We start from the raw sequence: 71896 nt of genomic DNA, 5'->3' as shown, positions 1-71896 counted from the left end.
GCTGCGGTTCGGTTGTGATACTAGGAATTGGTTCTGATGCTGCGGTTCGGCTCTGATACTGCGGTTCGGTTCTGATACTGCGGTTCAGTTCTGATGCTGCGGTTCGGTTCTGATACTAGGAATCGGTTCTGATACTGTGGTTCAGTTCTGATACAAGGAATCGGTTCTGATACTAGGAATCGGTTCTGATACTGCGGTTCAGTTCTGATGGTGCGGTTCGGTTCTGATACTAGGAATCGGTTCTGATGCTGCAGTTCGGTTCTGATACTGCGGTTCAGTTCTTATGCTGCGGTTCGGTTCTGATACTAGGAATCGGTTCTGATGCTAGGAATCGGTTCTGATACTGCGGTTCAGTTCTTATGCTGCGGTTCGGTTCTGATACTAGGAATCGGTTCTGATACTAGGAATCGGTTCTGATGCCGCGGTTCAGTTCTGATACTAGGAATCGGTTCTGAAACTAGGATTCGGTTCTGATGCTGCGGTTCGGTTCTGATACTACGGTTCGATTCTGATACTGTGGTTCAGTTCTGATGCTGCCGTTCGGTTCTGATACTGCGGTTCGGTTCTGATACTGCGGTTCAGTTCTGATGCTGTGGTTCGGTTCTGATACTAGGAATCGGTTCTAATACTGTGGTTCAGTTCTGATACAAGGAATCTGTTCTGATACTAGGAATCGGTTCTGATACTGCGGTTAAGTTCTGATACTAGGAATCGGTTCTGAAACTAGGATTCGGTTCTGATGCTAGGAATCGGTTCTGATGCTGCGGTTCAGCTCTGATGCTGCGGTTCGGTTCTGAAACTTGGAATCGGTTCAAATACTAGGAATTTGTTCTGATGCTGCGGTTCGGTTCTGATACTGCGGTCCAGTTCTGAAGCTGCGGTTCAGTTCTGATACTAGGAATCGGTTCTTATACTGTGGTTCAATTCTGATACAAGGAATCGGTTCTGATAGTAGGAAATCGGTTCTGATGCTGCGGTTCAGTTCTGATACTGCGGTTCAGTTCTGATGCTGCCGTTCGCTTCTGATACTAGGAATCGGTTCTGATACTGCAGTTCAGTTCTGATACAAGGAGTCGGTTCTGATACTGCGGTTCAGTTCTGATGCTGCGGTTCGGTTCTGATACTAGGAATCGGTTCTGATACTAGGACTCGGTTCTGATGCTGCAGTTCGATTCTGATACTGCGGTTCGGTTCTGATACTGCGGTTCGGTTCTGATACTGCGGTTCAGTTCTGATGCTGCGGTTCGGTTGTGATACTAGGAATTGGTTCTGATGCTGCGGTTCGGCTCTGATACTGCGGTTCGGTTCTGATACTGCGGTTCAGTTCTGATGCTGCGGTTCGGTTCTGATACTAGGAATCGGTTCTGATACTGTGGTTCAGTTCTGATACAAGGAATCGGTTCTGATACTAGGAATCGGTTCTGATACTGCGGTTCAGTTCTGATGGTGCGGTTCGGTTCTGATACTAGGAATCGGTTCTGATGCTGCAGTTCGGTTCTGATACTGCGGTTTGGTTCTGATACTGCGGTTCAGTTCTTATGCTGCGGTTCGGTTCTGATACTAGGAATCGGTTCTGATGCTAGGAATCGGTTCTGATACTGCGGTTCAGTTCTTATGCTGCGGTTCGGTTCTGATACTTGGAATCGGTTCTGATACTAGGAATTTGTTCTGATGCTGCGGTTCGGTTCTGATACTGCGGTTCAGTTCTGATGCTGCGGTGTGGTTCTGATACTAGGAATCGGTTCTGATACTGTGGTTCAGTTCTGATACAAGGAATCGATTCTGATACTAGGAATCGGTTCTGATACTGCGGTTCAGTTTTGATGCTGCGTTTCGGTTCTGATACTTGGAATCGGTTCTGATGCTAGGAATCGGTTCTGATGCTGCGGTTCAGCTCTGATGCTGCGGTTCAGCTCTGATATTTGGAATCGGTTCTGATACTAGGAATTTGTTCTGATGCTGCGGTTCGGTTCTGATAATGCGGTTCGGTTCTGATACTGGAAATCGGTTCTGATACTGCGGATCAGTTATGATACAAGGAATCGGTTCTTATACTGCGGTTCAGTTCTGATACAAGGAATCGGTTCTGATACTAGGAATCGGTTCTGATACTGCGGTTCAGTTCTGATGCTGAGGTTCAGTTCTGGTGCTGCGGTACGGTTCTGATGCTAGGAATCGGTTCTGATGCTGCGGTTCAGCTCTGATGCTGCGGTTCGGTTCTGATACTTGGAATTGGTTCTGATACAAGGAATTTGTTCTGATGCTGCGGTTCGGTTCTGATGCTGCAGTTCGGTTCTGATACTGCGGTTCAATTCTGATGCTGCGGTTCGGTTCTGATACTGCGGTTCAGTTCTGATGCTGCGGTTCGGTTCTGATACTAGGAATCGGTTCTGATTCTGCGGTTCAGTTCTGATGCTGCGGTTCGGTTCTGATACTAGGAATCGGTTCTGATACTGTGGTTCGGTTCTGATACTGCGGTTCAGTTCTGATGCTGCAGTTCGGTTCTGATACTGCGGTTCGGTTCTGATACTGCAGTTCATTTCTGATGCTGCGGTTCGGTTCTGATACTGCGGTTCAGTCATGATGCTGCGGTTCGGTTCTGATACTAGGAATCGGTTCTGATACTGCAGTTCAGTTCTGATGCTGCAGTTCGTTTCGGATACTGCGGTTCAGTTCTGATTCTGCGGTTCGGTTCTGATACTAGGAATCGGTTCTGATACTGCGGTTCAGCTCTGATGCTGCGGTTCGGTTCTGATACTTGGAATCGGTTCTGATACTAGGAATCTGTTCTGATGCTGCGGTTCGGTTCTGATACTGTGGTTCAGTTTTGATGCTGCGGTTCGGTTCTGATACAAGGAATCGGTTCTGATACTAGGAATCGGTTCTGATACTGCGGTTCAGTTCTGATGCTGAGGTTCAGTTCTGGTGCTGCGGTACGGTTCTGATGCTAGGAATCGGTTCTGATGCTGCGGTTCAGCTCTGATGCTGCGGTTCGGTTCTGATACTTGGAATTGGTTCTGATACAAGGAATTTGTTCTGATGCTGCGGTTCGGTTCTGATGCTGCAGTTCGGTTCTGATACTGCGGTTCAATTCTGATGCTGCGGTTCGGTTCTGATACTGCGGTTCAGTTCTGATGCTGCGGTTCGGTTCTGATACTAGGAATCGGTTCTGATTCTGCGGTTCAGTTCTGATGCTGCGGTTCGGTTCTGATACTAGGAATCGGTTCTGATACTGTGGTTCGGTTCTGATACTGCGGTTCAGTTCTGATGCTGCAGTTCGGTTCTGATACTGCGGTTCGGTTCTGATACTGCAGTTCATTTCTGATGCTGCGGTTCGGTTCTGATACTGCGGTTCAGTCATGATGCTGCGGTTCGGTTCTGATACTAGGAATCGGTTCTGATACTGCAGTTCAGTTCTGATGCTGCAGTTCGTTTCGGATACTGCGGTTCAGTTCTGATTCTGCGGTTCGGTTCTGATACTAGGAATCGGTTCTGATACTGCGGTTCAGCTCTGATGCTGCGGTTCGGTTCTGATACTTGGAATCGGTTCTGATACTAGGAATCTGTTCTGATGCTGCGGTTCGGTTCTGATACTGTGGTTCAGTTTTGATGCTGCGGTTCGGTTCTGATAGTAGGAATCCGTTCTGATACTGCGGTTCAGTTCTGATTCTGCTGTTCAGTTCTGATGCTGCGTTTCGGTTCTGATACTAGGAATCGGTTCTCATACTGCGGTCCAGTTCTGATACAAGGAATCGGTTCTGATACTAGGAATCGGTTCTGATACCGCGGTTCAGTTCTGATACTAGGAATCGGTTCTGAAACTAGGATTCGGTTCTGATACCGCGGTTCTGATGCTGCGGTTCGGTTCTGATACCACGGTTCGGTTCTGATACTGTGGTTCAGTTCTGATGCTGCGGTTCGGTTCTGATACTGCGGTTCAGTTCTGATGCTGTGGTTCGGTTCTGATACTAGGAATTGGTTCTGATACTAGGAATCGGTTCTGGTGCTGCAGTTCGATTCTGATACTGCGGTTCGGTTCTGATACTGCGGTTCAGTTCTGATTCTGCGGTTCAGTTCTGATGCTGCGGTTCGGTTCTGATACTACGAATCGGTTCTGATACTGTGGTTCAGTTCTGATACAAGGAATCGGTTCTGATACTAGGAATCGGTTCTGATACTGCGGTTCAGTTCTGATGGTGCGGTTCGGTTCTGATAATAGGAATCAGTTCTGATACTAGGAATCGGTTCTGATGCTGCGGTTCAGTTCTGATACTGCGGTTTGGTTCTGATACTGCGGTTCAGTTCTTATGCTGCGGTTCGGTTCTGATACTAGGAATCGGTTCTGATGCTAGGAATCGGTTCTCATACTGCGGTTCAGTTCTTATGCTGTGGTTCGGTTCTGATACTAGGAATCGGTTCTGATACTAGGAATCGGTTCTGATACCGCGTTTCAGTTCTGATACTAGGAGTCGGTTCTGAAACTAGGATTCGGTTCTGATGCTGCTTTTCAGTTCTGATACTGTGGTTCGGTTCTGATACTAGGAATCGGTTCTGATACTGTGGTTCAATTCTGATACAAGGAATCGGTTCTGATAGTAGGAAATCGGTTCTGATGCTGCGGTTCAGTTCTGATACTGCGGTTCAGTTCTGATGCTGCCGTTCGCTTCTGATACTAGGAATCGGTTCTGATACTGCAGTTCAGTTCTGATACAAGGAGTCGGTTCTGATACTGCGGTTCAGTTCTGATGCTGCGGTTCGGTTCTGATACTAGGAATCGGTTCTGATACTAGGACTCGGTTCTGATGCTGCAGTTCGATTCTGATACTGCGGTTCGGTTCTGATACTGCGGTTCGGTTCTGATACTGCGGTTCAGTTCTGATGCTGCGGTTCGGTTGTGATACTAGGAATTGGTTCTGATGCTGCGGTTCGGCTCTGATACTGCGGTTCGGTTCTGATACTGCGGTTCAGTTCTGATGCTGCGGTTCGGTTCTGATACTAGGAATCGGTTCTGATACTGTGGTTCAGTTCTGATACAAGGAATCGGTTCTGATACTAGGAATCGGTTCTGATACTGCGGTTCAGTTCTGATGGTGCGGTTCGGTTCTGATACTAGGAATCGGTTCTGATGCTGCAGTTCGGTTCTGATACTGCGGTTCAGTTCTTATGCTGCGGTTCGGTTCTGATACTAGGAATCGGTTCTGATGCTAGGAATCGGTTCTGATACTGCGGTTCAGTTCTTATGCTGCGGTTCGGTTCTGATACTAGGAATCGGTTCTGATACTAGGAATCGGTTCTGATGCCGCGGTTCAGTTCTGATACTAGGAATCGGTTCTGAAACTAGGATTCGGTTCTGATGCTGCGGTTCGGTTCTGATACTACGGTTCGATTCTGATACTGTGGTTCAGTTCTGATGCTGCGGTTCGGTTCTGATACTGCGGTTCGGTTCTGATACTGCGGTTCAGTTCTGATGCTGTGGTTCGGTTCTGATACTAGGAATCGGTTCTAATACTGTGGTTCAGTTCTGATACAAGGAATCTGTTCTGATACTAGGAATCGGTTCTGATACTGCGGTTAAGTTCTGATACTAGGAATCGGTTCTGAAACTAGGATTCGGTTCTGATGCTAGGAATCGGTTCTGATGCTGCGGTTCAGCTCTGATGCTGCGGTTCGGTTCTGAAACTTGGAATCGGTTCAAATACTAGGAATTTGTTCTGATGCTGCGGTTCGGTTCTGATACTGCGGTCCAGTTCTGAAGCTGCGGTTCAGTTCTGATACTAGGAATCGGTTCTTATACTGTGGTTCAATTCTGATACAAGGAATCGGTTCTGATAGTAGGAAATCGGTTCTGATGCTGCGGTTCAGTTCTGATACTGCGGTTCAGTTCTGATGCTGCCGTTCGCTTCTGATACTAGGAATCGGTTCTGATACTGCAGTTCAGTTCTGATACAAGGAGTCGGTTCTGATACTGCGGTTCAGTTCTGATGCTGCGGTTCGGTTCTGATACTAGGAATCGGTTCTGATACTAGGACTCGGTTCTGATGCTGCAGTTCGATTCTGATACTGCGGTTCGGTTCTGATACTGCGGTTCAGTTCTGATACTGCGGTTCAGTTCTGATGCTGCGGTTCGGTTGTGATACTAGGAATTGGTTCTGATGCTGCGGTTCGGCTCTGATACTGCGGTTCGGTTCTGATACTGCGGTTCAGTTCTGATGCTGCGGTTCGGTTCTGATACTAGGAATCGGTTCTGATACTGTGGTTCAGTTCTGATACAAGGAATCGGTTCTGATACTAGGAATCGGTTCTGATACTGCGGTTCAGTTCTGATGGTGCGGTTCGGTTCTGATACTAGGAATCGGTTCTGATGCTGCAGTTCGGTTCTGATACTGCGGTTTGGTTCTGATACTGCGGTTCAGTTCTTATGCTGCGGTTCGGTTCTGATACTAGGAATCGGTTCTGATGCTAGGAATCGGTTCTGATACTGCGGTTCAGTTCTTATGCTGCGGTTCGGTTCTGATACTTGGAATCGGTTCTGATACTAGGAATTTGTTCTGATGCTGCGGTTCGGTTCTGATACTGCGGTTCAGTTCTGATGCTGCGGTGTGGTTCTGATACTAGGAATCGGTTCTGATACTGTGGTTCAGTTCTGATACAAGGAATCGATTCTGATACTAGGAATCGGTTCTGATACTGCGGTTCAGTTTTGATGCTGCGTTTCGGTTCTGATACTTGGAATCGGTTCTGATGCTAGGAATCGGTTCTGATGCTGCGGTTCAGCTCTGATGCTGCGGTTCAGCTCTGATATTTGGAATCGGTTCTGATACTAGGAATTTGTTCTGATGCTGCGGTTCGGTTCTGATAATGCGGTTCGGTTCTGATACTGGAAATCGGTTCTGATACTGCGGATCAGTTATGATACAAGGAATCGGTTCTTATACTGCGGTTCAGTTCTGATACAAGGAATCGGTTCTGATACTAGGAATCGGTTCTGATACTGCGGTTCAGTTCTGATGCTGAGGTTCAGTTCTGGTGCTGCGGTACGGTTCTGATGCTAGGAATCGGTTCTGATGCTGCGGTTCAGCTCTGATGCTGCGGTTCGGTTCTGATACTTGGAATTGGTTCTGATACAAGGAATTTGTTCTGATGCTGCGGTTCGGTTCTGATGCTGCAGTTCGGTTCTGATACTGCGGTTCAATTCTGATGCTGCGGTTCGGTTCTGATACTGCGGTTCAGTTCTGATGCTGCGGTTCGGTTCTGATACTAGGAATTGGTTCTGATTCTGCGGTTCAGTTCTGATGCTGCGGTTCGGTTCTGATACTAGGAATCGGTTCTGATACTGTGGTTCGGTTCTGATACTGCGGTTCAGTTCTGATGCTGCAGTTCGGTTCTGATACTGCGGTTCGGTTCTGATACTGCAGTTCATTTCTGATGCTGCGGTTCGGTTCTGATACTGCGGTTCAGTCATGATGCTGCGGTTCGGTTCTGATACTAGGAATCGGTTCTGATACTGCAGTTCAGTTCTGATGCTGCAGTTCGTTTCGGATACTGCGGTTCAGTTCTGATTCTGCGGTTCGGTTCTGATACTAGGAATCGGTTCTGATACTGCGGTTCAGCTCTGATGCTGCGGTTCGGTTCTGATACTTGGAATCGGTTCTGATACTAGGAATCTGTTCTGATGCTGCGGTTCGGTTCTGATACTGTGGTTCAGTTTTGATGCTGCGGTTCGGTTCTGATAGTAGGAATCCGTTCTGATACTGCGGTTCAGTTCTGATTCTGCTGTTCAGTTCTGATGCTGCGTTTCGGTTCTGATACTAGGAATCGGTTCTCATACTGCGGTCCAGTTCTGATACAAGGAATCGGTTCTGATACTAGGAATCGGTTCTGATACCGCGGTTCAGTTCTGATACTAGGAATCGGTTCTGAAACTAGGATTCGGTTCTGATACCGCGGTTCTGATGCTGCGGTTCGGTTCTGATACCACGGTTCGGTTCTGATACTGTGGTTCAGTTCTGATGCTGCGGTTCGGTTCTGATACTGCGGTTCGGTTCTGATACTGCGGTTCAGTTCTGATGCTGTGGTTCGGTTCTGATACTAGGAATTGGTTCTGATACTAGGAATCGGTTCTGGTGCTGCAGTTCGATTCTGATACTGCGGTTCGGTTCTGATACTGCGGTTCAGTTCTGATTCTGCGGTTCAGTTCTGATGCTGCGGTTCGGTTCTGATACTACGAATCGGTTCTGATACTGTGGTTCAGTTCTGATACAAGGAATCGGTTCTGATACTAGGAATCGGTTCTGATACTGCGGTTCAGTTCTGATGGTGCGGTTCGGTTCTGATAATAGGAATCAGTTCTGATACTAGGAATCGGTTCTGATGCTGCGGTTCAGTTCTGATACTGCGGTTTGGTTCTGATACTGCGGTTCAGTTCTTATGCTGCGGTTCGGTTCTGATACTAGGAATCGGTTCTGATGCTAGGAATCGGTTCTCATACTGCGGTTCAGTTCTTATGCTGTGGTTCGGTTCTGATACTAGGAATCGGTTCTGATACTAGGAATCGGTTCTGATACCGCGTTTCAGTTCTGATACTAGGAGTCGGTTCTGAAACTAGGATTCGGTTCTGATGCTGCTTTTCAGTTCTGATACTGTGGTTCGGTTCTGATACTAGGAATCGGTTCTGATACTGTGGTTCAATTCTGATACAAGGAATCGGTTCTGATAGTAGGAAATCGGTTCTGATGCTGCGGTTCAGTTCTGATACTGCGGTTCAGTTCTGATGCTGCCGTTCGCTTCTGATACTAGGAATCGGTTCTGATACTGCAGTTCAGTTCTGATACAAGGAGTCGGTTCTGATACTGCGGTTCAGTTCTGATGCTGCGGTTCGGTTCTGATACTAGGAATCGGTTCTGATACTAGGACTCGGTTCTGATGCTGCAGTTCGATTCTGATACTGCGGTTCGGTTCTGATACTGCGGTTCGGTTCTGATACTGCGGTTCAGTTCTGATGCTGCGGTTCGGTTGTGATACTAGGAATTGGTTCTGATGCTGCGGTTCGGCTCTGATACTGCGGTTCGGTTCTGATACTGCGGTTCAGTTCTGATGCTGCGGTTCGGTTCTGATACTAGGAATCGGTTCTGATACTGTGGTTCAGTTCTGATACAAGGAATCGGTTCTGATACTAGGAATCGGTTCTGATACTGCGGTTCAGTTCTGATGGTGCGGTTCGGTTCTGATACTAGGAATCGGTTCTGATGCTGCAGTTCGGTTCTGATACTGCGGTTTGGTTCTGATACTGCGGTTCAGTTCTTATGCTGCGGTTCGGTTCTGATACTAGGAATCGGTTCTGATGCTAGGAATCGGTTCTGATACTGCGGTTCAGTTCTTATGCTGCGGTTCGGTTCTGATACTAGGAATCGGTTCTGATACTAGGAATCGGTTCTGATGCCGCGGTTCAGTTCTGATACTAGGAATCGGTTCTGAAACTAGGATTCGGTTCTGATGCTGCGGTTCGGTTCTGATACTACGGTTCGATTCTGATACTGTGGTTCAGTTCTGATGCTGCGGTTCGGTTCTGATACTGCGGTTCGGTTCTGATACTGCGGTTCAGTTCTGATGCTGTGGTTCGGTTCTGATACTAGGAATCGGTTCTAATACTGTGGTTCAGTTCTGATACAAGGAATCTGTTCTGATACTAGGAATCGGTTCTGATACTGCGGTTAAGTTCTGATACTAGGAATCGGTTCTGAAACTAGGATTCGGTTCTGATGCTAGGAATCGGTTCTGATGCTGCGGTTCAGCTCTGATGCTGCGGTTCGGTTCTGAAACTTGGAATCGGTTCAAATACTAGGAATTTGTTCTGATGCTGCGGTTCGGTTCTGATACTGCGGTCCAGTTCTGAAGCTGCGGTTCAGTTCTGATACTAGGAATCGGTTCTTATACTGTGGTTCAATTCTGATACAAGGAATCGGTTCTGATAGTAGGAAATCGGTTCTGATGCTGCGGTTCAGTTCTGATACTGCGGTTCAGTTCTGATGCTGCCGTTCGCTTCTGATACTAGGAATCGGTTCTGATACTGCAGTTCAGTTCTGATACAAGGAGTCGGTTCTGATACTGCGGTTCAGTTCTGATGCTGCGGTTCGGTTCTGATACTAGGAATCGGTTCTGATACTAGGACTCGGTTCTGATGCTGCAGTTCGATTCTGATACTGCGGTTCGGTTCTGATACTGCGGTTCGGTTCTGATACTGCGGTTCAGTTCTGATGCTGCGGTTCGGTTGTGATACTAGGAATTGGTTCTGATGCTGCGGTTCGGCTCTGATACTGCGGTTCGGTTCTGATACTGCGGTTCAGTTCTGATGCTGCGGTTCGGTTCTGATACTAGGAATCGGTTCTGATACTGTGGTTCAGTTCTGATACAAGGAATCGGTTCTGATACTAGGAATCGGTTCTGATACTGCGGTTCAGTTCTGATGGTGCGGTTCGGTTCTGATACTAGGAATCGGTTCTGATGCTGCAGTTCGGTTCTGATACTGCGGTTTGGTTCTGATACTGCGGTTCAGTTCTTATGCTGCGGTTCGGTTCTGATACTAGGAATCGGTTCTGATGCTAGGAATCGGTTCTGATACTGCGGTTCAGTTCTTATGCTGCGGTTCGGTTCTGATACTAGGAATCGGTTCTGATACTAGGAATCGGTTCTGATGCCGCGGTTCAGTTCTGATACTAGGAATCGGTTCTGAAACTAGGATTCGGTTCTGATGCTGCGGTTCGGTTCTGATACTACGGTTCGATTCTGATACTGTGGTTCAGTTCTGATGCTGCCGTTCGGTTCTGATACTGCGGTTCGGTTCTGATACTGCGGTTCAGTTCTGATGCTGTGGTTCGGTTCTGATACTAGGAATCGGTTCTAATACTGTGGTTCAGTTCTGATACAAGGAATCTGTTCTGATACTAGGAATCGGTTCTGATACTGCGGTTAAGTTCTGATACTAGGAATCGGTTCTGAAACTAGGATTCGGTTCTGATGCTAGGAATCGGTTCTGATGCTGCGGTTCAGCTCTGATGCTGCGGTTCGGTTCTGAAACTTGGAATCGGTTCAAATACTAGGAATTTGTTCTGATGCTGCGGTTCGGTTCTGATACTGCGGTCCAGTTCTGAAGCTGCGGTTCAGTTCTGATACTAGGAATCGGTTCTTATACTAGGAATCGGTTCTGATGCTACTTTTCAGTTCTGATACTGTGGTTCGGTTCTGATACTAGGAATCGGTTCTGATACTGTGGTTCAATTCTGATACAAGGAATCGGTTCTGATACTAGGAAATCGGTTCTGATGCTGCGGTTCGGTTCTGATACTGCGGTTCGGTTCTGATGCTGCCGTTCGGTTCTGATACTAGGAATTTGTTCTGATACTGCAGTTCGGTTCTGATACTAGAAATCGGTTCTGATACTGCGGTTCAGTTCTGATACAAGGAATCGGTTCTGATACTGCGGTTCAGTTCTGATACAAGGAATCGGTTCTTATACTGCGGTTCAGTTCTGATACAAGGAATCGCTTCTGATACTGCGGTTCAGTTCTGATACAAGGAATCGGTTCTGATACTAGGAATCGGTTCTGATACTAGGATTCGGTTCTGATACTAGGAATCGGTTCTGCTTCTAGGATTCGGTTCTGATGCTACAGTTCGGTTCTGATGCTGCGGTTCGGTTCTAATACTGCAGTTCAGTTCTGATACTGCGGTTCAGTTCTGATGCTGCGGTTCAGTTTTGATGCTGCGGTTCGGTTCTGATACTAGGAATCGGTTCTAATACTGCGGTTCAGTTCTGATACAAGGAATCGGTTCTGATACTAGGAATCGGTTCTGATACTGCGGTTCAGGTCTGATACAAGGATTCGGTTCTGATGCTACGGTTCGGTTCTGATGCTGCGGTTCGGTTCTGATACTAGGAATCGGTTCTGATACTGCAGTTCAGTTCTGATGCTGCGGTTCGGTTCTGATACTGCGGTTCGGTTCTTATGCTGCGGTTCAATTCTGATACTAGGAATCGGTTCTGATGCTAGGAATCGGTTCTGATACTAGGAATCGGTTCTGATGCTAGGAATCGGTTCTGATGCTGCGGTTCAGCTCTGATGCTGCGGTTCGGTTCTGATACTAGGAATTTGTTCTGATGCTGCGGTTCGGTTCTGATACTGCGGTTCAGTTCTGATGCTGCGGTGTGGTTCTGATACTAGGAATCGGTTCTGATACTGTGGTTGTGGTTCTGATACTAGGAATCGGTTCTGATACTGTGGTTCAGTTCTGATACAAGGAATCGATTCTGATACTAGGAATCGGTTCTGATACTGCAGTTCAGTTCTGATGCTGCGGTTCGGTTCTGATACTGCGGTTCCGTTCTTATGCTGCGGTTCGATTCTGATACTAGGAATCGGTTCTGATGCTAGGAATCGGTTCTGATACTAGGAATCGGTTCTGATGCTGCGGTTCAGCTCTGATGCTGCGGTTCGGTTCTGATACTAGGAATTTGTTCTGATGCTGCGGTTCGGTTCTGATACTGCGGTTCAGTTCTGATGCTGCGGTGTGGTTCTGATACTAGGAATCGGTTCTGATACTGTGGTTCAGTTCTGATACAAGGAATCGATTCTGATACTAGGAATCGGTTCTTATACTGCGGTTCAGTTTTGATGCTGCGGTTCGGTTCTGATACTTGGAATCGGTTCTGATGCTAGGAATCGGTTCTGATGCTGCGGTTCAGCTCTGATGCTGCGGTTCGGTTCTGATATTTGGAATCGGTTCTGATACTAGGAATTTGTTCTGATGCTGCGGTTCGGTTCTGATAATGCGGTTCGGTTCTGATACTAGAAATCGGTTCTGATACTGCGGTTCAGTTCTGATACAAGGAATCGGTTCTTATACTGCGGTTCAGTTCTGATACAAGGAATCGGTTCTGATACTAGGAATCGGTTCTGATACTGCGGTTCAGTTCTGATACAAGGAATCGGTTCTGATACTAGGAATCGGTTCTGATACTAGGATTCGGTTCTGATACTAGGAATCGGTTCTGCTTCTAGGAATCGGTTCTGATGCTGCGGTTCGGTTCTGATGCTGCAGTTCAGTTCTGATACTGCGGTTCAGTTCTGATGCTGCGGTTCAGTTATGATGCTGTGGTTCGGTTCTGATACTAGGAATCGGTTCTAATACTGCGGTTCAGTTCTGATACAAGGAATCGGTTCTGATACTAGGAATCGGTTCTGATGCTGCGGTTCAGGTCTGATACAAGGATTCGGTTCTGATGCCACGGTTCGGTTCTGATGCTGCGGTTCAGTTCTGATACTAGGAATCGGTTCTGATACTGCAGTTCAGTTCTGATGCTGCGGTTCGGTTCTGATACTGCGGTTCGGTTCTTATGCTGCGGTTCAGTTCTGATACAAGGAATCGGTTCTGATACTGCGGTTCAGTTCTGATACAAGGAATCGGTTCTTATACTGCGGTTCAGTTCTGATACTAGGAATCGGTTCTGATGCTAGGAATCGGTTCTGATACTAGGAATCGGTTCTGATGCTAGGAATCGGTTCTGGTGCTTCGGTTCAGCTCTGATGTTGCGGTTCGGTTCTGATACTAGGAATCGGTTCTGATACTGTGGTTCAGTTCTGATACAAGGAATCGATTCTGATACTAGGAATCGGTTCTGATACTGCGGTTCAGTTTTGATGCTGCGGTTCGGTTCTGATACTAGGAATCGGTTCTGATACTAGGAATTGGTTCTGATGCTGCGGTTCGGCTCTGATACTGCGGTTCGGTTCTGATACTGCGGTTCAGTTCTGATGCTGCGGTTCGGTTCTGATACTAGGAATCGGTTCTGATACTGTGGTTCAGTTCTGATACAAGGAATCGGTTCTGATACTAGGAATCGGTTCTGATACTGCGGTTCAGTTCTGATGGTGCGGTTCGGTTCAAATACTAGTAATTTGTTCTGATGCTGCGGTTCGGTTCTGATACTGCGGTCCAGTTCTGAAGCTGCGGTTCAGTTCTGATACTAGGAATCGGTTCTGATACTAGGAATCGGTTCTGATGCTGCTTTTCAGTTCTGATACTGTGGTTCGGTTCTGATACTAGGAATCGGTTCTGATACTGTGGTTCAATTCTGATACAAGGAATCGGTTCTGATACTAGGAAATCGGTTCTGATGCTGCGGTTCGGTTCTGATGCTGCCGTTCGGTTCTGATACTAGGAATTTGTTCTGATACTGCAGTTCGGTTCTGATACAAGGAATCGGTTCTTATACTGCGGTTCAGTTCTGATACAAGGAATCGGTTCTGATACTGCCGTTCGGTTCTGATACTAGGAATTTGTTCTGATACTGCAGTTCAGTTCTGATACAAGGAATCGGTTCTGATACTGCAGTTCAGTTCTGATACAAGGAATCGGTTCTGATACTAGGAATCGGTTCTGATACTAGGATTCGGTTCTGATACAAGGAATCGGTTCTTATACTGCGGTTCAGTTCTGATACAAGGAATCGGTTCTGATACTGCGGTTCAGTTCTGATACAAGGAATCGGTTCTGATACTAGGAATCGGTTCTGATACTAGGATTCGGTTCTGATACTAGGAATCGGTTCTGCTTCTAGGATTCGGTTCTGATGCTACAGTTCGGTTCTGATGCTGCGGTTCGGTTCTAATACTGCAGTTCAGTTCTGATACTGCGGTTCAGTTCTGATGCTGCGGTTCAGTTCTGATGCTGCGGTTCGGTTCTGATACTAGGAATCGGTTCTAATACTGCGGTTCAGTTCTGATACAAGGAATCGGTTCTGATACTAGGAATCGGTTCTGATACTGCGGTTCAGGTCTGATACGAGGATTCGGTTCTGATGCTGCGGTTCGGTTCTGATACTAGGAATCGGTTCTGATACTGCAGTTCAGTTCTGATGCTGCGGTTCGGTTCTGATACTGCGCTTCGGTTCTTATGCTGCGGTTCAATTCTGATACTAGGAATCGGTTCTGATGCTAGGAATCGGTTCTGATACTAGGAATCGGTTCTGATGCTAGGAATCGGTTCTGATGCTGCGGTTCAGCTCTGATGCTGCGGTTCGGTTCTGATACTTGGAATCGGTTCTGATACTAGGAATTTGTTCTGATGCTGCGGTTCGGTTCTGATACTGCGGTTCGGTTCTTATGCTGCGGTTCGATTCTGATACTAGGAATCGGTTCTGATACTAGGAATCGGTTCTGATACTGTGGTTCAGTTCTGATACAAGGAATCGATTCTGATACTAGGAATCGGTTCTCATACTGCGGTTCGGTTTTGATGCTGCGGTTCGGTTCTGATACTAGGAATCGGTTCTGATACTGCGGTTCGGTTCTTATGCTGCGGTTCAATTCTGATACTAGGAATCGGTTCTGATGCTAGGAATCGGTTCTGATACTAGGAATCGGTTCTGATGCTAGGAATTGGTTCTAATGCTGCGGTTCAGCTCTGATGCTGCGGTTCGGTTCTGATACTTGGAATCGGTTCTGATACTAGGAATTTGTTCTGATGCTGCGGTTCGGTTCTGATACTGCGGTTCAGTTCTGATGCTGCGGTGTGGTTCTGATACTAGGAATCGGTTCTGATACTGTGGTTCAGTTCTGATACAAGGAATCGATTCTGATACTAGGAATCGGTTCTGATACTGCAGTTCAGTTCTGATGCTGCGGTTCGGTTCTGATACTGCGGTTCGGTTCTTATGCTGCGGTTCGATTCTGATACTAGGAATCGGTTCTGATGCTAGGAATCGGTTCTGATACTAGGAATCGGTTCTGACGCTGCGGTTCAGCTCTGATGCTGCGGTTCGGTTCTGATACTTGGAATCGGTTCTGATACTAGGAATTTGTTCTGATACTGCGGTTCGGTTCTGATACTGCGGTTCAGTTCTGATGCTGCGGTGTGGTTCTGATACTGTGGTTCAGTTCTGATACAAGGAATCGATTCTGATACTAGGAATCGGTTCTGATACTGCGGTTCAGTTTTGATGCTGCGGTTCGGTTCTGATACTAGGAATCGGTTCTGATGCTAGGAATCGGTTCTGATGCTGCGGTTCAGCTCTGATGCTGCGGTTCGGTTCTGATATTTGGAATCGGTTCTGATACTAGGAATTTGTTCTGATGCTACGGTTCGGTTCTGATAATGTGGTTCGGTTCTGATACTAGAAATTGGTTCTGATACTGCGGTTCAGTTCTGATACAAGGAATCGGTTCTTATACTGCGGTTCAGTTCTGATACAAGGAATCGGTTCTGATACTAGGAATCGGTTCTGATACTGCGGTTCAGTTCTGATACAAGGAATCGGTTCTGATACTAGGAATCGTTTCTGATACTAGGATTCGGTTCTGATACTAGGAATCGGTTCTGCTTCTAGGAATCGGTTCTGATGCTGCGGTTCGGTTCTGATGCTGCAGTTCAGTTCTGATACTGCGGTTCAGTTCTGATGCTGCGGTTCAGTTATGATGCTGTGGTTCGGTTCTGATACTAGGAATCGGTTCTAATACTGCGGTTCAGTTCTGATACAAGGAATCGGTTCTGATACTAGGAATGGGTTCTGATACTGCGGTTCAGGTCTGATACAAGGATTCGGTTCTGATGCTACGGTTCGGTTCTCATGCTGCGGTTCGGTTCTGATACTAGGAATCAGTTCTGATGCTGCGGTTCGGTTCTGATGCTGCGGTTCGGTTCTTATGCTGCGGTTCGATTCTGATACTAGGAATCGGTTCTGATGCTAGGAATCGGTTCTGATACTAGGAATCGGTTCTGATGCTAGGAATCGGTTCTGGTGCTGCGGTTCAGCTCTGATGTTGCGGTTCGGTTCTGATACTAGGAATCTGTTCTGATACTGTGGTTCAGTTCTGATACAAGGAATCGATTCTGATACTAGGAATCAGTTCTGATACTGCGGTTCAGTTTTGATGCTGCGGTTCGGTTCTGATACTAGGAATCGGTTCTGATACTAGGAATTGGTTCTGATGCTGCGGTTCGGCTCTGATACTGCGGTTCGGTTCTGATACTGCGGTTCAGTTCTGATGCTGCGGTTCGGTTCTGATACTAGGAATCGGTTCTGATACTGTGGTTCAGTTCTGATACAAGGAATCGGTTCTGATACTAGGAATCGGTTCTGATACTGCGGTTCAGTTCTGATGGTGCGGTTCGGTTCTGATACTAGGAATCGGTTCTGATGCTGCAGTTCGGTTCTGATACTGCGGTTTGGTTCTGATACTAGGAATCGGTTCTTATGCTGCGGTTCGGTTCTGATACTAGGAATCGGTTCTGATGCTAGGAATCGGTTCTGATACTGCGGTTCAGTTCTTATGCTGCGGTTCGGTTCTGATACTAGGAATCGGTTCTGATACTAGGAATCGGTTCTGATGCCGCGGTTCAGTTCTGATACTAGGAATCGGTTCTGAAACTAGGATTCGGTTCTGATGCTGCGGTTCGGTTCTGATACTACGGTTCGATTCTGATACTGTGGTTCAGTTCTGATGCTGCCGTTCGGTTCTGATACTGCGGTTCGGTTCTGATACTGCGGTTCGGTTCTGATACTGCGGTTCAGTTCTGATGCTGCGGTTCGGTTCTGATACTGCGGTTCTGTTCTTATGCTGCGGTTCGATTCTGATACTAGGAATCGGTTCTGATGCTAGGAATCGGTTCTGATACTAGGAATCGGTTCTGATGCTAGGAATCGGTTCTGGTGCTGCGGTTCAGCTCTGATGTTGCGGTTCGGTTCTGATACTTGGAATCGGTTCTGATACTAGGAATTTGTTCTGATGCTGCGGTTCGGTTCTGATACTGCAGTTCAGATCTGATGTTGCGGTGTGGTTCTGATACTAGGAATCGGTTCTGATACTGTGGTTCAGTTCTGATACAAGGAATCGATTCTGATACTAGGAATCGGTTCTGATACTGCGGTTCAGTTTTGATGCTGCGGTTCGGTTCTGATACTAGGAATCGGTTCTGATACTAGGAATTGGTTCTGATGCTGCGGTTCGGCTCTGATACTGCGGTTCGGTTCTGATACTGCGGTTCAGTTGTGATGCTGCGGTTCGGTTCTGATACTAGGAATCGGTTCTGATACTGTGGTTCAGTTCTGATACAAGGAATCGGTTCTGATACTAGGAATCGGTTCTTATACTGCAGTTCAGTTCTGATGGTGCGGTTCGGTTCTGATACTAGGAATCGGTTCTGATGCTGCAGTTCGGTTCTAATACTGCGGTTTGGTTCTGATACTGCAGTTCAGTTCTTATGCTGCGGTTCGGTTCTGATACTAGGAATCGGTTCTGATGCTAGGAATCGGTTCTGATACTGCGGTTCAGTTCTTATGCTGCGGTTCGGTTCTGATACTAGGAATCGGTTCTGATACTAGGAATCGGTTCTGATGCCGCGGTTCAGTTCTGATACTAGGAATCGGTTCTGAAACTAGGATTCGGTTCTGATGCTGCGGTTCGGTTCTGATACTACGGTTCGATTCTGATACTGTGGTTCAGTTCTGATGCTGCCGTTCGGTTCTGATACTGCGGTTCGGCTCTGATACTGCGGTTCAGTTCTGATGCTGTGGTTCGGTTCTGATACTAGGAATCGGTTCTAATACTGTGGTTCAGTTCTGATACAAGGAATCGGTTCTGATACTAGGAATCGGTTCTGATACTGCGGTTCAGTTCTGATACTAGGAATCAGTTCTGAAACTAGGAATCGTTTCTGATGCTAGGAATCGGTTCTGATGCTGCGGTTCAGCTCTGATGCTGCGGTTCGGTTCTGATACTAGGAATCGGTTCTGATGCTAGGAATCGGTTCTGATGCTAGGAATCGGTTCTGATACTGTGGTTCAGTTCTGATACAAGGAATCGATTCTGATACTAGGAATCGGTTCTCATACTGCGGTTCAGTTTTGATGCTGCGGTTCGGTTCTGATACTAGGAATCGGTTCTGATACTGCGGTTCGGTTCTTATGCTGCGGTTCAATTCTGATACTAGGAATCGGTTCTGATGCTAGGAATCGGTTCTGATACTAGGAATCGGTTCTGATGCTAGGAATTGGTTCTGATGCTGCGGTTCAGCTCTGATGCTGCGGTTCGGTTCTGATACTTGGAATCGGTTCTGATACTAGGAATTTGTTCTGATGCTGCGGTTCGGTTCTGATACTGCGGTTCAGTTCTGATGCTGCGGTGTGGTTCTGATACTAGGAATCGGTTCTGATACTAGGAATCGGTTCTGATACTGTGGTTGTGGTTCTGATACTAGGAATCGGTTCTGATACTGTGGTTCAGTTCTGATACAAGGAATCGATTCTGATACTAGGAATCGGTTCTGATACTGCAGTTCAGTTCTGATGCTGCGGTTCGGTTCTGATACTGCGGTTCGGTTCTTATGCTGCGGTTCGATTCTGATACTAGGAATCGGTTCTGATGCTAGGAATCTGTTCTGATACTAGGAATCGGTTCTGATGCTGCGGTTCAGCTCTGATGCTGCGGTTCGGTTCTGATACTTGGAATCGGTTCTGATACTAGGAATTTGTTCTGATACTGCGGTTCGGTTCTGATACTGCGGTTCAGTTCTGATGCTGCGGTGTGGTTCTGATACTAGGAATCGGTTCTGATACTGTGGTTCAGTTCTGATACAAGGAATCGATTCTGATACTAGGAATTTGTTCTGATGCTGCGGTTCGGTTCTGATACTGCAGTTCAGATCTGATGTTGCGGTGTGGTTCTGATACTAGGAATCGGTTCTGATACTGTGGTTCAGTTCTGATACAAGGAATCGATTCTGATACTAGGAATCGGTTCTGATACTGCGGTTCAGTTTTGATGCTGCAGTTCGGTTCTGATACTAGGAATCGGTTCTGATACTAGGAATTGGTTCTGATGCTGCGGTTCGGCTCTGATACTGCGGTTCGGTTCTGATACTGCGGTTCAGTTGTGATGCTGCGGTTCGGTTCTGATACTAGGAATCGGTTCTGATACTGTGGTTCAGTTCTGATACAAGGAATCGGTTCTGATACTAGGAATCGGTTCTTATACTGCAGTTCAGTTCTGATGGTGCGGTTCGGTTCTGATACTAGGAATCGGTTCTGATGCTGCAGTTCGGTTCTAATACTGCGGTTTGGTTCTGATACTGCAGTTCAGTTCTTATGCTGCGGTTCGGTTCTGATACTAGGAATCGGTTCTGATGCTAGGAATCGGTTCTGATACTGCGGTTCAGTTCTTATGCTGCGGTTCGGTTCTGATACTAGGAATCGGTTCTGATACTAGGAATCGGTTCTGATGCCGCGGTTCAGTTCTGATACTAGGAATCGGTTCTGAAACTAGGATTCGGTTCTGATGCTGCGGTTCGGTTCTGATACTACGGTTCGATTCTGATACTGTGGTTCAGTTCTGATGCTGCCGTTCGGTTCTGATACTGCGGTTCGGCTCTGATACTGCGGTTCAGTTCTGATGCTGTGGTTCGGTTCTGATACTAGGAATCGGTTCTAATACTGTGGTTCAGTTCTGATACAAGGAATCGGTTCTGATACTAGGAATCGGTTCTGATACTGCGGTTCAGTTCTGATACTAGGAATCAGTTCTGAAACTAGGAATCGTTTCTGATGCTAGGAATCGGTTCTGATGCTGCGGTTCAGCTCTGATGCTGCGGTTCGGTTCTGATACTAGGAATCGGTTCTGATGCTAGGAATCGGTTCTGATGCTAGGAATCGGTTCTGGTGCTGCGGTTCAGCTCTGATGTTGCGGTTCGGTTCTGATACTAGGAATCGGTTCTGATACTGTGGTTCAGTTCTGATACAAGGAATCGATTCTGATACTAGGAATCGGTTCTCATACTGCTGTTCAGTTTTGATGCTGCTGTTCGGTTCTGATACTAGGAATCGGTTCTGATACTGCGGTTCGGTTCTTATGCTGCGGTTCAATTCTGATACTAGGAATCGGTTCTGATGCTAGGAATCGGTTCTGATACTAGGAATCGGTTCTGATGCTAGGAATTGGTTCTGATGCTGCGGTTCAGCTCTGATGCTGCGGTTCGGTTCTGATACTTGGAATCGGTTCTGATACTAGGAATTTGTTCTGATGCTGCGGTTCGGTTCTGATACTGCGGTTCAGTTCTGATGCTGCGGTGTGGTTCTGATACTAGGAATCGGTTCTGATACTAGGAATCGGTTCTGATACTGTGGTTGTGGTTCTGATACTAGGAATCGGTTCTGATACTGTGGTTCAGTTTTGATACAAGGAATCGATTCTGATACTAGGAATCGGTTCTGATACTGCAGTTCAGTTCTGATGCTGCGGTTCGGTTCTGATACTGCGGTTCGGTTCTTATGCTGCGGTTCGATTCTGATACTAGGAATCGGTTCTGATGCTAGGAATCGGTTCTGATACTAGGAATCGGTTCTGATGCTGCGGTTCAGCTCTGATGCTGCGGTTCGGTTCTGATACTTGGAATCGGTTCTGATACTAGGAATTTGTTCTGATACTGCGGTTCGGTTCTGATACTGCGGTTCAGTTCTGATGCTGCGGTGTGGTTCTGATACTAGGAATCGGTTCTGATACTGTGGTTCAGTTCTGATACAAGGAATCGATTCTGATACTAGGAATCGGTTCTGATACTGCGGTTCAGTTTTGATGCTACGGTTCGGTTCTGATACTAGGAATCGGTTCTGATGCTAGGAATCGGTTCTGATGCTGCGGTTCAGCTCTGATGCTGCGGTTCGGTTCTGATATTTGGAATCGGTTCTGATACTAGGAATTTGTTCTGATGCTGCGGTTCGGTTCTGATAATGTGGTTCGGTTCTGATACTAGAAATCGGTTCTGATACTGCGGTTCAGTTCTGATACAAGGAATCGGTTCTGATACTGCGGTTCAGTTCTGATACAAGGAATCGGTTCTGATACTAGGAATCGGTTCTGATACTGCGGTTCAGTTCTGATACAAGGAATCGGTTCTGATACTAGGAATCGGTTCTGATACTAGGATTCGGTTCTGATACTAGGAATCGGTTCTGCTTCTAGGAATCGGTTCTGATGCTGCGGTTCGGTTCTGATGCTGCAGTTCAGTTCTGATTCTGCGGTTCAGTTCTGATGCTGCGGTTCAGTTATGATGCTGTGGTTCGGTTCTGATGCTGCGGTTCAGTTATGATGCTGTGGTTCGGTTCTGATACTAGGAATCGGTTCTAATACTGCGGTTCAGTTCTGATACAAGGAATCGGTTCTGATACTAGGAATGGGTTCTGATACTGCGGTTCAGGTCTGATACAAGGATTCGGTTCTGATGCTACGGTTCGGTTCTGATGCTGCGGTTCGGTTCTGATACTAGGAATCAGTTCTGATACTGCAGTCCAGTTCTGATGCTGCGGTTCGGTTCTGATACTGCGGTTCGGTTCTTATGCTGGGGTTCGATTCTGATACTAGGAATCGGTTCTGATGCTAGGAATCGGTTCTGATACTAGGAATCGGTTCTGATGCTAGGAATCGGTTCTGGTGCTGCGGTTCAGCTCTGATGTTGCGGTTCGGTTCTGATACTAGGAATCTGTTCTGATACTGTGGTTCAGTTCTGATACAAGGAATCGATTCTGATACTAGGAATCGGTTCTGATACTGCGGTTCAGTTTTGATGCTGCGGTTCGGTTCTGATACTAGGAATCGGTTCTGATACTAGGAATTGGTTCTGATGCTGCGGTTCGGCTCTGATACTGCGGTTCGGTTCTGATACTGCGGTTCAGTTCTGATGCTGCGGTTCGGTTCTGATACTAGGAATCGGTTCTGATACTGTGGTTCAGTTCTGATACAAGGAATCGGTTCTGATACTGCGGTTCAGTTCTGATGGTGCGGTTCGGTTCTGATACTAGGAATCGGTTCTGATGCTGCAGTTCGGTTCTGATACTGCGGTTTGGTTCTGATACTGCAGTTCAGTTCTTATGCTGCGGTTCGGTTCTGATACTAGGAATCGGTTCTGATGCTAGGAATCGGTTCTGATACTGCGGTTCAGTTCTTATGCTGCGGTTCGGTTCTGATACTAGGAATCGGTTCTGATACTAGGAATCGGTTCTGATGCCGCGGTTCAGTTCTGATACTAGGAATCGGTTCTGAAACTAGGATTCGGTTCTGATGCTGCGGTTCGGTTCTGATACTACGGTTCGATTCTGATACTGTGGTTCAGTTCTGATGCTGCCGTTCGGTTCTGATACTGCGGTTCGGTTCTGATACTGCGGTTCAGTTCTGATGCTGCGGTTCGGTTCTGATACTGCGGTTCGGTTCTTATGCTGCGGTTCGATTCTGATTCTAGGAATCGGTTCTGATGCTAGGAATCGGTTCTGATACTAGGAATCGGTTCTGATGCTAGGAATCGGTTCTGGTGCTGCGGTTCAGCTCTGATGTTGCGGTTCGGTTCTGATACTTGGAATCGGTTCTGATACTAGGAATTTGTTCTGATGCTGCGGTTCGGTTCTGATACTGCAGTTCAGATCTGATGTTGCGGTGTGGTTCTGATACTAGGAATCGGTTCTGATACTGTGGTTCAGTTCTGATACAAGGAATCGATTCTGATACTAGGAATCGGTTCTGATACTGCGGTTCAGTTTTGATGCTGCGGTTCGGTTCTGATACTAGGAATCGGTTCTGATACTAGGAATTGGTTCTGATGCTGCGGTTCGGCTCTGATACTGCGGTTCGGTTCTGATACTGCGGTTCAGTTGTGATGCTGCGGTTCGGTTCTGATACTAGGAATCGGTTCTGATACTGTGGTTCAGTTCTGATACAAGGAATCGGTTCTGATACTAGGAATCGGTTCTTATACTGCGGTTCAGTTCTGATGGTGCGGTTCGGTTCTGATACTAGGAATCGGTTCTGATGCTGCAGTTCGGTTCTAATACTGCGGTTTGGTTCTGATACTGCAGTTCAGTTCTTATGCTGCGGTTCGGTTCTGATACTAGGAATCGGTTCTGATGCTAGGAATCGGTTCTGATGCTGCGGTTCGGTTCTGATGCTGCCGTTCGGTTCTGATACTGCGGTTCGGTTCTGATACTGCGGTTCAGTTCTGATGCTGCGGTTCGGTTCTGATACTGCGGTTCGGTTCTTATGCTGCGGTTCGATTCTGATACTAGGAATCGGTTCTGATGCTAGGAATCGGTTCTGATACTAGGAATCGGTTCTGATGCTAGGAATCGGTTCTGGTGCTGCGGTTCAGCTCTGATGTTGCGGTTCGGTTCTGATACTTGGAATCGGTTCTGATACTAGGAATTTGTTCTGATGCTGCGGTTCGGTTCTGATACTGCAGTTCAGATCTGATGTTGCGGTGTGGTTCTGATACTAGGAATCGGTTCTGATACTGTGGTTCAGTTCTGATACAAGGAATCGATTCTGATACTAGGAATCGGTTCTGATACTGCGGTTCAGTTTTGATGCTGCGGTTCGGTTCTGATACTAGGAATCGGTTCTGATACTAGGAATTGGTTCTGATGCTGCGGTTCGGCTCTGATACTGCGGTTCGGTTCTGATACTGCGGTTCAGTTGTGATGCTGCGGTTCGGTTCTGATACTAGGAATCGGTTCTGATACTGTGGTTCAGTTCTGATACAAGGAATCGGTTCTGATACTAGGAATCGGTTCTTATACTGCGGTTCAGTTCTGATGGTGCGATTCGGTTCTGATACTAGGAATCGGTTCTGATGCTGCAGTTCGGTTCTAATACTGCGGTTTGGTTCTGATACTGCAGTTCAGTTCTTATGCTGCGGTTCGGTTCTGATACTAGGAATCGGTTCTGATGCTAGGAATCGGTTCTGATACTGCGGTTCAGTTCTTATGCTGCGGTTCGGTTCTGATACTAGGAATCGGTTCTGATACTAGGAATCGGTTCTGATGCCGCGGTTCAGTTCTGATACTAGGAATCGGTTCTGAAACTAGGATTCGGTTCTGATGCTGCGGTTCGGTTCTGATACTACGGTTCGATTCTGATACTGTGGTTCAGTTCTGATACTGCGGTTCAGTTCTGATGCTGCGGTTCGGTTCTGATACTGCGGTTCGGTTCTTATGCTGCGGTTCAGTTCTGATGCTGCGGTTCGGTTCTGATACTGCGGTTCGGTTCTTATGCTGCGGTTCGATTCTGATACTAGGAATCGGTTCTGATGCTAGGAATCGGTTCTGATACTAGGAATCGGTTCTGATGCTAGGAATCGGTTCTGGTGCTGCGGTTCAGCTCTGATGTTGCGGTTCGGTTCTGATACTGCAGTTCAGTTCTTATGCTGCGGTTCGGTTCTGATACTAGGAATCGGTTCTGATGCTAGGAATCGGTTCTGATACTGCGGTTCAGTTCTTATGCTGCGGTTTGGTTCTGATACTAGGAATCGGTTCTGATACTAGGAATCGGTTCTGATGCCGCGGTTCAGTTCTGATACTAGGAATCGGTTCTGAAACTAGGATTCGGTTCTGATGCTGCGGTTCGGTTCTGATACTACGGTTCGATTCTGATACTGTGGTTCAGTTCTGATGCTGCCGTTCGGTTCTGATACTGCGGTTCGGTTCTGATACTAGGAATCGGTTCTGATACTGTGGTTCAGTTCTGATACAAGGAATCGGTTCTGATACTAGGAATCGGTTCTTATACTGCAGTTCAGTTCTGATGGTGCGGTTCGGTTCTGATACTAGGAATCGGTTCTGATGCTGCAGTTCGGTTCTAATACTGCGGTTCGGTTCTGATACTGCAGTTCAGTTCTTATGCTGCGGTTCGGTTCTGATACTAGGAATCGGTTCTGATGCTAGGAATCGGTTCTGATACTGCGGTTCAGTTCTTATGCTGCGGTTCGGTTCTGATACTAGGAATCGGTTCTGATACTAGGAATCGGTTCTGATGCCGCGGTTCAGTTCTGATACTAGGAATCGGTTCTGAAACTAGGATTCGGTTCTGATGCTGCGGTTCGGTTCTGATACTACGGTTCGATTCTGATACTGTGGTTCAGTTCTGATGCTGCCGTTCGGTTCTGATACTGCGGTTCGGCTCTGATACTGCGGTTCAGTTCTGATGCTGTGGTTCGGTTCTGATACTAGGAATCGGTTCTAATACTGTGGTTCAGTTCTGATACAAGGAATCGGTTCTGATACTAGGAATCGGTTCTGATACTGCGGTTCAGTTCTGATACAAGGAATCGGTTCTGATACTAGGAATCGGTTCTGATACTAGGATTCGGTTCTGATACTAGGAATTTGTTCTGATGCTGCGGTTCGGTTCTGATAATGCGGTTCGGTTCTGATACTAGAAATCGGTTCTGATACTGCGGTTCAGTTCTGATACAAGGAATCGGTTCTTATACTGCGGTTCAGTTCTGATACAAGGAATCGGTTCTGATACTAGGAATCGGTTCTGATACTGCGGTTCAGTTCTGATACAAGGAATCGGTTCTGATACTAGGAATCGGTTCTGATACTAGGATTCGGTTCTGATACTAGGAATCGGTTCTGCTTCTAGGAATCGGTTCTGATGCTGCGGTTCGGTTCTGATGCTGCAGTTCAGTTCTGATACTGCGGTTCAGTTCTGATGCTGCGGTTCAGTTATGATGCTGTGGTTCGGTTCTGATACTAGGAATCGGTTCTAATACTGCGGTTCAGTTCCGATACAAGGAATCGGTTCTGATACTAGGAATGGGTTCTGATACTGCGGTTCAGGTCTGATACAAGGATTCGGTTCTGATGCTACGGTTCGGTTCTGATGCTGCGGTTCGGTTCTGATACTAGGAATCGGTTCTGATACTGCAGTTCAGTTCTGATGCTGCGGTTCGGTTCTGATACTGCGGTTCGGTTCTTATGCTGCGGTTCGATTCTGATACTAGGAATCGGTTCTGATGCTAGGAATCGGTTCTGATACTAGGAATCGGTTCTGATGCTAGGAATCGGTTCTGGTGCTGCGGTTCAGCTCTGATGTTGCGGTTCGGTTCTGATACTTGGAATCGGTTCTGATACTAGGAATTTGTTCTGATGCTGCGGTTCGGTTCTGATACTGCAGTTCAGATCTGATGTTGCGGTGTGGTTCTGATACTAGGAATCGGTTCTGATACTGTGGTTCAGTTCTGATACAAGGAATCGATTCTGATACTAGGAATCGGTTCTGATACTGCGGTTCAGTTTTGATGCTGCGGTTCGGTTCTGATACTAGGAATCGGTTCTGATACTAGGAATTGGTTCTGATGCTGCGGTGCGGCTCTGATACTGCGGTTCGGTTCTGATACTGCGGTTCAGTTCTGATGCTGCGGTTCGGTTCTGATACTAGGAATCGGTTCTGATACTGTGGTTCAGTTCTGATACAAGGAATCGGTTCTGATACTAGGAATCGGTTCTGATACTGCGGTTCAGTTCTGTTGGTGCGGTTCGGTTCTGATACTAGGAATCGGTTCTGATGCTGCAGTTCGGTTCTGATACTGCAGTTCAGTTCTTATGCTGCGGTTCGGTTCTGATACTAGGAATCGGTTCTGATGCTAGGAATCGGTTCTGATACTGCGGTTCAGTTCTTATGCTGCGGTTCGGTTCTGATACTAGGAATCGGTTCTGATACTAGGAATCGGTTCTGATGCCGCGGTTCAGTTCTGATACTAGGAATCTGTTCTGAAACTAGGATTCAGTTCTGATGCTGCCGTTCGGTTCTGATACTGCGGTTCGATTCTGATACTGCGGTTCGGTTCTGATACTGCGGTTCAGTTCTGATGCTGCGGTTCGGTTCTGATACTGCGGTTCGGTTCTTATGCTGCGGTTCGATTCTGATACTAGGAATCGGTTCTGATGCTAGGAATCGGTTCTGATACTAGGAATCGGTTCTGATGCTAGGAATCGGTTCTGGTGCTGCGGTTCAGCTCTGATGTTGCGGTTCGGTTCTGATACTTGGAATCGGTTCTGATACTAGGAATTTGTTCTGATGCTGCGGTTCGGTTCTGATACTGCAGTTCAGATCTGATGTTGCGGTGTGGTTCTGATACTAGGAATCGGTTCTGATACTGTGGTTCAGTTCTGATACAAGTAATCGATTCTGATACTAGGAATCGGTTCTGATACTGCGGTTCAGTTTTGATGCTGCGGTTCGGTTCTGATACTAGGAATCGGTTCTGATACTAGGAATTGGTTCTGATGCTGCGGTTCGGCTCTGATACTGCGGTTCGGTTCTGATACTGCGGTTCAGTTCTGATGCTGCGGTTCGGTTCTGATACTAGGAATCGGTTCTGATATTGTGGTTCAGTTCTGATACAAGGAATCGATTCTGATACTAGGAATCGGTTCTAATACTGTGGTTCAGTTCTGATACAAGGAATCGGTTCTGATACTGCGGTTCAGTTCTGATACTAGGAATCGGTTCTGAAACTAGGATTCGGTTCTGATGCTAGGAATCGGTTCTGATGCTGCGGTTCAGCTCTGATGCTGCGGTTCGGTTCTGAAACTTGGAATCGGTTCAAATACTAGGAATTTGTTCTGATGCTGCGGTTCGGTTCTGATACTGCGGTCCAGTTCTGAAGCTGCGGTTCAGTTCTGATACTAGGAATCGGTTCTGATACTAGGAATCGGTTCTGATGCTGCTTTTCAGTTCTGATACTGTGGTTCGGTTCTGATACTAGGAATCGGTTCTGATACTGTGGTTCAATTCTGATACAAGGAATCGGTTCTGATACTAGGAAATCGGTTCTGATGCTGCTGTTCGGTTCTGATACTGCGGTTCGGTTCTGATGCTGCCGTTCGGTTCTGATACTAGGAATTTGTTCTGATACTGCAGTTCGGTTCTGATACTAGAAATCGGTTCTGATACTGCGGTTCAGTTCTGATACAAGGAATCGGTTCTGATACTGCGGTTCAGTTCTGATACAAGGAATCGGTTCTTATACTGCGGTTCAGTTCTGATACAAGGAATCGGTTCTGATACTGCGGTTCAGTTCTGATACAAGGAATCGGTTCTGATACTGTGGTTCAGTTCTGATACAAGTAATCGATTCTGATACTAGGAATCGGTTCTGATACTGCGGTTCAGTTCTGATACTAGGAATCGGTTCTGATACTAGGAATTGGTTCTGATGCTGCGGTTCGGCTCTGATACTGCGGTTCGGTTCTGATACTGCGGTTCAGTTCTGATGCTGCGGTTCGGTTCTGATACTAGGAATCGGTTCTGATATTGTGGTTCAGTTCTGATACAAGGAATCGATTCTGATACTAGGAATCGGTTCTGATACTGTGGTTCAGTTCTGATACAAGGAATCGGTTCTGATACTGCGGTTCAGTTCTGATACTAGGAATCGGTTCTGAAACTAGGATTCGGTTCTGATGCTAGGAATCGGTTCTGATGCTGCGGTTCAGCTCTGATGCTGCGGTTCGGTTCTGAAACTTGGAATCGGTTCAAATACTAGGAATTTGTTCTGATGCTGCGGTTCGGTTCTGATACTGCGGTCCAGTTCTGAAGCTGCGGTTCAGTTCTGATACTAGGAATCGGTTCTGATACTAGGAATCGGTTCTGATGCTGCTTTTCAGTTCTGATACTGTGGTTCGGTTCTGATACTAGGAATCGGTTCTGATACTGTGGTTCAATTCTGATACAAGGAATCGGTTCTGATACTAGGAAATCGGTTCTGATGCTGCGGTTCGGTTCTGATACTGCGGTTCGGTTCTGATGCTGCCGTTCGGTTCTGATACTAGGAATTTGTTCTGATACTGCAGTTCGGTTCTGATACTAGAAATCGGTTCTGATACTGCGGTTCAGTTCTGATACAAGGAATCGGTTCTGATACTGCGGTTCAGTTCTGATACAAGGAATCGGTTCTTATACTGCGGTTCAGTTCTGATACAAGGAATCGGTTCTGATACTGCGGTTCAGTTCTGATACAAGGAATCGGTTCTGATACTAGGAATCGGTTCTGATACTAGGAATCGGTTCTGCTTCTAGGATTCGGTTCTGATGCTACAGTTCGGTTCTGATGCTGCGGTTCGGTTCTAATACTGCAGTTCAGTTCTGATACTGCGGTTCAGTTCTGATGCTGCGGTTCAGTTCTGATGCTGCGGTTCGGTTCTGAAACTTGGAATCGGTTCAAATACTAGGAATTTGTTCTGATGCTGCGGTTCGGTTCTGATACTGCGGTCCAGTTCTGAAGCTGCGGTTCAGTTCTGATACTAGGAATCGGTTCTGATACTAGGAATCGGTTCTGATGCTGCTTTTCAGTTCTGATACTGTGGTTCGGTTCTGATACTAGGAATCGGTTCTGATACTGTGGTTCAATTCTGATACAAGGAATCGGTTCTGATACTAGGAAATCGGTTCTGATGCTGCGGTTCGGTTCTGATACTGCGGTTCGGTTCTGATGCTGCCGTTCGGTTCTGATACTAGGAATTTGTTCTGATACTGCAGTTCGGTTCTGATACTAGAAATCGGTTCTGATACTGCGGTTCAGTTCTGATACAAGGAATCGGTTCTGATACTGCGGTTCAGTTCTGATACAAGGAATCGGTTCTTATACTGCGGTTCAGTTCTGATACAAGGAATCGGTTCTGATACTGCGGTTCAGTTCTGATACAAGGAATCGGTTTTGATACTAGGAATCGGTTCTGATACTAGGAATCGGTTCTGCTTCTAAGATTCGGGTCTGATGCTACAGTTCGGTTCTGATGCTGCGGTTCGGTTCTAATACTGCAGTTCAGTTCTGATACTGCGGTTCAGTTCTGATGCTGCGGTTCAGTTCTGATGCTGCGGTTCGGTTCTGATACTAGGAATCGGTTCTAATACTGCGGTTCAGTTCTGATACAAGGAATCGGTTCTGATACTAGGAATCGGTTCTGATACTGCGGTTCAGGTCTGATACAAGGATTCGGTTCTGATGCTACGGTTCGGTTCTGATGCTGCGGTTCGGTTCTGATACTAGGAATCGGTTCTGATACTGCAGTTCAGTTCTGATGCTGCGGTTCGGTTCTGATTCTGCGGTTCGGTTCTGATACTAGGAATCAGTTCTGATACTAGGAATCGGTTCTGATGCTGCAGTTCGGTTCTGATACTGGGAATCGGTTCTGATGCTGCGGTTCGGTTCTGATACTAGGAATCGGTTCTGATACTGCGGTTCAGGTCTGATACAAGGATTCGGTTCTGATGCTACGGTTCGGTTCTGATGCTGCGGTTCGGTTCTGATACTAGGAATCGGTTCTGATACTGCAGTTCAGTTCTGATGCTGCGGTTCGGTTCTTATGCTGCGGTTCAATTCTGATACTAGGAATCGGTTCTGATGCTAGGAATCGGTTCTGATGCTAGGAATCGGTTCTGATACTTGGAATCGGTTCTGATACTAGGAATTTGTTCTGATGCTGCGGTTCTGTTCTGATACTGCGGTTCAGTTATGATGCTGCGGTGTGGTTCTGATACTAGGAATCGGTTCTGATACTGTGGTTGTGGTTCTGATACTAGGAATCGGTTCTGATACTGTGGTTCAGTTCTGATACAAGGAATCGATTCTGATACTAGGAATCGGTTCTGATACTGCAGTTCAGTTCTGATGCTGCGGTTCGGTTCTGATACTGCGGTTCGGTTCTTATGCTGCGGTTCGATTCTGATACTAGGAATCGGTTCTGATGCTAGGAATCGGTTCTGATACTAGGAATCGGTTCTGATGCTGCGGTTCAGCTCTGATGCTGCGGTTCGGTTCTGATACTTGGAATCGGTTCTGATACTAGGAATTTGTTCTGATGCTGCGGTTCGGTTCTGATACTGCGGTTCAGTTCTGATGCTGCGGTGTGGTTCATATACTAGGAATCGGTTCTGATACTGTGGTTCAGTTCTGATACAAGGAATCGATTCTGATACTAGGAATCGGTTCTGATACTGCGGTTCAGTTTTGATGCTGCGGTTCGGTTCTGATACTAGGAATCGGTTCTGATACTGTGGTTCAGTTCTGATACAAGGAATCGATTCTGATACTAGGAATCGGTTCTGATACTGCGGTTCAGTTTTGATGCTGCGGTTCGGTTCTGATACAAGGAATCGGTTCTGACACTAGGAATCGGTTCTGATACTGCGGTTCAGTTCTGATACTAGGAATCGGTTCTGAAACTAGGATTCGGTTCTGATGCTACGGTTCTGATGCTGCGGTTCGGTTCTGATGCTACGGTTCGGTTCTGATTCTGTGGTTCAGTTCTGATGCTGCGGTTCGGTTCTGATACTAGGAATCGGTTCTGATACTGCGGTTCAGTTCTGATGCTGCGGTTCAGTGCTGATACTAGGAATCGGTTCTGATACTAGGAATCGGTTCTGATGCTGCGGTTTGGTTCTGATACTGCGGTTCGGTTCTGATACTGCGGTTCAGTTCTGATGCTGTGGTTCGGTTCTGATACTAGAAATCGGTTCTGATACTGCGGTTCAGTTCTGATACAAGGAATCGGTTCTGATACTGCGGTTTAGTTGTGATACAAGGAATTGGTTCTGATACTAGGAATCGGTTCTGATGCTGCAGTTCGATTCTGATACTGCGGTTCGGTTCTGATACTGCGGTTCAGTTCTGATGCTGTGGTTCGGTTCTGATACTAGAAATCGGTTCTGATACTGCGGTTCGGTTCTGATACTAGGAATTTGTTCTGATGCTGCGGTTCGGTTCTGATACTAGGAATTGGTTCTGATACTAGGAATCGGTTCTGGTGCTGCAGTTCGATTCTGATACTGCGGTTCGGTTCTGATACTGCGGTTCAGTTCTGATTCTGCGGTTCGGTTCTGATACTAGGAATCAGTTCTGATACTAGGAATCGGTTCTGATGCTGCAGTTCGGTTCTGATACTGGGAATCGGTTCTGATGCTGCGGTTCGGTTCTGATACTAGGAATCGGTTCTGATACTAGGAATTGGTTCTGATGCTGCGGTTCGGCTCTGATACTGCGGTTCGGTTCTGATACTGCGGTTCAGTTCTGATGCTGCGGTTCGGTTCTGATACTAGGAATCGGTTCTGATACTGTGGTTCAGTTCTGATACAAGGAATCGGTTCTGATACTAGGAATCGGTTCTGATACTGCGGTTCAGTTCTGATGGTGCGGTTCGGTTCTGATACTAGGAATCTGTTCTTATGCTGCAGTTCGGTTCTGATACTAGGAATCGGTTCTGATACTAGGAATTGTTTCCAGATACTAGAAATTGTTTCTGATGCTAGGAATTGTTTCTGATACTAGGAATTGGTTCTGATGCTGCGGTTCGGCTCTGATACTGCGGTTCGGTTCTGATACTGCGGTTCAGTTCTGATGCTGCGGTTCGGTTCTGATACTAGGAATCGGTTCTGATACTGTGGTTCAGTTCTGATACAAGGAATCGGTTCTGATACTAGGAATCGGTTCTGATACTGCGGTTCAGTTCTGATGGTGCGGTTCGGTTTTGATACTAGGAATCAGTTCTGATACTAGGAATCGGTTCTGATGCTGCAGTTCGGTTCTGATACTGCGGTTTGGTTCTGATACTGCGGTTCAGTTCTTATGCTGCGGTTCGGTTCTGATACAAGGAATCGTTTCTGATACTGCGGTTCAGTTCTGATACAAGGAATCGGTTCTGATACTAGGAATCGGTTCTGATACTAGGAATCGGTTCTGCTTCTAGGATTCGGTTCTGATGCTACAGTTCGGTTCTGATGCTGCGGTTCGGTTCTAATACTGCAGTTCAGTTCTGATACTGCGGTTCAGTTCTGATGCTGCGGTTCAGTTCTGATGCTGCGGTTCGGTTCTGATACTAGGAATCGGTTCTAATACTGCGGTTCAGTTCTGATACAAGGAATCGGTTCTGATACTAGTAATCGGTTCTGATACTGCGGTTCAGGTCTGATACAAGGATTCGGTTCTGATGCTACGGTTCGGTTCTGATGCTGCGGTTCGGTTCTGATACTAGGAATCGGTTCTGATACTGCAGTTCAGTTCTGATGCTGCGGTTCGGTTCTTATGCTGCGGTTCAATTCTGATACTAGGAATCGGTTCTGATGCTAGGAATCGGTTCTGATGCTAGGAATCGGTTCTGATACTTGGAATCGGTTCTGATACTAGGAATTTGTTCTGATGCTGCGGTTCTGTTCTGATACTGCGGTTCAGTTATGATGCTGCGGTGTGGTTCTGATACTAGGAATCGGTTCTGATACTGTGGTTGTGGTTCTGATACTAGGAATCGGTTATGATACTGTGGTTCAGTTCTGATACAAGGAATCGATTCTGATACTAGGAATCGGTTCTGATACTGCAGTTCAGTTCTGATGCTGCGGTTCGGTTCTGATACTGCGGTTCGGTTCTTATGCTGCGGTTCGATTCTGATACTAGGAATCGGTTCTGATGCTAGGAATCGGTTCTGATACTAGGAATCGGTTCTGATGCTGCGGTTCAGCTCTGATGCTGCGGTTCGGTTCTGATACTTGGAATCGGTTCTGATACTAGGAATTTGTTCTGATGCTGCGGTTCGGTTCTGATACTGCGGTTCAGTTCTGATGCTGCGGTGTGGTTCATATACTAGGAATCGGTTCTGATACTGTGGTTCAGTTCTGATACAAGGAATCGATTCTGATACTAGGAATCGGTTCTGATACTGCGGTTCAGTTTTGATGCTGCGGTTCGGTTCTGATACTAGGAATCGGTTCTGATACTGTGGTTCAGTTCTGATACAAGGAATCGATTCTGATACTAGGAATCGGTTCTGATACTGCGGTTCAGTTTTGATGCTGCGGTTCGGTTCTGATACAAGGAATCGGTTCTGACACTAGGAATCGGTTCTGATACTGCGGTTCAGTTCTGATACTAGGAATCGGTTCTGAAACTAGGATTCGGTTCTGATGCTACGGTTCTGATGCTGCGGTTCGGTTCTGATGCTACGGTTCGGTTCTGATTCTGTGGTTCAGTTCTGATGCTGCGGTTCGGTTCTGATACTAGGAATCGGTTCTGATACTGCGGTTCAGTTCTGATGCTGCGGTTCAGTGCTGATACTAGGAATCGGTTCTGATACTAGGAATCGGTTCTGATGCTGCGGTTTGGTTCTGATACTGTGGTTCGGTTCTGATACTGCGGTTCAGTTCTGATGCTGTGGTTCGGTTCTGATACTAGAAATCGGTTCTGATACTGCGGTTCAGTTCTGATACAAGGAATCGGTTCTGATACTGCGGTTTAGTTGTGATACAAGGAATTGGTTCTGATACTAGGAATCGGTTCTGATGCTGCGGTTCGGTTCTGATACTGCGGTTCAGTTCTGATGCTGTGGTTCGGTTCTGATACTAGAAATCGGTTCTGATACTGCGGTTCGGTTCTGATACTAGGAATTTGTTCTGATGCTGCGGTTCGGTTCTGATACTAGGAATTGGTTCTGATACTAGGAATCGGTTCTGATGCTGCGGTTTGGTTCTGATACTGTGGTTCGGTTCTGATACTGCGGTTCAGTTCTGATGCTGTGGTTCGGTTCTGATACTAGGAATCAGTTCTGATACTAGGAATCGGTTCTGATGCTGCAGTTCGGTTCTGATACTGGGAATCGGTTCTGATGCTGCGGTTCGGTTCTGATACTAGGAATCGGTTCTGATACTAGGAATTGGTTCTGATGCTGCGGTTCGGCTCTGATACTGCGGTTCGGTTCTGATACTGCGGTTCAGTTCTGATGCTGCGGTTCGGTTCTGATACTAGGAATCGGTTCTGATACTGTGGTTCAGTTCTGATACAAGGAATCGGTTCTGATACTAGGAATCGGTTCTGATACTGCGGTTCAGTTCTGATGGTGCGGTTCGGTTCTGATACTAGGAATCGGTTCTTATGCTGCAGTTCGGTTCTGATACTAGGAATCGGTTCTGATACTAGGAATTGTTTCCAGATACTAGAAATTGTTTCTGATGCTAGGAATTGTTTCTGATACTAGGAATTGGTTCTGATGCTGCGGTTCGGCTCTGATACTGCGGTTCGGTTCTGATACTGCGGTTCAGTTCTGATGCTGCGGTTCGGTTCTGATACTAGGAATCGGTTCTGATACTGTGGTTCAGTTCTGATACAAGGAATCGGTTCTGATACTAGGAATCGGTTCTGATACTGCGGTTCAGTTCTGATGGTGCGGTTCGGTTTTGATACTAGGAATCAGTTCTGATACTAGGAATCGGTTCTGATGCTGCAGTTCGGTTCTGATACTGCGGTTTGGTTCTGATACTGCGGTTCAGTTCTTATGCTGCGGTTCGGTTCTGATACTAGGAATCGGTTCTGATGCTAGGAATCGGTTCTGATGCTGCGGTTCAGCTCTGATGCTGCGGTTCGGTTCTGATACTGCGGTTCAGTTCTGATGCTGCGGTTCGGTTCTGATACTAGGAATCGGTTCTGATACTAGGACTCGGTTCTGATACTGCGGTTCGGTTCTGATACTGCGGTTCAGTTCTGATGCTGTTATTCGGTTCTGAGACTAGGAATCGGTTCTGACACTAGGAATTTGTTCTGATGCTACGATTCGGTTCTGATGCTACGGTTCGGTTCTGATACTGCGGTTCAGTTCTGATGCTGCGGTTCAGTTCTGCTACAGGGAATCGGTTCTGATACTGTGATTCAGTTCTGATGCTGCGGTTCGGTTCTGATACTGCGGTTTAGTTCTGATGCTGCGGTTCGGTTCTGATACTCGGAATCGGTTCTGATGCTGCGGTTCGGTTCTGATACTGCGGTTCAATTCTGATTCTGCGGTTCGGTTCTGATACTAGGAATCAGTTCTGATACTCGGAATCGGTTCTTATGCTGCGGTTCGGTTCTGATACTACGGTTCAGTTCTGATGCTGCGGTTCGGTTGTGATACTAGGAATCGGTTCTGATACTGCGGTTCAGTTCTGATGCTGCGGTTCGGTTCTGATACTAGGAAACGGTTCTGATGCTGCGGTTCAGTTCTGATACAAGGAATCGGTTCTTATACTGCTGTTCAGTTCTGATGCTGCGGTTCAGTTCTGATGCTGCGGTTCAGTTCTGATACTGCGGTTCAGTTCTGATGCTGCGGTTCGGTTCTGAGACTAGGTATCGGTTCTGATACTGCAGTTCAGTTCTGATACAAGGAGTCGGTTCTGATACTGCGGTTCAGTTCTGATGCTGCGGTTCGGTTCTGATACTAGGAATCGGTTCTGATACTAGGACTCGGTTCTGATGCTGCAGTTCGATTCTGATACTGCGGTTCGGTTCTGATACTGCGGTTCAGTTCTGATGCTGTGGTTCGGTTCTGATACTAGGAATCGGTTCTGATACTAGGAATTTGTTCTGATGCTACGGTTCGGTTCTGATGCTACGGTTCGGTTCTGATACTGCGGTTCAGTTCTGATACTGCGGTTCAGTTCTGATACTGCGGTTCAGTTCTGATGCTGCTGTTCGGTTCTGATACTCGGAATCGGTTCTGATGCTGCGGTTCGGTTCTGATACTGCGGTTCGGTTCTGATACTGCGGTTCAGTTCTGATTCTGCGGTTCGGTTCTGATACTAGGAATCAGTTCTGATACTCGGAATCGGTTCTGATGCTGCGGCTCGTTTCTGATACTGCGGTTCGGTTCTGATACTGCGGTTCGGTTCTGATACTGCGGTTCAGTTCTGATTCTGCGGTTCGGTTCTGATACTGCGGTTCAGTTCTGATTCTGCGGTTCGGTTCTGATACTAGGAATCAGTTCTGATACTAGGAATCGGTTCTGATGCTGCGGTTCGGTTCTGATACTAGGAATCGGTTCTGATACTAGGAATCGGTTCTGATACTAGGAATTGGTTCTGATGCTGCAGTTCGGTTCTGATACTAGGAATCGGTTCTGATACTAGGAATCGGTTCTGATACTAGGAATTGGTTCTGATGCTGCAGTTCGGTTCTGATACTAGGAATCGGTTCTGATACTAGGAATTGGTTCTGATGCTGCAGTTCGGTTCTGATACTAGGAATCGGTTCTGATACTAGGAATTGTTTCTGATACTAGGAATTGGTTCTGATACTAGGAATTGGTTCTGATACTAGGAATTGGTTCTAATGCTACGATTTGGTTCTGATGCACTGACATCCTGAGCATTGATTTGGGTTCTTTCGAACCGGTCCAGTTCCAGAACCAGTCTGACTGAGTCTGAGTCTGTTTTTCGGTGCAGAACCCTCCAGAGGTTGGACCGTGGTCCCGCTCAGCCGCCATGGACCCCCTCCCTGAGTACTCCCTGTTCCTGAGCCGGATCCTGGAGGAGCTGGACACCAAGCGGACCACCATGACCTACCAGGACCTGGTCCAGTCTCTGTGCGCCCGCTTCGACCTGGTCCACCTGGCCAAGATCCGGAGCCTGCTGTTCTACACGGCCTGCCTGGACCCCGCCTTCCCCGCCTCCCTCTTCAGGGACAAGATGCACCGCTCCGCCGACGCCCCCCAGTCCCGGAAGCTGGCGGTGGCCGCAGACATCGTCACCATGTTCAACCTGATCCAGATCAACACGGACCGGGCCAAGGACGACGCCAAGACCCCCCAGAACCAGCTGATGGAGCTGCGGGGGCCCCACAGCGATGCCTACAGCTACCGGGGCAGTGAGGGGGGGGGCAGCTATGTGGACGAACCCCGCCCTCACCTCCATTACAACCGGTCTCCGCTGCACCTGGAGGTCCAGCCCCCCCCCACCTCCCAACCTCCTGACGGCCCGTTTGTTCCCACCTCCGACCCGAACTTCCTGCTGCGCATCAGAAACCTTACGTGTGGACCCCCCCCTGTGGACCAAATGCTCCACCTTCCACAGCTGTCCAGCAGCGCCCCCCGATCCGAGCTGCAGAGCACCTACTTCTCCACGGACAGCGAGTCCGCCACCGACCAGGAGTCCCTGCAGCACCTCCCCGTCCACTCCTGCTCCCACAGGAGGAGCCTCTTCCACAGGCTGCAGGCCTCCCCCCCCCAGGTGAGTCACGCCGCGCACACCGTCGGTTCTGGTCGGCGCCGGGTTTTGGCGGGACCCGACCTGACGAACTCGTCCCGAGCCGATGAGCCCGACCTGAGAAGGTTGACCTGACCCGGTGAGCCTGACCTGGCCCGACGAGCCCGACACGCCCGACCCGACAAGCCTGACCCGGCCCGACGAGCCCGACCCGACCTAATGAGCCTGACCCGACCAGACGAGCCTGACCCGACGAGCCCGACCTGACGAGCCTGACCCGACGAGCCCGACCTGACGAGCCTGACCCGACGAGCCTGACCCGACGAGCCTGACCCGACTCGACGAGCCTGACCCGACCTGACGAGCCTGACCCGACGAGCCTGACCCGACTCGACGAGCCTGACCCGACCCGACGAGCCCGACCCGACGAGCCTGACCCGACTCGACGAGCCTGACCCGACCCGACGAGCCCGACCCGACGAGCCCGACCCGACGAGCCCGACTCGACGAGCCTGACCCGACTCGACGAGCCTGACCCGACTCGACGAGCCTGACCCGACGAGCCCGACCCGACGAGCCCGACCCGACGAGCCCGACCCGACGAGCCCGACCCTACGAGCCTGACCCGGCCCGACGAGCCCGACCCGACCCGACGAGCCTGACCCGACCCAACGAGCCTGACCCGACGAGCCCGACCTGAGAAGGTTGACCTGACCCGGTGAGCCTGACCTGACCCGGTGAGCCTGACCTGGCCCGACGAGCCCGACACGCCCGACCCGACAAGCCTGACCCGACTCGACGAGCCCGACCCGACTCGACGAGCCTGACCCGACCCGACGAGCCTGACCCGACCCGAAGAGCCTGACCCGACTCGATGAGCCTGACCCGACCCGAAGAGCCTGACCCGACTCGATGAGCCTGACCCGACCCGAAGAGCCTGACCCGACCCGAAGAGCCTGACCCGACTCGATGAGCCTGACCCGACCCGAAGAGCCTGACCCGACCCGAAGAGCCTGACCCGACTCGACGAGCCTGACCCGACCCGAAGAGCCTGACCCGACCCGACGAGCCTGACCCGACCCGACGAGCCTGACCCGACCCGACGAGCCTGACCCGACTCGACGAGCCTGACCCGACCCGAAGAGCCTGACCCGACCCGACGAGCCCGACCCGACGAGCCTGACCCGACCCGACGAGCCCGACCCGACCCGACGAGCCTGACCCGACGGGCCCGACCCGACCCGACGAGCCTGACCCGACGGGCCCGACCCGACAAGCCCGACCCGACGAGCCCGACCCGACGAGCCTGACCCGGTGCCAGGCAGAGTCATGAACTAATGACGTTTACAGTCGGCAGCCAAATTATTTCATTGGTTTTTAAAATGGACGTCCATCACGTCCAAGTGGAGATGGAAACGCTGAAACATTTAAGTGTCTTTAAATCTGTGTGATCCTGTCATTCGGCCCCAGCACCGCCTTCTCCCTGTCGCCTAGTTTGTTGTTGTCAGAACTCAGAGGCGAACTCTGCCCTGTGGTGGGCAAAGAATGAGGACGGTGACGTTGGAAATGAACACAGCTGTAAAAGGTTCGCGGCAGCCCCGATCAATAACATTCGAGTGCTGCTGAGATGAAGCTGATCCATGAAGACCGTCAGTACAGATAAAAAATCCAGTTGTGATCCAGTTGTGATCCAGATGATTCAGATGTCATGCAGTTGTGATCCAGATGTCATGCAGTTGTGATCCAGATGTGATCCAGATGATTCAGATGTCATGCAGTTGTGATCCAGTTGTGATCCAGTTGTGATCCAGATGTGATCCAGTTGTGATCCAGATGTGATCCAGATGTGATCCAGTTGTGATCCAGATGTGATCCAGATGTGATCCAGTTGTGATCCAGATGATTCAGATGTCATGCAGTTGTGATCCAGTTGTGATCCAGATGTGATCCAGTTGTGATCCAGATGTCATGCAGTTGTGATCCAGATGTGATCCAGATGATTCAGATGTCATGCAGTTGTGATCCAGTTGTGATCCAGATGTGATCCAGTTGTGATCCAGATGTGATCCAGATGTGATCCAGTTGTGATCCAGATGATTCAGATGTCATGCAGTTGTGATCCAGTTGTGATCCAGTTGTGATCCAGTTGTGATCCAGTTGAGATCCAGATGTGATCCAGTTGTGATCCAGATGATTCAGATGTCATGCAGTTGTGATCCAGTTGTGATCCAGATGTGATCCAGTTGAGATCCAGTTGAGATCCAGTTGAGATCCAGATGTGATCCAGTTGTGATCCAGATGATTCAGATGTCATGCAGTTGTGATCCAGATGTGATCCAGTTGTGATCCAGATGTGATCCAGATGTGATCCAGTTGTGATCCAGATGATTCAGATGTCATGCAGTTGTGATCCAGTTGTGATCCAGTTGTGATCCAGTTGAGATCCAGATGTGATCCAGTTGTGATCCAGATGATTCAGATGTCATGCAGTTGTGATCCAGTTGTGATCCAGTTGTGATCCAGATGTGATCCAGTTGAGATCCAGTTGAGATCCAGTTGAGATCCAGATGTGATCCAGTTGTGATCCAGATGATTCAGATGTCATGCAGTTGTGATCCAGTTGAGATCCAGTTGTGATCCAGTTGAGATCCAGATGTGATCCAGTTGTGATCCAGATGTGATCCAGTTGTGATCCAGATGTGATCCAGTTGAGATCCAGTTGTGATCCAGTTGTGATCCAGTTGTGATCCAGATGTGATCCAGTTGTGATCCAGATGTGATCCAGATGTGATCCAGATGTGATCCAGATGTGATCCAGTTGAGATCCAGTTGTGATCCAGTTGTGATCCAGTTGTGATCCAGATGTGATCCAGATGTGATCCAGATGAGATCCAGATGTGATCCAGTTGTGATCCAGTTGTGATCCAGTTGAGATCCAGTTGTGATCCAGATGTGATCCAGATGTGATCCAGATGTGATCCAGTTGTGATCCAGATGTGATCCAGATGTGATCCAGATGTGATCCAGTTGAGATCCAGATGTGATCCAGTTGTGATCCAGATGTGATCCAGATGTGATCCAGTTGTGATCCAGATGTGATCCAGATGTGATCCAGATGAGATCCAGATGAGATCCAGATGTGATCCAGTTGTGATCCAGATGTGATCCAGATGTGATCCAGTTGTGATCCAGATGAGATCCAGATGTGATCCAGTTGTGATCCAGATGTGATCCAGATGTGATCAGACTCTTTCCTCATGCTGAGTTAATCATGGTCTGGTTTCTGTCGCAGGTGCAGACCAGCGAATGTAAGCAGAGCGGCAGCGCTGCCATTGGCGACCGCCGGAGGGACAAGCCGGCCACCTTCTTTAACCATAGCTTTGAACTGCCCTACTCCAACCCTTACTTTGAAGCCACGCTCAGCTCCCCTCTGCACGACAGGCTGAGGGTGAAGCACGAAAGCCTGGATGACCTGCAGGCGTCCACGTACTTTGGACCGACCACGGTATCTGAGCACGTCACCAGCTACAAGCACAGCAACAAAGCAGGGAAGCAGCTGGCATGGCCGGTGAAGAGCCTCAGCCTAAACGCTGACGACGGCCAACCTGGTTTTCACAGACCTTTTCTAAGCGCCAGACCTCTGATAGAAAGTCACCGCTGCGATGAGCCGCGTCTCTACTGCCCAACGGAAGAGCTGCTCGGCTCTCCTCCCTTCACAAGCAAAGCCAACGCAGGGAAAAGCCGGGACACACTGCCGATGTCCAGAGGACCGCCAGCTTTGGACAAAAGAGTTGCAGCCAAAAGGTTTCGGGACAACAGCGGCACATCGCTTTCTGGGGGGGATGCCTCGTCCAGCGTCGCGACTCAGACAGAACAGGCTGAGCAGAAAAAGGTCAGGGACCAGTCGTCCAGAGAGAGGCCCAGCCTGAAACACGCCGAAGACGACCCTGAGGTCATCAGCGATGACATCAGTGACATTTTCCGTTTCCTGGATGATATGAGCGTGTGCGACTCCCTGGGCATTGTCCAGTCGTCCTGTCACAACAGCAACGGGTCCCTCTCTCAGGTAACGCTGAAATCTGAAGGCGACAGCTCACCTGAACGCCACACAGTCAAACTGGCCAAGGCTAAGTTGGACCGCCTCTTTCACTCCCTGGAAAACACGGACGATGAGCTCAAACTGAGCGTGTGCAAGCTGGTGATGAGGATCGGCGAGATTGAGAAGAAGCTGGAGTCTCTGTCGGGGGTCCGCAGTGAAATCTCTCAGGTTCTGTCCAAGCTCAACAAGCTCGACGAGAAGATTCAGGAGCCGGACACCACCGACAGGACATCTGCATCCAGCGCCACCCCAGACAAACAGCGTCCCATCCCAGATCCACATCCCAGCACCGCCCTCCCCCCTCATGTCTTCCAGTGCCACACCACCGGTCACAACGGGAAGATGGAGCTGGGTCTGACGGGGGAGTGGGCTCGCTCTGACGATGGCAGCCTCAGGATGAAGGCACTGAAGAGGAGCATGTTCACCCGGAGGTCCTCCCGCTCACTCAATGAGGAGAACAGCGCCACAGAGTCAAAGGTTGCAAGCATCACCAACTCTCCGTGTGCCTGGAGGAGCATGTCCCACTCCTGCCAGCCAGCGGACAGGAGCAAGGACAACGACCGGGAGCGGGAAGTCAAGGACCGCCATCGGAAAACCAAAGAGGTAAACACACTTCTCTTCACAAAATACCAAAAAACCCACATATGCAGAAAAACCCCATGTTTTCTCTCCTAGACTAACTCAGTTGCAGGTCAGGGGGCGGAGCCTATTCCTGCAGCTATCAGGTGAAAGGTGGGACCCACATTAATGGGTGGGGGGGTGTTGGTGAGTGGAGGGAGCGTGTGTGTGAGGGTGTATGTTGGCGTGTGGGGTGTGTGTGTGTGTGTGTGTGTGTAGACAGGTGTGTGTGTGAGGGTGTATGTTGGCAGGTGGGGGTGTGTGTGTGTGTGTGTGTGTGTGTGTGTGTGTGTGAGGGTGTAGACAGGTGTGTGTGTGAGGGTGTATGTTGGCGTGTGGGGTGTGTGTGTGTGTGTGTGTGTGTGTGTGAGGGTGTAGACAGGTGTGTGTGTGAGGGTGTATGTTGGCGTGTGGGGTGTGTGTGTGTGTGTGAGGGTGTAGACAGGTGTGTGTGTGTGTGTGTGAGGGTGTAGACAGGTGTGTGTGTGAGGGTGTATGTTGGCGTGTGGGGTGTGTGTGTGTGTGTGAGGGTGTAGACAGGTGTGTGTGTGAGGGTGTATGTTGGCAGGTGGGTGTGTGTGTGTGTGTGTGTGTGTGTGTGAGGGTGTAGACAGGTGTGTGTGTGTGAGGGTGTATGTTGGCAGGTGGGTGTGTGTGTGTGTGTGTGTGTGTGTGTGTGTGTGTGAGGGTGTAGACAGGTGTGTGTGTGAGGGTGTATGTTGGCAGGTGGGTGTGTGTGTGTGTGTGTGTGTGTGAGGGTGTATGTTGGCGTGTGGGGTGTGTGTGTGTGTGTGTGAGGGTGTAGACAGGTGTGTGTGTGAGGGTGTATGTTGGCAGGTGGGGGTGTGTGTGTGTGTGTGTGTGTGTGTGTGTGTGTGTGAGGGTGTAGACAGGTGTGTGTGTGTGTGAGGGTGTAGACAGGTGTGTGTGTGAGGGTGTATGTTGGCAGGTGTGTGTGTGTGTGTGTGTGTGTGTGTGTGTGTGTGTGTGTGTGTGTGAGGGTGTAGACAGGTGTGTGTGTGAGGGTGTATGTTGGCGTGTGGGGTGTGTGTGTGTGTGTGAGGGTGTAGACAGGTGTGTGTGTGAGGGTGTATGTTGGCAGGTGGGTGTGTGTGTGTGTGTGTGTGTGTGTGTGTGTGAGGGTGTAGACAGGTGTGTGTGTGAGGGTGTATGTTGGCGTGTGGGGTGTGTGTGTGTGTGTGAGGGTGTAGACAGGTGTGTGTGTGAGGGTGTATGTTGGCAGGTGGGGGGGTGTGTGTGTGTGTGTGTGTGTGTGTGTGTGTGTGTGAGGGTGTAGACAGGTGTGTGTGTGAGGGTGTATGTTGGCGTGTGGGGTGTGTGTGTGTGTGTGAGGGTGTAGACAGGTGTGTGTGTGAGGGTGTATGTTGGCAGGTGGGTGTGTGTGTGTGTGTGTGTGTGTGAGGGTGTAGACAGGTGTGTGTGTGTGTGTGAGGGTGTAGACAGGTGTGTGTGTGAGGGTGTATGTTGGCAGGTGGGGGTGTGTGTGTGTGTGTGTGTGAGGGTGTATGTTGGCGTGTGGGGTGTGTGTGTGTGTGTGTGTGTGAGGGTGTATGTTGGCGTGTGGGGTGTGTGTGTGTGTGTGAGGGTGTAGACAGGTGTGTGTGTGAGGGTGTAGACAGGTGTGTGTGTGTGTGTGAGGGTGTAGACAGGTGTGTGTGTGAGGGTGTATGTTGGCAGGTGGGGGTGTGTGTGTGTGTGTGTGTGAGGGTGTATGTTGGCGTGTGGGGTGTGTGTGTGTGTGTGTGTGTGAGGGTGTATGTTGGCGTGTGGGGTGTGTGTGTGTGTGTGAGGGTGTAGACAGGTGTGTGTGTGAGGGTGTATGTTGGCAGGTGGGGGTGTGTGTGTGTGTGTGTGTGAGGGTGTAGACAGGTGTGTGTGTGAGGGTGTATGTTGGCAGGTGGGGGTGTGTGTGTGTGTGTGTGTGTGAGGGTGTAGACAGGTGTGTGTGTGAGGGTGTATGTTGGCAGGTGGGGGTGTGTGTGTGTGTGTGTGTGTGAGGGTGTATGTTGGCGTGTGGGGTGTGTGTGTGTGTGTGAGGGTGTAGACAGGTGTGTGTGTGAGGGTGTATGTTGGCAGGTGGGGGTGTGTGTGTGTGTGTGTGTGAGGGTGTAGACAGGTGTGTGTGTGAGGGTGTATGTTGGCAGGTGGGGGTGTGTGTGTGTGTGTGTGTGAGGGTGTAGACAGGTGTGTGTGTGTGTGAGGGTGTAGACAGGTGTGTGTGTGTGTGAGGGTGTAGACAGGTGTGTGTGTGTGTGTGAGGGTGTAGACAGGTGTGTGTGTGTGTGTGTATAATGGAGTTTGGTTGTGTGTAAGGAGGTATGTGAGTGCAGATAGAGTGACGTGTATGAGTGGAGGAGGGGCGGGGAAGTGTGAGATGATGTGTGTGTGAGGGATGGGGTGGACAGGGTGTGTGTGTGAGGGATGGGGTGGACAGGGTGTGTGTGTGAGGGATGGGGTGGACAGGGTGTGTGTGTGTGTGTTCTGCTGTTATGCTGAAAATACTGGTTTGTCTGAATAACAACGTTGATATTTTGTCAAAATAAAAGTGTTTGTTTAACTGGATAAAACATCTTATTCTGTAATCTGAGCCTTTAAAGCGGGGAGTTGGATGAAGGTGTGTTTGGACTGAAGCGGTCTCACCGCTGCTGTTTTAACATCTGAAGAGAACTTTACACCATGAAATGTTGTTCCAGGCGATGTGGGGAGGGGTTTACAAAGCAGCTTGTTGGCTTTAACTGGGAGAAAACTCAGCCAAGCATCTTTACACCAACCAGGACAAAACTGTGTTTCCTCTGATAAAAACCAGGCTGCAGATCTGTTTCTAATCACCATGACTGGACTGGACCTGAAAGCAGTTTCCGACCCCCCCCCGGGTCCGACCCCCCCTCGGGTCCGACCCCCCTCGGGTCCAACCCCCCTCGGGTCCGACCCCCCCCGGGACCGACCCCCCCTCGGGTCCAACCCCCCGGGACCGACCCCCCGGGACCGACCCCCCCTCGGGTCCAACCCCCCTCGGGACCGACCCCCCGGGACCGACCCCCCCGGGACCGACCCCCCCGGGTCCGACCCCCCTCGGGACCGACCCCCCCGGGACCGACCCCCCCGGGACCGACCCCCCCGGGTCCGACCCCCCCCCGGGTCCGACTCCGGGCGGTTTACTCACTCGCCATGCGGCTGTCACCAGATGCGACCTGATGACCATCTCTCCTCCCACAGGCACAGCGAGACCATCAGCGTGAGCCCCCCCAGCCTCCGCGGCCCCCAGCCAAGCAGGCCTACCTGGTGGAGCAGGGGTTCTCCCCGCACCCTGGCAAGGGCCCCCCGAAAGGCATCTTCCTGTACACAGACCTGCGGCTCCCCAGCCTGGCCAACGGGAAACACAGCCAGCCGTCCTGGACCATGGAGGAGTACCGACACAGCCGGGGAGAGAAGGGGAACCTGCAGGTATGGAAGGTCTCCACCCGGTTACCTGTCCTGGTTCTCAGGTCAAACATTTAGTTGCTGTGAGACATTTTTATTGGACTGCGGGACGTTCCTGCAGGACCCAGAGCGACGTTTGGGCTTCAGAGACATGGTGTCGTTGGCGGGCTGGCCGGGCTTCAGCTACATGTTGTGGTCTCATCACGGTGCGCCAGGTTCCAGCCTCGGAGGAACGCTCCCTTCTGCTGCTTCCTTAGATCTGCTGCACTTCAGCATTTTTCATAGCAAAGCTGTTCACCGTTGTTTTTATCTTATATCAGATGAGGTTGTAGCAGTAATCTGATTACTCTTGTGCTGTTGAAGTAAATCTTGCTGGATTGAATGGAAGTTGAATGGAATCAGACCGACGTGAGTTCAGGATTTAGTGGCGAGACCCAGCCTTGGTCCAGAGTCAGAGAAGCACCATGGATCGCCTGCTTCTGGAAACACAAACTCAGGTCTCATCATCTTAAAAATCCTCCTAAGTCAGCAGGAGGAAGGTCCGTCCTGGTTTTTCTGTCAGGAGCAGCCGGGGCTGTTTTCCCCGGGAACAAACCTGCTGCAGATCTAGTCAGCAGCTCATCACTGGAAAAGCAACATTATTATCTCTCATGTAAAAGTGTCAGAGAGCAGCCGTTTGTCCTGCGGAGAGATCATTCCATCATCAGCGTCAGCGTCTAGAACCCTTATGGAAAGAAAATGACCTGAAAGTGGACGTTGTTTAAGTTCCTGGAAGTCTCAGGTTAGTTTCGGGGGAACAGCTACATGTTGTGTCAACAGGTTATTGTTGCTTTTTTAAGGTTGTAAGCCTGTCAGTGGGAGCATTATTCCACATGAACACTGGAAGTGTGTGCCCGCTCAGAGCCAATCAGACGGAGGGAAAATGACCCCGTCAGGAAGCTCCGCCCAGCTGCTAGTTCTACATGCTGATTTGAAGATAATCACACAAGTTTTCCTTTTTGTTTTTTCCCTTCTCCCGCTCGTTTCAGCAGCTCATATAGAGCTTCATGTTTGCGTCTCCCAACTCAAACTGTAGACAGCGTGCATTACGGATTTGGTTCTTTGGAATAATAACATTACAAAAACTATTCTGCCATACTAGAAGTTTAATTCAGTTCTCTGTGATGCATCCATTCTTCAGAGCTTTTAAAAAGGCAGTACTGCTCCTGCTTCCACCAGTAGCCATGAAGCTGCTAGTGCCTCACAGACAGCAGCCAAAACCCAGCTAATGACTCCCTTTCCAGCAAGCGCTGCTTCTCCTGCCTCCTGTGCTGGTCCCTTAATGCAGCCTGCCAAGCAAGGTCTACCTCGTGGTTTAAATGGCAATGCACCATCTCAGCCAACAGTAAGTAGCTACCCAAAGCATGCATTTGGAACAACATTAAGATCATTTAATCCAGCCAGTTGTATGAGATGCACGCTTCTGTTTCCCGTGTCGTAAATGTGCATCTGCTGATGAGAAGGATGTTGTTTTTACTTTAACTGGTTTTAACAACTGGAAAGCAGCACTTGGTCGAGACAAGGGGCTACAGAGGCAAGTGTCCAGCCGTAACCATGTCCATACTTCCAGCAGGTGAACTGAGCACAAAAGCAGAGAGGCTGCGTGGGGGACCGTTGACTCCTTGTTGGGTTGGTAAAACATAACTTGAAAAAAACCATTACTATGTCAAGAGTGTAGGCAATGCTGTAAAGTTTCTCTGTGTCAATGAGTTGGGGTTGCGTGGGACTGCAGGAACTCTGACACATGACAGGCGAGCTGAAGGTGATGATATTGCTTCAGGTTTGTTTCTAAAACTGATGGAATACACTTTGGAGAAAGATGAAAAACTGGCAAACAAAATATCAAAGTATCCCCAAAAATGCAAAATACACATCTAAGGATATTCAAAATGAAATAATTCAAACATTGGCAGACATGGTTCTTGGAGAAGTCAAGAAAAAATATGAAAGTGCTGATTGTGCAGGGTTTTGTCTGAAAAGTGATGGCACCAGGGACAGGTGCAGAGTGGAAAATTTGTCTGTGATGATTCGATTTGTGAGCAATTCCATAGAAGAGCCTCTTATTGGGTTGCTTGGCCTGGGTCAACTTGATGCAGAGTACATCACCTCTGCAACACTGACACACCTTTCTGATGCTGGCTACAGTGCTGACAACATCCTGAGCCTCTGTGATGAGTGGAGTAAGAGCTGGTGTACCAAAAGAAGCTTGGAAGACATGTTCCTTACATACACTGCTCCAACCACCAACTGCACTAGCTGGTTGTGCATGCCATGCAGAGTGAACCATGTGACCTCTCCAACTCACTCTTCAGCTTTTTTCAGCATCATTATGTGTCCAAGCAATAGGATGCTCCTAATCTTAGAAGGCTGCTTCATATTTGATGGACAAGTCACTATGAAGTGTGCATTGTGGAAAACAAAGACCAGATTCTCCACATACTCTCTGACATGACGGAGGATGATAATGCTGATGTTGAGCTGTGCACTGAGGCATCAGGCCTGCTCTGTTAAATGAAAAGGCAAGACTTCTTTGAGACTGGCAAGTTTTTAGTGCGAGTGCTTGGTGTCTTGAAACCAGCCAATGCAAGACTCCAGTCTCAGACAGTGGATGTGTGCAGCGCTTCTGAGGTTGTTGGTGCAGCACTAGAGTCGTTAAAAACATGCGAGACCAAGACGATGAGTACTGGGGAGAGTTGTGTCAGGCGGCTGCTGGGGATGATTCCCATCCTCCAAAGAGAACAATGAGCAAACATCTCGGTGAAAGTGTGGCGCTCTCAACTGTGGGCCATACAGACTCTGCCTCCCCCCATCAATCTCTGAAAAGGTCTCTGCTCAACATCCTTGATAGGGTTATTCCAGAAATTGAAAATAGATTTTCAAAGAAGAATGTTGACCTGATGAAAGCCATATCAAGCCTTGCACCCAAATCTAGTAAATTTCTAGATTCAACCCTGTTGTGCCCGCTGACTGAGCTGGCTGGCTCTGTGGCAGACAACAGCAACACCACAGTGACCTGTCCACTGTGTGTAAACACCTGCAGGAGTACAAGGAGGCCTTTCCTATGTGGCATCAATTGTATGTGGCAGCCCTGGTGATTGGTGTGTCTTCAGCATCGTGTGAGAGTTCATTCTGCACATTGGCACGGGTCCTAACCCCGTACCGTCGCACCATGTCGTTTGACAGAAAGAGGAATTTGGTGATGTTGGCCCATGAGAAGACCATTACAAATAACCTTGACATGGACAACTTTGTGAGAGTTTTCTTGCAGAAATGTAGGAAACTTTTATTGTAAAGTAGGGAATGAGTTTAAAAAAGAAAAAAAGAAAAAAAAGGAAAAAGCCGATAAAATTTAAGAAAAAAATGTAACGTTCTGTGTTGGTTGTTTTTGTTGTTTGCTGAACTATGCCCGCTTAGTTTTATATTTTAGTTTATTGTTATTTGGCTGTCGAATGAGACATTTGTTTTGTTGTTAGCTGTTAAAACTTTGATGATTGATATTTGTAATAATTTTTTTTCTTACTTTAATGTATCTAATATTTGTATATTACATTTCCCCTCTGAGGGAATACCACCTTACTGTGGTTTGGGGTTTGATGTTCTGCCCTGTTGTTTGTGATAGGCCTAACTATTTCAGCTTAGTTTAATAGTTTAGTTTATTGTTATTTGGCTATCTAATGACACATTTGTTTTGTTGTTGGTTGTTAAAACTTTGATCATTGATATTACTTATTTTTTTATTTTAATGTATCTATATTTTTTTATTCCTTTCCCTCTGAGGGATCGCCACCTTATTGTGGTCAGAGAGTTTGGTGCCTCAGTGACCCTAAGAGCTACACCAGCAGGAGCTTTAGTTTCAGGTGGGACACCCAAGCTGGACAGGTCTTTGGTTCGAGGTCTGAAGAAGTGCAATCCATTTCTTTAGAGTGTCAGACTCTAACAGTCCCATTAAGAAAACACTTACAAAAAACAATTACAACAAAAAGAGCACAAGCGTGATGTGCACGCAAGATGCCCCCTTCACATATCTGCCTGCCCCCTCAAGTATGCATTCCTAGAGCCAGCCTTGGTATTTATTCCCTCTGATGATCAGATTTTCATGTCTGAGTACACAATAACCAAGCCAGGACCACCATTCAGGAGCTCCTTCTCCAGGAGACTCATCCAGCTCCGCTGAAACCTTTATAACATTTGTCTGTCAGACTGAGGCTCTGGTCTCTGAATGCGTCAACATGCTGTCTGATTATTCATGTTGTAGCCGTTGTAGCTGTAGCCGCTGTAGCGATGCGGCTGTAGCCGTTGTAGCGATGCAGCTGTAGCCGTTGTAGCGATGCAGCTGTAGCCGTTGTAGCGATGCAGCTGTAGCGATGCAGCTGTAGCCGTTGTAGTGATGCAGCTGTAGCCGTTGTAGCGATGCAGCTGTAGCGATGCAGCTGTAGCGATGCAGCTGTAGCCGTTGTAGTGATGCAGCTGTAGCCGCTGTAGCGATGCGGCTGTAGCCGTTGTAGCGATGCAGCTGTAGCGATGCAGCTGTAGCCGGTGTAGCGATGCAGCTGTAGCCGTTGTAGCTGTAGCTGTTGTAGCGATGCAGCTATAGCCGCTGTAGCGATGCAGCTATAGCCGCTGTAGCGATGCAGCTGTAGCCGCTGTAGCGATACAGCTGTAGCCGTTGTAGCGATGCAGCTATAGCCGCTGTAGCGATGCAGCTGTAGCCGCTGTAGCGATACAGCTGTAGCCGTTGTAGCGATGCAGCTGTAGCGATGCAGCTGTAGCCGTTGTAGCGATGCAGCTGTAGCGATGCAGCTGTAGCCGTTGTAGCGATGCAGCTGTAGCGATGCAGCTGTAGCCGCTGTAGCGATGCAGCTGTAGCCGCTGTAGCGATGCAGCTGTAGCGATGCAGCTGTAGCTGTTGTAGCGATGCAGCTGTAGCCGCTGTAGCGATGCAGCTGTAGCCGCTGTAGCGATGCAGCTGTAGCCGTTGTAGCTGTAGCTGCTGTAGCGATGCAGCTGTAGCTGCTGTAGCGATGCAGCTGTAGCCGCTGTAGCGATGCAGCTGTAGCCGCTGTAGCGATGCAGCTGTAGCCGTTGTAGCTGTAGCTGCTGTAGCGATGCAGCTGTAGCCGTTGTAGCGATGCAGCTGTAGCCGCTGTTGCGATGCAGCTGTAGCGATGCAGCAATAGCCGTTGTAGCTGTTGTAGCGATGCAGCTGTAGCCGCTGTAGCGATGCAGCTGTAGCTGTTGTAGCGATGCAGCTGTAGCCGTTGTAGCGATGCAGCTGTAGCCGTTGTAGCGATGCAGCTGTAGCGATGCAGCTGTAGCTGTTGTAGCGATGCAGCTGTAGCGATGCAGCTGTAGCCGCTTTAGCGATGCAGCTGTAGCTGTTGTAGCGATGCAGCTGTAGCCGCTTTAGCGATGCAGCTGTAGCTGTTGTAGCGATGCAGCTGTAGCCGCTGTAGCGATGCAGCTGTAGCCGTTGTAGCGATGCAGCTGTAGCCGTTGTAGCGATGCAGCTGTAGCCGTTGTAGCGATGCAGCTGTAGCTGTTGTAGCGATGCAGCTGTAGCTGTTGTAGCGATGCAGCTGTAGCCGCTTTAGCGATGCAGCTGTAGCTGTTGTAGCGATGCAGCTGTAGCTGTTGTTGCGATGCAGCTGTAGCGATGCAGCTGTAGCTGTTGTAGCGATGCAGCTGTAGCTGTTGTAGCGATGCAGCTGTAGCCGTTGTAGCAATGCAGCTGTAGCTGTTGTAGCGATGCAGCTGTAGCGATGCAGCTGTAGCCGCTTTAGCGATGCAGCTGTAGCTGTTGTAGCGATGCAGCTGTAGCCGCTTTAGCGATGCAGCTGTAGCTGTTGTAGCGATGCAGCTGTAGCCGCTGTAGCGATGCAGCTGTAGCTGTTGTAGCGATGCAGCTGTAGCCGTTGTAGCGATGCAGCTGTAGCCGTTGTAGCGATGCAGCTGTAGCGATGCAGCTGTAGCTGTTGTAGCGATGCAGCTGTAGCTGTTGTAGCGATGCAGCTGTAGCCGCTTTAGCGATGCAGCTGTAGCTGTTGTAGCGATGCAGCTGTAGCTGTTGTTGCGATGCAGCTGTAGCGATGCAGCTGTAGCTGTTGTAGCGATGCAGCTGTAGCTGTTGTAGCGATGCAGCTGTAGCCGTTGTAGCAATGCAGCTGTAGCTGTTGTAGCGATGCAGCTGTAGCGATGCAGCTGTAGCCGCTTTAGCGATGCAGCTGTAGCTGTTGTAGCGATGCAGCTGTAGCGATGCAGCTGTAGCGATGCAGCTGTAGCGATGCAGCTGTAGCCGTTGTAGCGATGCAGCTGTAGCCGCTGTAGCGATGCAGCTGTAGCCGCTGTAGCGATGCAGCTGTAGCGATGCAGCTGTAGCCGTTGTAGCTGTAGCTGTTGTAGCCGTTGTAACTGTAGCTGCTGTAGTGATGCAGCTGTAGCCGTTGTAGCGATGCAGCTGTAGCCGCTGTTGCGATGCAGCTGTAGCGATGCAGCAATAGCCGTTGTAGCTGTAGCTGTTGTAGCGATGCAGCTGTAGCCGCTGTAGCGATGCAGCTGTAGCTGTTGTAGCGATGCAGCTATAGCCGCTGTAGCGATGCAGCTGTAGCCGCTGTAGCGATACAGCTGTAGCCGTTGTAGCGATGCAGCTGTAGCGATGCAGCTGTAGCCGTTGTAGTGATGCAGCTGTAGCGATGCAGCTGTAGCCGTTGTAGCGATGCAGCTGTAGCCGTTGTAGCGATGCAGCTGTAGCCGCTGTAGCGATGCAGCTGTAGCCGCTGTAGCGATGCAGCTGTAGCGATGCAGCTGTAGCCGTTGTAGCGATGCAGCTGTAGCCGCTGTAGCGATGCAGCTGTAGCCGCTGTAGCGATGCAGCTGTAGCCGCTGTAGCGATGCAGCTGTAGCCGCTGTAGCGATGCAGCTGTAGCCGTTGTAGCTGTAGCTGCTGTAGCGATGCAGCTGTAGCCGTTGTAGCGATGCAGCTGTAGCCGCTGTTGCGATGCAGCTGTAGCGATGCAGCAATAGCCGTTGTAGCTGTTGTAGCGATGCAGCTGTAGCCGCTGTAGCGATGCAGCTGTAGCTGTTGTTGCGATGCAGCTGTAGCCGTTGTAGCGATGCAGCTGTAGCCGTTGTAGCGATGCAGCTGTAGCGGTGCAGCTGTAGCTGTTGTAGCGATGCAGCTGTAGCGATGCAGCAATAGCCGTTGTAGCTGTTGTAGCGATGCAGCTGTAGCCGCTTTAGCGATGCAGCTGTAGCTGTTGTAGCGATGCAGCTGTAGCTGTTGTTGCGATGCAGCTGTAGCGATGCAGCTGTAGCGATGCAGCTGTAGCCGTTGTAGCGATGCAGCTGTAGCCGTTGTAGCGATGCAGCTGTAGCGATGCAGCTGTAGCTGTTGTAGCGATGCAGCTGTAGCGATGCAGCAATAGCCGTTGTAGCTGTTGTAGCGATGCAGCTGTAGCCGCTTTAGCGATGCAGCTGTAGCTGTTGTAGCGATGCAGCTGTAGCTGTTGTTGCGATGCAGCTGTAGCGATGCAGCTGTAGCTGTTGTAGCGATGCAGCTGTAGCCGTTGTAGCGATGCAGCTGTAGCGATGCAGCTGTAGCGATGCAGCTGTAGCGATGCAGCTGTAGCTGTTGTAGCGATGCAGCTGTAGCGATGCAGCTGTAGCTGTTGTAGCGATGCAGCTGTAGCGATGTAGCTGTTGTAGCGATGCAGCTGTAGCGATGCAGCTGTAGCCGCTTTAGCGATGCAGCTGTAGCTGTTGTAGCGATGCAGCTGTAGCGATGTTGTTGTAGCGATGCAGCTGTAGCTGTTGTAGCGATGCAGCTGTAGCGATGCAGCTGTAGCTGTTGTAGCGATGCAGCTGTAGCGATGCAGCTGTAGCTGTTGTAGCGATGCAGCTGTAGCCGTTGTAGCGATGCAGCTGTAGCTGTTGTAGCGATGCAGCTGTAGCGGTTGTAGCGATGCAGCTGTAGCGATGCAGCTGTAGCTGTTGTAGCGATGCAGCTGTAGCGATGCAGCTGTAGCCGCTTTAGCGATGCAGCTGTAGCTGTTGTAGCGATGCAGCTGTAGCTGTTGTAGCGATGCAGCTGTAGCGATGCAGCTGTAGCTGTTGTAGCGATGCAGCTGTAGCCGTTGTAGCGATGCAGCTGTAGCCGTTGTAGCGATGCAGCTGTAGCCGTTGTAGCGATGCAGCTGTAGCCGTTGTAGCGATGCAGCTGTAGCTGTTGTAGCGATGCAGCTGTAGCGATGCAGCTGTAGCGATGCAGCTGTAGCTGTTGTAGCGATGCAGCTGTAGCTGTTGTAGCGATGCAGCTGTAGCTGTTGTAGCGATGCAGCTGTAGCGATGCAGCTGTAGCTGTTGTAGCGATGCAGCTGTAGCTGTTGTAGCGATGCAGCTGTAGCCGTTGTAGCGATGCAGCTGTAGCCGTTGTAGCGATGCAGCTGTAGCCGTTGTAGCGATGCAGCTGTAGCCATTGTAGCGAAGCAGCTTTAGCCGTTCTAGAGATGAACTTTTGCCTCGGTTTAATACTTTTCTTCTCTTTCTGATTCTAAATCTAAATATTCAGAGAAATAAAAATACTAAACCTCCTCTTAGAGCTTCTTACTGACCTAGAATCTGTGATTTAGTCCTGAGGTGAGGACGATTTAGTCTTTGGTGCTTCGATGCTGTTGTAGCAGAAAAGGCTGGATGGCTGGAGCTGCTGGAAGAGGGTCACCGGGCTGGGCAGATGCTTCCTGAGAGCAGAAATTTGTCCAAATGCCAGACAGTCCCAGAGAGGGCAGAAACTTCACCGCTGCTGTAGATAAAACCAGAACTTCTCTGAATCTGAATCAGGACAGTTGTGTTGCTATGGCAACATGAAGGGATATTAATACACTTCATCCTGCAGGCTCTGTCTCTACTTTGGACCAAACTATTGGTCTCAAACAGCAGGACAGCAATAACCCTCCAGCTGGGGTGGATTATTTATTTCCAAGTCTATTTGGTTGGTTTTTTTAAACTTCCGTGTGAGACAGCTCAGTCATAACCTGGATCTTACTTAACCTATCTCTAACCAGCTACAGACTGTCTATAACCATCTAACGACCTTTCTCAAATTAGCTACAGATATGTCTAACCAGCTATAGACCTCTCTCTAACTAGCTAACGCCCTGTTTCTAACCAACTCACAGCTAGTCTTTAACAAGCTAACAACCTTTCTTTAATTAGCTACAAACTTGTCTCCAACCTGCTACAGAACTGTCTAACCAGCTGTCGACCTGTCTTTAACTAGCTACAGACATGTCTCTAATCAGCTATTGACCTTTTTCTAACTAGCTATATACCTGTCTCTAACTAGCTATATACCTGTCTCTAACCAGATATAAACCTGTCTCTAACCAGATATAGACCTGTCTCTAACCAGATATAGACCCGTCTCTAACCAGATATAAACCTGTCTCTAACCAGATATAAACCTGTCTCTAACCAGATATAAACATGTCTCTAACCAGACATAGACCTGTCTCTAACCAGATATAGACCTGTCTCTAACCAGATATAAACCTGTCTCTAACCAGATATAAACATGTCTCTAACCAGACATAGACCTGTCTCTAACCAGATATAGACCTGTCTCTAACCAGATATAAACCTGTCTCTAACCAGATATAGACCTGTCTCTAACCAGATATAGACCTGTCTCTAACCAGATATAGACCTGTCTCTAACCAGATATACCCTGTCTCTAATCAGATATAGACCTGTCTCTAACCAGATATACCCTGTCTCTAATCAGATATAGACCTGTCTCTAACCAGACATAGACCTGTCTCTAACCAGACATAGACCTGTCTCTAATCAGATATAGACCTGTCTCTAACCAGATATAGACCTGTCTCTAACCAGATATAGACCTGTCTCTAACCAGATATACCCTGTCTCTAACCAGATATACCGTCTCTAATCAGATATAAACCTGTCTCTAACCAGACATAGACCTGTCTCTAACCAGATATAGACCTGTCTCTAACCAGTGTTGGGGAAAATTGTTATGAGTTTGGTTTGTATTAAGTATTAGACAAATATGCATTGATTTGCTGTGATCCTGCTGTGTTTTGTGTCTATGCACAAAGCTTTCTTTAAGTCATATGATCCTTGTCTGGAATGTGCAGACAAAGTCTGAGACAGGAAGAGTTTCATGCAGGGCATCGGGTTTTTGTCAACTGCTTGGTTGACCAGTTGTCTAAAGGTTAGAGGTTAAAGGTAATAAAGTAATATAGTGAGTGATTGATGCTTAGTGAGTTCAGTTTAGTCTTAAATAAGAGATAATGATTGTTTCATATGGTGTGCCCAGCAACTAGGAGGAGTTAAGCATGGTTTATAATTGGGTGTTACTTCAGCATCTGCAGAGAGAGTTCTCTCTCCAAGCTCCAGCGTGTGCTTGTATTAGTTTATAATAAAATGTTCATTGTAAGAAGACAGTTGACTCTTAGATGTATTACAACTTCTCAAGACCAGAGTATTTTCCACCACAGTTTTTGGGGGCTCGTCTCGGGATCCTGCGTCAGTCCGCCCAGGTTGGTGATAGACGGGTTGGCCACCTGAATCCACAGATTCATCCTAAGAACCTCAATTAGAGAATTTCAGAGGACAGGACGTCTTTCTCCCACCCGTGGTCGACTACGCCAGGACTCCTTCTGAACCAGTGTGAAAAGACAATGGTGAGAAGTGTTATTCTAAATTTATATTAATTTTCAGACTCAAACTGGAGTCAAACATTACTAGAAATTTATCACAAATTAATAATCAATATCTTAATTAATAATCACAATATTTTTCTGTTTTGTGGTCAATTGTCTTCATTATTCTCATTGTGACAGGGATTCTCCTCCTCACCTCCTCATCGAAAGAACAACTCAAGGGATAAGAGAATAACTTAAGACGAGATCAGGTTGACGTCATAAATAAAATCCTGTGAGTTTAAGTTAAGTTTAGGTTAAAGTTTAAGTTAAAAATCGTGAGTAACAAGACCAAGTCGTAAGTGCTGTGAGCTAGACGTAGCAAGACCAGACCAGTAAATCTTGTGAGTTACAAGACCGAGACCAGTAAATTAGTCAGTAAGTCCTGTGAGCTCGAGAAGCAAGACCAGGCCAACCTTGAGTTAGAAGACTGAGAGGAAAGCCATCTTGAGTGAGGAGGAACAGAGAAGAAACTGTGTGGGCTGGTTTCTGGAGACATTGAGAATTTTGCCTGATAATTCTACAAAGGTGTGGGATTGACCCTCTGTGTACATCCGCTGCAAACAGAACTAGTTCCTTTGCAGTAGGAGGTTGATGTACAGCACCATTAAGAAGTTGAAATCTCTGTCTTCATGTGAGGGGAAACTGGGGTGGTTGTGTAAAATTTCCTGTGTTAAACTTGATTGGACTGATTGTGTGGAGAATTAAAACCACGTCTTGTGAAGCCACACCGGACTCTCGCAGGAGAGCCTAGAAGCTTGTGTGGGGGTAGACAAACGTGGGGGCACGACCCATTCACATGCATTCATCCAACTGTTGAAGTGAATTGTTTGTGTAAAATCTAATTTACTGCAGTAAGAAAAAAAAAAAAAAAAAAAAGAAAAAAAAGAAACAAACAACAAAAAATGTATGAGAGAAGGAAGTGAGGAAAAGAGTGTGTTCATTAAAGGCCTTCTGCTCACTGAAGGAGATGATGTCATAGCATGTTAGGCAGAAACAAACATATAAATCCTGTGTAAAATAGCTGCTTGTGCTTTTCTTCCTAAAGCTTTTATAAGAGCATAAAAGCCACTCCCTGTATGAATGTGGAAACCTTTTCCTAAGGAAAAGCAATTCTTTATTATCACCTGAGAACATTTTAAAGAGCAACAACATATTAAGAATGAAAAATCAGAAATGTGAGAGATTAAATCAACAGTTCTGATTGAGCTTTATTTAATATATGCAGAGATTCTTCAGTGTGGTTCTGCTTCTGTCATTTAGCAGACATGACATAAACAACACGAGCAGTAAATCAGAAAGGAGATTCCAGCATGGATAAGTGTTGGTCAGACTGCTGGGAGTCCAGTTTGACACACGTTCTGCTATGCAGTACTAGAGGATTTTTTCTGGTTGTTGGTTAAGATGAGACTACCTGATAGGAACTTTGCAATAAGTAATTAAATGAATTTGGTTACTTTGAATGCTTACCTACCAGATAAATGAGTGGCCCTAACTGTTGCTTTGTATTGTTCATGATTTACTCCATGACTGTTTAGCTTTAACTGACTATCCTCTGCACCCCCCAGGCCTGGCCCCTGACCGACCTCTAGTTGACCCTGACTTGATTTTCCTTTTGATGCTGTTTGCTCTGACTGTGACGCGGTGGAGGCTGCAGCTCTCCCGTCTCAGTTCTCGTTACTTGAGCTTACTCTTTAGCTGAAAACAAGTCCATGTTTTGGCGCTCTCTTATGAATGACTTTCTGGATGCCATTTTCCTGAATGTTTTCCTCCCACAGGTTGCAGACGGGGAAATTTCCTTCTGGCTCTCTTTTCAGGTCTTCCTTGGACCAAAAGTACTTTTTCTGGTTCTGATGTATATGCGCATGCGTAACATGGAAACATGGGCCTTTTTGTGATTCTTTTTGCAGGACCCTCACCCAAGTGGGCATGGTTCCTTCCAAGACTGCCTGTTCAGACACAGCTCTGTGTGAAAGTAATGTTTTAACATATTGTCCTAACCTCATAAGAACCCTTTTCAGGCATTTGCACACAGGTGAAAGCTGCCCTTCATGAATCAGCATCTACGCAGCTCTATTCACTTCATTTTGTCCTGATGAGAAGCTTTAATCATCAGCACTGGAACCAACATCGATGGTTTAGGCCATTTCAGGTTTTCCTGGCGACCCAGACAGCGGTAAAGGTCGCAGAGTGAGCTGCTTGGCACTACAGATTGCTTGAACCTCCTGAAGTGCTTCAGTCTGAAATTACAGAAGAATAACGCACCACCCAACAAAGGGCAGAATAATCCCTGTGGTTGCGTGGGTAAGTGAGATAGTCTACTCTCACACCTGAAGACCAGCCTTCGCTCTCAAGCAAGATCAGTGTGAGGTGAAGACAAAAAAGCGCTCCACTGCAACTGTGATATGCCAAGTCCCACCAGAACGCCGACAGTGTCTTCACTGCACCTCTGTTACCCCCTAAGAGGAATGATTTGTTTCCACTTTTCTTACATTTATTGTTAGACTCAGATTTTGAAGCTGAAGCAAATGGCTCCTCACTATTGTAATTTCTGAAAGATTCTTTTAAAACCTGATAGGCATGAGGCTCCTGATGTTTTGAGAATGTTGTCTTCTGTATGTATTTTTGCGTTCTGATAACAATTTCTCTTCTTATTGTTGGTCCTGTAGGACCAAGAGGAGGGAGTGTGTTGGGGAAAATTGTTATGAGTTTGGTTTGTATTAAGTATTAGACAAATATGCATTGATTTGCTGTGATCCTGCTGTGTTTTGTGTCTATGCACAAAGCTTTCTTTAAGTCATATGATCCTTGTCTGGAATGTGCAGACAAAGTCTGAGACAGGAAGAGTTTCATGCAGGGCATCGGGTTTTTGTCAACTGCTTGGTTGACCAGTTGTCTAAAGGTTAGAGGTTAAAGGTAATAAAGTAATATAGTGAGTGATTGATGCTTAGTGAGTTCAGTTTAGTCTTAAATAAGAGATAATGATTGTTTCATATGGTGTGCCCAGCAACTAGGAGGAGTTAAGCATGGTTTATAATTGGGTGTTACTTCAGCATCTGCAGAGAGAGTTCTCTCTCCAAGCTCCAGCGTGTGCTTGTATTAGTTTATAATAAAATGTTCATTGTAAGAAGACAGTTGACTCTTAGATGTATTACAACTTCTCAAGACCAGAGTATTTTCCACCACACCAGATATAGACCTGTCTCTAACCAGACATAGACCTGTCTCTAATCAGATATAGACCTGTCTCTAACCAGATATAGACCTGTCTCTAACCAGATATAGACCTGTCTCTAACCAGACATAGACCTGTCTCTAATCAGATATAGACCTGTCTCTAACCAGATATAGACCTGTCTCTAATCAGATATAGACCTGTCTCTAACCAGACATAGACCTGTCTCTAACCAGATATAGACCTGTCTCTAACCAGACATAGACCTGTCTCTAACCAGATATAGACCTGTCTCTAACCAGATATACCGTCTCTAATCAGATATAAACCTGTCTCTAACCAGACATAGACCTGTCTCTAACCAGACATAGACCTGTCTCTAACCAGACATAGACCTGTCTCTAACCAGACATAGACCTGTTTCTAACCAGACATAGACCTGTCTCTAACCAGATATAGACCTGTCTCTAACCAGATATAGACCTGTCTCTAACCAGACATAGACCTGTCTCTAACCAGACATAGACCTGTCTCTAACCAGACATAGACCTGTCTCTAACCAGCTATACCCTGTCTCTAACCAGACATAGACCTGTCTCTAACCAGACATAGACCTGTTTCTAACCAGATATAGACCTGTCTCTAACCAGATATAGACCTGTCTCTAACCAGATATAAACCTGTCTCTAACCAGATATAGACCTGTCTCTAACCAGATATAGACCTGTCTCTAACCAGACATAGACCTGTCTCTAACCAGATATAGACCTGTCTCTAACCAGATATACCGTCTCTAATCAGATATAAACCTGTCTCTAACCAGACATAGACCTGTCTCTAACCAGCTATAGACCTGTCTCTAACCAGACATAGACCTGTTTCTAACCAGACATAGACCTGTCTCTAACCAGATATACCCTGTCTCTAATCAGATATAGACCTGTCTCTAACCAGACATAGACCTGTCTCTAACCAGCTATACCCTGTCTCTAACCAGACATAGACCTGTCTCTAACCAGACATAGACCTGTCTCTAACCAGACATAGACCTGTCTCTAACCAGACATAGACCTGTCTCTAACCAGATATAGACCTGTCTCTAACCAGACATAGACCTGTCTCTAACCAGACATAGACCTGTCTCTAACCAGATATAGACCTGTCTCTAACCAGATATAGACCTGTCTCTAACCAGATATAGACCTGTCTCTAACCAGACATAGACCCGTCTCTAACCAGCTATAGACCTGTCTCTAACCAGACATAGACCTGTCTCTAACCAGACATAGACCTGTCTCTAACCAGCTATAGACCCGTCTCTAACCAGCTATAGACCCGTCTCTAACCAGCTATAGACCTGTCTCTAACCAGCTATAAACCCGTCTCTAACCAGACATAGACCCGTCTCTAACCAGACATAGACCTGTCTCTAACCAGACATAGACCTGTCTCTAACCAGCTATAGACCCGTCTCTAACCAGCTATAGACCTGTCTCTAACCAGACATAGACCTGTTTCTAACCAGATATAGACCTGTCTCTAACCAGATATAGACCTGTCTCTAACCAGATATACCCTGTCTCTAATCAGATATAGACCTGTCTCTAACCAGATATAGACCTGTCTCTAACCAGATATAGACCTGTCTCTAACCAGACATAGACCTGTCTCTAATCAGATATAGACCTGTCTCTAACCAGATATAGACCTGTCTCTAACCAGACATAGACCTGTCTCTAACCAGCTATAGACCCGTCTCTAACCAGCTATAGACCTGTCTCTAACCAGACATAGACCTGTCTCTAACCAGACATAGACCTGTTTCTAACCAGATATAAACCTGTCTCTAACCAGATATAGACCTGTCTCTAACCAGACATAGACCTGTCTCTAACCAGCTATACCCTGTCTCTAACCAGACATAGACCTGTCTCTAACCAGACATAGACCTGTCTCTAACCAGACATAGACCTGTCTCTAATCAGATATAGACCTGTCTATAACCAGATATAGACCTGTCTCTAACCAGATATAGACCTGTCTCTAACCAGATATACCCTGTCTCTAATCAGATATAGACCTGTCTCTAACCAGATATAGACCTGTCTCTAACCAGATATAGACCTGTCTCTAACCAGACATAGACCTGTCTCTAATCAGATATAGACCTGTCTCTAACCAGATATAGACCTGTCTCTAACCAGATATAGACCTGTCTCTAATCAGATATAAACCTGTCTCTAACCAGATATAGACCTGTCTCTAACCAGACATAGACCTGTCTCTAATCAGATATAGACCTGTCTCTAACCAGCTATAGACCTGTCTCTAACCAGCTATAGACCCGTCTCTAACCAGATATAAACCTGTCTCTAACCAGATATAGACCTGTCTCTAACTAGATATAGACCTGTCTCTAACCAGACATAGACCTGTCTCTAACCAGACATAGACCTGTCTCTAACTAGACATAGACCTGTCTCTAACCAGCTATAGACCTGTCTCTAACCAGCTATAGACCTGTCTCTAACCAGACATAGACCTGTCTCTAACCAGACATAGACCTGTCTCTAACTAGACATAGACCTGTCTCTAACCAGACATAGACCTGTCTCTAACCAGCTATAGACCTGTCTCTAACCAGACATAGACCTGTCTCTAACCAGCTATAGACCCGTCTCTAACTAGACATAGACCTGTCTCTAACCAGCTATAGACCTGTCTCTAACCAGACATAGACCTGTCTCTAACTAGACATAGACCTGTCTCTAACTAGACATAGACCTGTCTCTACCCAGACATAGACCTGTCTCTAACTAGACATAGACCTGTCTCTACCCAGACATAGACCTGTCTCTAACCAGTACAGACCAGCTAGAGACAGGTCAGAAATGTGAACGGCATGACAGGACGGCAGTGTTACGGGTTTAACTGGAAACATAATTTATATGAAATCAAGCCAACAACAGAAACCCTTGGGTTAATCTTTATGGTTTGTTTGCTCCATCAGAACCAGGAGTCCCTAAACCCGAACAACCTGGAGTTCTGGATGGAGGACGTCTACACTCCAGGCTACAACTCGCTGCTCAGGAGGAAGGAGGCAGAGTTCAGAAGGGCCAAGGCCTGTAAGATCGGAGCTCTGATAGCAGCTGCGACCTGCACCGTCATCCTGGTCATCGTTGTTCCCATCTGCACCATGAAATCATGAGGAGACCAGGACCAGGATCTGGACCAGGGTCATCATCAGGACCAGGACATGGCCATCATGGACAACAGTGTTCAACAATAATGTGTTAATGGTGTAAACATGAGTCTGAGTTCGAAACATCTTCTCTTAATCTAAAAAAAATGCCGATCTGGTGACTTATGAAGAACTGGATTTAGTTTAGTTAGGTCTGCTTTGATCTGACGTATATTTTTATTTTTGGTATAATTATTGTATTTTTTTCAAAGTTTTAATCAAAGTTATTTTTGATGAGATATTGGGTTGAATGTGAAACATATTCATAATCTGCATTTTAAAAAATGAAGTTTTAGGAGAACGTAGACTCACTGAATGTATTCTGACTATTTAAAATCATGTATTGATCATGTATTGATAATATATTGATAATGTATTGATAATGTATTGATAATGTATTAATAATGTATTGATAATGTATTAATAATGTGTGCCTGCTGAATTTTTTCTTTTCCTGTTTTTTGCTCCTGAATAAACTATTTCTTTCAAGATTGCTTCTCAGATTTCAGGTTCTGTTCCAGCTCTGAGTGCTGAGAGTCCCAGGTTTTGTTCCAGTTTCTGGTTCTGTTCCAGTTTCTGGATCCATCCCAGTCCCAGGTTTTGTTCCAGTTTCTGGTTCTGTTCCAGTTTCATTTGTATTTTTTAGGGGTTGTGGGGAAGCTGGAGCCTATCCCAGCTTGCGCGACAGGCAGGGTACACCCTCAGCAGTCCATCGCAATTATATATATATATATATATATATATATATATATATATATATATATATATATATATATATATATATATATATATATATATGGTGGGTGGAAGCAACAGTGGAACACACTGGGGGCTGTGTCGTAAAAATCCAGTATTCATATTATGATCAAAGTCACGCTGCCAAGATGTAGCTGTTTTAAATGTACATAAATTTCAATACATACATACATACTCATTCTAGATTGCTCCGTCTGTTGGCAGCAGATTGTAGTAGCTCTGACTTGCTATCTTGATTTTTTTTAGTACAAACTCTTCTCACATAGATATTTCCTCAAATTAGGTTTTTTTTCTGAGGATTCCATGCCGGTTCGGAGGGTGTGCTGCAAGGAAGATTTTCTGCATATTTTTGGCTCTTCTAAGACTTGTTATGAAGAGTCTCCATGGCAACAAAAGACTTGTTTACAATCTGGATCAACTGATTAACCTCTCCCAAATCAGGATTATCAGCGAAACAACACATCAGATCCCGATGGAGTTGAAAAGAAAGAGAAGAGGATGCAGAGCGGGAGTGAGGCAGAGGAGAAAGAGACGGAGATTTAAACCATTTCTCCCGACCGTCGTCATGGGTAATGTGAGATCGCTAGCTAACAAAACGGACGAGCTGGAGATGCTAACAAGGTCTCAGAAAGAATACAGAGAGTGCAGTATTATGTGCTTCACAGAGACATGGCTGCATGAACACATCCCTGACTGTAATGTGTCTGTACCGGGCTTTAAAACAGTCCGTGCAGACCGCAGTAGAGAACACAGCGGAAAGCTAAAGGGTGGTGGAATTGCAGTGCTGGTTAACCAGCGTTGGTGTCATCCTGGACATGTTACTGTCAAGGAGAAGATATGCACAAGGGACATGGAACTGTTAGCTGTGAGCTTCCGTCCATATTATTTACCCAGAGAGTTTACCTGTGTTATTCTGGTAGCGGTTTATATAATACCTGGTACCGCACCAGACAGAGCCTGTGATGTCATCAGCTCCGTCGTTGCTCGGCTACAAACACAGCATCCAAACTCATTCATGGTGATCTCCGGAGACTTCAACAACGTCTCCCTCTCTGCAACTCTACCAACATTCCAGCAGTTTGTCAGCTGCTCCACCAGAGAAAATAAGATGTTGGACTTATTTTATGCAAATATGAATAATGGATCCAGTTGTTCTGCCCTGCCTCCTTTAGGAAGATATGACCATAATCTGGTTCTTCTCACCTCCACCTACAAGCCCATCGTTCAGCAGCAACCAGTCATCACAAAGACTATCAAAATCTGGTCTGCTGAAGCTGAAGGTGCTCTTAGAGGAGGCTTTGAGGCTACAGACTGGAACGTCCTCTGTGAACCTCATGGAGACGACATCAACGCCATGACTGAGTGTGTGACAGATTACATAAACTTCTGTGTGGACAGCATCGTCCCAACAAGAACAGTGAGGTGCTTCCCCAATAACAAACCCTGGATCACCAGTGACCTGAAAAAGCTGCTGGACATCAAAAAGAAAGCCTTCAGGGATGGAGACAGGGAGTTATTGAGGACAACACAAAAACAACTTAAAACCCAAACTAAGAAGTGCAAGGAGGACTACAGGAAGAAGTTAGAAAGTCAGCTCCAGCAGAATAACCTGAGGGATGTGTGGTCTGGAATGAAGAAGATCACCGGCTTCAAGTTAAAGGGGGACCAGCCTGATGGAGGTCTGGACAGAGCTAATGAGCTGAACATATTATTCAACAGGTTCAGTTCACCCCCTACCTCCAGCCCAACAGACCACACACCCTCCATAAGCCCACTGCTTTCCTGTCACGCCTCCAATCTGTCACCCTGCAGCTCAGTCATGGACCAGAACACAGCTTCATCTCCCTCCACATCAGGACATCCTGAGACCTCCACCTTGTTTGTCTCCTGCAATCAGGTTAAGAAGCAACTTGAGGAACTGAACCAGAACAAGGCTGCAGGTCCAGATGGTGTCAGTCCCAGAGTTCTCAAGACCTGCTCAAAACAACTATGTCCGATTCTCCAGCACCTTTTCAACACCAGTCTGAGACAAAATAGAGTCCCAGTGCTGTGGAAAACCTCCTGCCTTGTTCCAGTGCCTAAAAAAACCCAACCAGCTGAACCAAGTGACTACAGACCAGTTGCCCTGACATCTCACATCATGAAAGTCCTGGAGAGACTCTTACTGGCTCACCTCAACAAGCAAGTAAACACCTTTCAGGACCCATTCCAGTTTGCATATCGTAATGGACTTGGGGTTGAAGATGCCATCATATACCTGCTCCAGAGAGCACACTCTCATGTGGACCATTCAGGCAGCACTCTGAGGGTCATGTTCTTTCATTTCTCAGTGCTTTTAATACCATTCAGCCTGCTTTGTTATGTGAGAAGCTCCATAAATTCCAGGTGGATACCTCCACAACCACCTGGATCTATGACTACCTCACAAACAGACCCCAGTTTGTGAGACTGAAAGGTTGTGTGTCTGAGATGGAGGTCAGCAGCACTGGTGCACCACAAGGAACTGTACTCTGGCCATTCCTCTTCACTCTGTATACCTCAGACTTCCAGTACAACTCTGAGTCCTGTCATCTGCAGAAATACTCTGATGACTCTGCAGTTGTGGGGTGTATCAGGGATGGACAAGAAGCAGAGTACAGAGAACTGGTCAGTCAGTTTGTTAAATGGTGCGGTGACAATCATCTCATATTAAATAGCAGCAAAACAAAAGAGATGATTGTTGACTTCAGGAGGAAGAAGAATAAACAAAGCACTGTTTCCATCCTGGGAGAGGAGGTGGAGGTGGTGGAGGAATACAAGTATCTTGGAGTTCAGCTGGACAACAAACTGGACTGGAAATGCAACACTGACTACATCTACAAGAAAGGTCAGAGCAGACTGTACTTCTTAAGGAAGCTGAGATGGTTTAACGTCTGCACCAAGATGTTGCATATCTTCTAGAAGTCTGTTGTGGAGAGTGCAGTCAGCTTTGCAGCATCTGCTGGGGTAGTAGCATCACAACCAGAGACTTGAAGAGAATCAACAAACTGATCCAGAAAGCTGCTTCTGTGCTTGGAGTAACTCTGGAGCCGCTGGAGCTGATTGTCCAAAGAAGAATGCTGCACAAGCTGATGAAGATGATGGAGGATTCTTCACACCCTCTCCACAACACAGTGATGAAACAACAAAGTGTGTTCAGTGAGAGGCTTCTTCAGGTCCGATGTAAGACTGAAAGATACAGAAGATCATTCCTGCCAGCAGCCATCAGCCTCCAGAACAAGACCTCCTCTAGTTATTATTATTATTATATACTACAATATTTCCCTTTGGGGATTAATAAAGTATTTTTCATTTCATTTCATTTCCACATGTGTGTAGTAATCCTGACCACCTGAGGTGACTCCCCTCATCATACACACTAAAGTTGTGCCATGAAGTCAGAAAAAGAAGACAGAACAAGTTCTCCTGATGATATGGAAATATTTTAGATTGCAACATAAAACCTCATGTGGACACATTAGAAATCCGTTACTTTATTTAAAATATTAGTTACTTTTATTCTAAATTAGTTACTTTTAGTCCAATCCAATTTACTTTTATTCAAATATAACTTACATCTGAATAAACGTAATTTTGAATAAAAGTAAGTTACTTTCATTCAAATATGAGTTCCTTTATCAGATGTCCTCCTCTGGAGGAGTCAGAAGGTCGGATGGGGTTGATGTGATAACAGGAACAATCTATTACTGGTTTTTATTATTGAAAACAGACAAAATAAAAAAATCTGAAGTTTCTGGGGTTTGTCTGGACCATGATGGCGTAAAATATTTTCAATTCATCAGTGTTTATATCAGAAACATGTAAAGTACTCAGTGGGTTTTAATGCATGCAGGTTCAACTGTTCAAGTCTTATCAAATGAATGTTTTTAAAAGGCTCCTACATTTTGTTGTAAGAGTGTGTTTATTGAACTCAGCTCCACCTACATCCGTGTGGATCTGCAGCGTCACCATAACTGACTGTTAAGAGTCTGAATGTAAAGGTTGTGACCTTTCCAGCTAATGGAGAGCTAACACAGAGTCATAAACGCAGCCCTGAATATCCGTCTCCGGCTAACGGCGGCACCAGAACATTTATTGTAAACACTTTTCATGGAAACATTGTTTCCTGCGTCTTCATCATCACCAGCTGGTGGGCTGCACTTGCTTTCCTCATTTTCTGCAGTCACTCGAGTTGCATTCAGTCGTTGCGGTGAGTCGTTGCGGTGAGTCGCTGCAGCGAGTCATTGCAACGACTCACCGCAACGACTCACTCCAACGTCCCTGCAGTGAGTCGTTGCAGTAAGTCGTTGCGGCGAGTCGTTGCGGCGAGTCGTTGCGGCGAGTCGTTGCGGCGAGTCGTTGCGGTGAGTCGTTGCAGTGAGTCCCTGCAGTGAGTCGTTGCGGTGAATCGCTGCAGTGAGTCATTGCGGTGAGTCTCTGTAGTGAGTCGTTGCGGCGAGTCTCTGCAGTGAGTCGTTGCAGTAAGTCGTTGCAGCGAGTCGTTGCGGTGAGTCCCTGCAGTGAGTCGTTGCAGTAAGTCGTTGCGGCGAGTCGTTGCAGTAAGTCGTTGCGGCGAGTCGTTGCGGCGAGTCGTTGCGGTGAGTCGTTGCAGTAAGTCGTTGCAGCGAGTCGTTGCGGTGAGTCCCTGCAGTGAGTCGTTGCAGCGAGTCGTTGCAGTAAGTCGTTGCGGCGAGTCGTTGCGGCGAGTCGTTGCGGCGAGTCGTTGCGGCGAGTCGTTGCGGCGAGTCGTTGCGGCGAGTCGTTGCGGCGAGTCATTGCGGTGAGTCACTGCAGGGAGTCGTTGCGGTGAGTCGTTGCGGTGAGTCGTTGCGGCGAGTCGTTGCGGCGAGTCGTTGCGGCGAGTCGTTGCGGCGAGTCGTTGCGGCGAGTCGTTGCGGCGAGTCGTTGCGGCGAGTCGTTGCGGCGAGTCGTTGCGGCGAGTCGTTGCGGCGAGTCGTTGCGGCGAGTCGTTGCAGTGAGTCGTTGCGGTGAGTCGTTGCAGTGAGTCGTTGCGGTGAGTCGTTGCGGTGAGTCGTTGCAGTGAGTCGTTGCAGTGAGTCGCTGCAGTGAGTCGTTGCAGTGAATCGCTGCAGTGAGTTGTTGCAGTGAGTCGTTGCAGTGAATCGCTGCAGTGAGTCGTTGCGGCGAATCGCTGCGGTGAGTCGTTGCGGCGAATCGCTGCGGTGAGTCGTTGCGGCGAATCGCTGCGGTGAGTCGTTGCAGTGAGTCGTTGCGGTGAGTTGTTGCGGTGAGTCCCTGCAGTGAGTCGTTGCAGTGAGTCGTTACGGTGAGTTGTTGCGGTGAGTCGTTGCGGTGAGTTGTTGCGGTGAGTCGTTGCGGTGAGTCGTTGCAGTGAGTCGTTGCAGTGAATCGCTGCAGTTAGTCATTGCGGTGAATCGCTGCAGTGAGTCGTTGCGGTGAATCGCTGCAGTGAGTCGTAGCGGCGAGTCGTTGCAGCGAGTCGTTGCAGCGAGTCGTTCCAGTGAGTCGTTGCGGTGAATCGCTGCAGTGAGTCGTGGCGGTGAGTCACTGCAGGGAGTCGTTGCGGTGAGTCCCTGCAGTGAGTCGTTGCAGTAAGTCGTTGCGGCGAGTCGTTGCAGTGAGTCGTTGCAGTGAGTCGTTGCGGTGAGTCACTGCAGGGAGTCGTTGCGGTGAGTCGTTGCAGTGAATCGTTGCGGTGAGTCCCTGCAGTGAGTCGTTGCAGTAAGTCGTTGCAGTGAGTCGTTGCGGCGAGTCGTTGCAGTGAGTCGTTGCGGCGAGTCGTTGCAGCGAGTCGTTGCAGCGAGCCGTTGCAGCGAGTCGTTGCAGCGAGCCGTTGCAGCGAGTCGGAGTGAGTCGTTGCGGTGAGTCGGAGTGAGTCGTTGCGGTGAGTCGTTGCAGTGAATCGTTGCAGTGAGTCGTTGGAGTGAGTCATTGCGGTGAGTCCCTGCAGGGAGTCGTTGCGGTGAGTCCCTGCAGTGAGTCGTTGCAGTGAGTCGTTGCGGTGAGTCACTGCAGGGAGTCGTTGCGGTGAGTCCCTGCAGTGAGTCGTTGCGGTGAGTCCCTGCAGTGAGTTGTTGCGGCGAGTCGTTGCAGCGAGCCGTTGCAGCGAGTCGTTGCAGTGAGTCGTTGCGGAGAGTCGGAGTGAGTCGTTGCGGTGAGTCGGAGTGAGTCGTTGTGGTGAGTCGTTGCAGTGAATCGTTGCAGTGAGTCGCTGCAGTGAGTCGTTGCGGTGAATCGCTGCAGTGAGTCATTGCGGTGAGTCCCTGCGGTGAGTCGTTGCGGTGAGTCGTTGCGGTGAGTCGCTGCAGTGAGTCCCTGCAGTGAGTCCCTGCAGTAAGTCGTTGCAGCGAGTCGTTGCAGTGAGTCGTTGCGGTGAATAGTTGCGGTGAGTCGTTGCGGTGAGTCGTTGCGGTGAGTCGTTGCGGTGAGTCGTTGCGGTGAGTCGCTGCAGTGAGTCGCTGCAGTGAGTCGCTGCAGTGAGTCGTTGCGGCGAGTCGCTGCAGTGAGTTGTTGCGGCGAGTCCCTGCAGTGAGTCGTTGCAGTGAGTCGTTGCAGTGAGTTGTTGCGGTGAGTCGTTGCAGCGAGCCGTTGCAGCGAGTCGTTGCAGTGAGTCGTTGCGGAGAGTCGGAGTGAGTCGTTGCGGTGAGTCGGAGTGAGTCGTTGTGGTGAGTCGTTGCAGTGAATCGTTGCAGTGAGTCGCTGCAGTGAGTCGTTGCGGTGAATCGCTGCAGTGAGTCATTGCGGTGAGTCCCTGCGGTGAGTCGTTGCGGTGAGTCGTTGCGGTGAGTCGCTGCAGTGAGTCCCTGCAGTGAGTCCCTGCAGTAAGTCGTTGCAGCGAGTCGTTGCAGTGAGTCGTTGCGGTGAATAGTTGCGGTGAGTCGTTGCGGTGAGTCGTTGCGGTGAGTCGTTGCGGTGAGTCGCTGCGGTGAGTCGCTGCAGTGAGTCGCTGCAGTGAGTCGCTGCAGTGAGTCGTTGCGGCGAGTCGCTGCAGTGAGTTGT

General features: G+C 48.0%; 1 protein-coding gene across 1 annotated transcript; it reads left to right on the top strand.

The window, feature by feature from the left end:
- Positions 1-38090: 38090 nt before the first annotated feature.
- On the top strand, positions 38091-64141 carry minar1 (membrane integral NOTCH2 associated receptor 1; the record flags this gene model as incomplete). Its single annotated transcript, XM_079243192.1, has 5 exons — positions 38091-38935; positions 40281-40344; positions 42103-43512; positions 46765-46992; positions 63911-64141. 5 exons carry the CDS (start codon positions 38091-38093, stop codon positions 64106-64108), a joined length of 2745 nt encoding a protein of 914 aa, XP_079099318.1. The 3' UTR covers positions 64109-64141.
- Positions 64142-71896: the final 7755 nt, after the last annotated feature.

This window comes from Telmatherina bonti, assembly GCF_933228915.1.
Source record: "Telmatherina bonti genome assembly, chromosome: 1".
In the NCBI taxonomy this organism is placed as follows: Eukaryota; Metazoa; Chordata; class Actinopteri; order Atheriniformes; family Telmatherinidae; genus Telmatherina; species Telmatherina bonti.
This window is presented reverse-complemented; position numbering and strand designations above follow the sequence as displayed.